The sequence below is a fragment of the Salvia splendens genome, chromosome 13, assembly GCF_004379255.2.
Source record: "Salvia splendens isolate huo1 chromosome 13, SspV2, whole genome shotgun sequence".
Lineage (NCBI taxonomy): Eukaryota > Viridiplantae > Streptophyta > Magnoliopsida > Lamiales > Lamiaceae > Salvia > Salvia splendens.
In genome coordinates this window covers 19,191,928-19,263,502 of record NC_056044.1, presented here as the reverse complement: position 1 = coordinate 19,263,502, position 71,575 = coordinate 19,191,928, and the positions used below count along the sequence as shown (strand labels likewise).

The 71,575-nt window shown below is 39.8% G+C and overlaps 8 protein-coding genes across 11 annotated transcripts; 6 read left to right on the top strand and 2 right to left on the bottom strand.

The window, feature by feature from the left end:
- Positions 1-5,835: 5,835 nt before the first annotated feature.
- On the bottom strand, positions 5,836-6,222 carry LOC121760657. The gene has a single exon (XM_042156296.1). It carries the CDS (start codon positions 6,220-6,222, stop codon positions 5,836-5,838), a length of 387 nt encoding a protein of 128 aa, XP_042012230.1.
- Positions 6,223-23,965: 17,743 nt separating this feature from the next.
- Positions 23,966-24,352, bottom strand: LOC121760655. Its single transcript, XM_042156295.1, has one exon. The coding sequence runs from the start codon at positions 24,350-24,352 to the stop codon at positions 23,966-23,968; it is 387 nt and encodes a 128-aa protein (XP_042012229.1).
- Positions 24,353-31,381: 7,029 nt separating this feature from the next.
- Positions 31,382-31,759, top strand: LOC121760654. The gene has a single exon (XM_042156294.1). It carries the CDS (start codon positions 31,382-31,384, stop codon positions 31,757-31,759), a length of 378 nt encoding a protein of 125 aa, XP_042012228.1.
- A 4,415-nt stretch (positions 31,760-36,174) lies between these two features.
- LOC121760653 (doublesex and mab-3 related transcription factor 3, truncated-like) lies at positions 36,175-38,140 on the top strand. The gene is made up of 2 exons (XM_042156293.1): positions 36,175-36,190; positions 37,767-38,140. The coding sequence occupies exons 1-2, from the start codon at positions 36,175-36,177 to the stop codon at positions 38,138-38,140; spliced, it is 390 nt and encodes a 129-aa protein (XP_042012227.1).
- Positions 38,141-39,222: 1,082 nt separating this feature from the next.
- Positions 39,223-42,320, top strand: LOC121762123 (prostamide/prostaglandin F synthase-like). Of its 4 annotated transcripts, none has more exons than XM_042157902.1 (7): positions 39,224-39,570; positions 40,829-40,875; positions 40,969-41,002; positions 41,418-41,462; positions 41,541-41,600; positions 41,686-41,781; positions 41,859-42,320. In XM_042157902.1, exons 1-7 carry the CDS (start codon positions 39,277-39,279, stop codon positions 41,976-41,978), a joined length of 696 nt encoding a protein of 231 aa, XP_042013836.1. In that variant the 5' UTR covers positions 39,224-39,276; the 3' UTR covers positions 41,979-42,320. The 4 variants fall into 4 exon arrangements, with proteins under 4 accessions (XP_042013837.1, XP_042013836.1, XP_042013834.1 ...); XM_042157900.1 differs by having other exon boundaries at positions 39,226-39,570; positions 40,969-41,083; XM_042157903.1 differs by lacking the exon at positions 41,541-41,600 and having other exon boundaries at positions 39,223-39,570.
- Positions 42,321-44,881: 2,561 nt separating this feature from the next.
- Positions 44,882-45,896, top strand: LOC121760652 (short-chain dehydrogenase ptmH-like). Its single transcript, XM_042156292.1, has one exon. The coding sequence runs from the start codon at positions 45,045-45,047 to the stop codon at positions 45,894-45,896; it is 852 nt and encodes a 283-aa protein (XP_042012226.1). The 5' UTR covers positions 44,882-45,044.
- Positions 45,897-48,923: 3,027 nt separating this feature from the next.
- On the top strand, positions 48,924-49,568 carry LOC121760651 (zinc finger MYM-type protein 1-like). The gene has a single exon (XM_042156291.1). The coding sequence runs from the start codon at positions 48,924-48,926 to the stop codon at positions 49,566-49,568; it is 645 nt and encodes a 214-aa protein (XP_042012225.1).
- Positions 49,569-58,028: 8,460 nt separating this feature from the next.
- Positions 58,029-60,815, top strand: LOC121760211. The gene is made up of 2 exons (XM_042155856.1): positions 58,029-58,793; positions 59,283-60,815. Exons 1-2 carry the CDS (start codon positions 58,072-58,074, stop codon positions 60,451-60,453), a joined length of 1,893 nt encoding a protein of 630 aa, XP_042011790.1. The 5' UTR covers positions 58,029-58,071; the 3' UTR covers positions 60,454-60,815.
- The last annotated feature ends 10,760 nt before the right edge of the window (positions 60,816-71,575 follow it).

Here is a 71,575-nt window from a genome sequence, read left to right as displayed (position 1 = left end):
AAGCTCGGTTAGAACAAGCCAAAGGACAATGGGTAGAAAATCTCCCTCAAGTCCTATGGTCCTACCGAACTACACCTAAAACCTCCAACGGTGAAACTCCGTATAGTCTGGTGTACGGCACTGAAGCCGTAATTCCGGTGGAGATCGGCGTACCCAGTCCCCGAACTCTAAATTTCTCCTCAGAAATGAACGACGACGGACTGAGAGCAGAACTAGATCTCGCCGAAGAAAGAAGAGAATTGGCGTGCATAAAAGCAGCCAAGTATAAGGAGCAAGTAGCCCGGTATTATAACCAAAGGGTAAAAAAGCTTCAATTTCAAGTGGGAGATCTCGTCTTGAGAAACAACGAAGTAAGCCGAGCAGAAAAGCTGGGCAAACTCGAACCCACATGGGAGGGTCCATATCGGGTGTCAGAAGTCCTCGGCAAAGGGTCTTATAAATTGATTCACATGTCAGGAGAACAAGTACCCCGAACATGGCACGTCTCCAACCTCAAGAAGTTCCACTTGTAAGAGACAAAAGTCCGGTCAGTCCGTCTCGTGTCTAGTTCGGTCATAGGGGTATGTGTTTTTATTTGTTTGTTTCTTACTTGTACCTTTTACTTGTCGTTTTTTTAAAAAAAAAAGGTTTAAAGTTTTTTTCTTTCGTCTTTTTCATTTTTTCTCTATGTGTTTTGTCTCTATGTGCTTGTCGTCTCTTACAAATGGTACCAAGGTATATCGTTCTTTAAAGACTGATCTCCTTTTTAGATCGATTATTAAAGACTATTGTGAGTCCAAGCTTCTAAGGAGGATATAAGACCACAATTCAGCTTAACAAGCAGTCCGTCTGAAACGAACTGCAATAAGCCAACGATTGTGAGTCCAAGCTTCCAAGGAGGATACAAGACCGCAATTCAGCTTAACAAGCACTTCGTCTGAAACGAACTGCAATAAGGGAAAGTCCGATCCACGCGATAAACCTCGCCGAATTAGGACGACCAAGTTCGGTCAAAGAAGTTTACCTCATAAGACCGAGGACGACCATGTCTAGTCAAAGAGGTTTACTGCATAAGACCACTTCGGTTAACTGGGAAAGTCCGATCCACGCGATAAAACTCGCCGAATTAGGACAAGGGAAAGTTCGATCCCGGCGACAAAAATCGCCAAATTAGAACACAAACCAAGTCCGGTCAAAGATGTTTATTTCATCAGACCAAAGACGAGTCCGGTCAAAGATGTTTATTTCATCAGACCAAAGACGAGTCCGGTCAAAGATGTTTATTTCATCAGACCAAAGACGAGTCCGGTCTAAGATGTTTATTTCATCAGACCAAAGACGAGTCCGGTCAAAGATGTTTATTTCATCAGACCAAGGACCAAGTCCGGTCAAAGAAGTTTACTTCATAAGACCGAGGACGAGTACGATGAAATTTTTTCGCTAAGCTGTAAATACAGTGTTAGAAGCGAAAACAAAATTTCATTTTTCAAATCTTGTTCGGCATACAACTCAGCTACCCTACAAAATGGCGTTACGCTATTACAAAGGACTATTCTACTGTCCAGGGTTGCTGAAGTTAAGCCACCTATCTGCAAAATCCTCTGGAAGCCGAGTTCGGTTGTTCCGAGCAGATGAAGAATAAGCAGGTCGACGAGATGCTATCCTCGACCCAACGCCTCTTCCCCGAGCCCGAGAAGTCCTAACACCTCGGCGATGAAGAGTCTCTGCAATAAGCATCTGCTGATCTTGCTCGCTCATAGTCACAACTCCTCGGCGAATTTCAGTCCGTCCCTGTCTTGACGATTCCGGTTGCTCCTGAGCCCGTTCTCGTCTTGACGTTTCCGGCTGTTCCGGAGTTCGTTGTTGACTGGGAGTAGGATTTTGAACAAGGGAACCAGAGGTTTGATCTGGAGTGCGAGCATCTGTTGGCACGATATGCCGAAGGAATCTTTCTATGGAGGGGCGCCGAGAAAGAACAATGTTGTACCGAGAAGCCCAACGCCGCAGTGATGTCACAACTTGTTGGCAAGCCGGGCTCTCCAGCACATTGTTCCTACGGAGTACATGATATTCCTCCCACAGTTCGTCAACTCGACTCTGAACATCCGAGATGGTAACTCCCCCGCGCTCACGGATATAATCCTCATACGCAGTCCTCTCAGCAATGGCCGTATTCAGCTCGGCCTCCAGATCTTTCTTATCGGACTCTAAGTCCTTGATATCGGCCTCCAGCTTCACTAAACGAGCCAGAAGCTCGTCATTCTTCGTCTGATCGGCTATAGCTCTTCTCTCAGCTTCGTCCAAAGCCGAAGAGTACAGCCGTTTCCAGTGAAGTATCTCCATCTCCTTGGGTACAAAGCAGCTATATTAGTTCGGCAGCTGTACCGAGCAGATAGTAAAATACAACAGGAATAAAGGCGAGTACGAAAAGCTATACGAAGACAAGTGTAGAGAATTTTTTATTCACAAGGAAAATTTTTTACACTAGGGCTTCAAGGCCATTTTACAAGGAAGAAACTAGACTAAGAGAAGGGAGACGAAATCATACTCCGCCAGCTTCGTCTCCGGCTCCTCGGTCTGGTACAGCTTCTTTCTCCTGGGCTACCTCAGCCTCGGCCTCGCCTCCTGCCGGCCTCGCCTCCTGCCGGCCTCGCCTCCGCCTCCTGATCGGCTTCCTTCTCCGGATGCCTGGCCTGATCGACTTCGGCCTCCCGCTCCAGCGGCTCGGCCTCACCCTCTCCGTTGTAAGTCGAAGCGGGTGAAACGGGTCCCACGGAGGCAAAGATAGCCTCCAGGTTCTCGTCCCGATCAGCTCGACAACTCCGGACTCGGTCTGCAGAAAGCAGGACCGAGGATGAAGCGAGCTCCTCAAGGAGCGGCAGATTCTGAAGCCGAGCTGCTATCTCTCGGCTGTACAGAGGCAGCACGACGTCGGCCCCCTGCTCGCCCTTATCGGTAATTAGCCTTACCAGACTACCGACAAAGGCCGAGAACTGGCTGCTCAAAAAGAGTTTCTCCGTGTAAACACGGAGAGCCTCCCCCTGGGCAGCCACATCGGCTGCCTCCTTCTGAGCCTCCCGGAGCTTCGTCTGCTCTCGCAGGATGATCAGCTGGTTTTTGGCTGACCGAGCTTCCTCCTGAGCCGAGATCCTACCAGCTCGGGCCCTCTCAAATTTGGCCTCAGCCTGTTCGGCCAGACTACGAGCAAGATGCAACTCCTTCTGCATCTCCTCGTAGTCGTGGGATGCTTTGGAGAGCTCCACGGAGACGAGCTTGGCTCTCTGAAGATGAACAAGGAAAAAAAACTCAACAGAATGGCCATCAAAAAAGGTGGAAAAGAAGCCGAGTCAGAAAGCTTACCTCCACAAAATTCGTCGGCCATTGAAAAGGCTCAGGGACGTGTTCCGGGATGTCTGCAACCACCTCGGAGATGACCAGCTCTTTCCCCGGCACTTTTGGGGACTCATGAAATTTCCCCTTCCCTTTAGCCGAAGACGGCTCCGGCTCTTTCGGATCCGAAGAAGAGGTTTTTTGCCTCTTCGGATTCTTCTCGGCTTCAGACGCCGAGCGAGGGGCTCTCTGCCTCTCCGGCTCCACAAGCTCGGAGGACTTTCGGATAGCTTTGTTCAGCATATACACTGCCAAAAAGCAAGAAAGCAAGGTTAGTTTTCTTCGTTAAAGCAGTAGAGCATAAAGATAAAGAAAAATCCTCACCCTCGGCCTCTTCGTCCGAAGACGAGATGTCGAACACGACGTCGCCCTTGACGAGCTCAGACTCCGTGTATTGTTTCCTAACTATGGGAATCTTGTTGAGCTCGCCATCGAGCTCGTCCAACGGTTCAGGCCGAGGATGACGGATAACGGACTTCGGCCCTCTCCAGGGAAAACTAGGAGCCGCGGTCCTATCATAGTAGAAGAAGCGGTTTTGCCACTTCGGCCACTTCGTTTTACAAAAGGCCCTAAAGGGCTGTACAGGGATCAAGTAAAACCAAGACCCCTTCCTCTTAAATTGAAAGAATTTAAGGATCGTCTTCAAAGACAAATCCCTTCCTAACCTACGGAGTTCGGCAGCGAAGGCCGACAAGTGCCTCCAAGAGTTCGGAGTCACCTGGCCTAAAGGAAGCTGAAAAAAATCTAGTAAATCTATAAAGGCAGAAGGGAGGGGGAAACGAAGCCCGCATTCTAAGCAGGCCTCGTACACGGTGGCGTAACCCTCCGGCGGGGAGTCAGCCCTATGATCACCGTCAGGTACCACCACCTTCCCCCCAGGAAAAGAGTATTTTTCGTGAAGGGATATCACAGTATCCTTACTCAAGATACTGTGAAAATACTCTACGGTCTTCTCCCCGGATTCTTTCCGGCTAGAAGACCCCTTACCCCCTTTTCTACCGCTACCAGACTCAGACGAAGAAGAAGCAGACATGGTTCTTACTCTTTGAAAGTTTGAAGAAATCCTGAGGAAATTTTTGAAAGCGGAAGGAAATTTTTCACGCAAAAGATAGAGAGTGCAGAAGAAGCCAATAGCAAAGGTGTTCAAATGATGAAGAAAGGCGGTATTTATCAGATTTGGAAAAGATTTCAAATCATCGCACCGTTTCATATTCCACCTTTTCAGGATTCGACGGCCGGATTTTACTGTCGCATTTAATGCCGCATTTAATGCAGTCACGCGCAGGGCACGTCCCCTGACTTCAGCCTCCCCCGTACCCTTTTCCAGAATGCCGAAGTGACTCGCTTCGCCGAAGTGATTCACTTCGCTTTTCGGGGGGGGTAGTGATGGGGTGCGTACTAAACAAGCCCAACAGCAATGACGGCCCATCAGCCCAAAGCCCAAGGAAGAGTATGAGTTCGGCATTACCAAAGAGTTCGGCCTCAGCCTACAGCTCGGTAAAAGCCAACCTATCAAGCTCTGCTCTCAGGTCGGCATCAAGCTCTACTCTCAGATCGGCAACCAAAGCAGGAGTATGAGTTCGGCATTACCAAAGAGTTCGGCCTCAGCCTACAGCTCGGTAAAAGCCATCCAATCAAGCTCTGCTCTCAGGTCGGCATCAAGCTCTACTCTCAGATCGGCAACCAAAGCAGTTCGGTCTCAGTATTCGACCGAACAAGGAGTTAGTGGACCCATACAGGATGTCCAACACACCCACTACCACGTGGTGTCAACTCAGGCCACGATCGTAGGCCATGACCTACACTACATCCACGATCTTAGGCCATGACCTACACGACATCCACGACTTAGGGTGGTGATGCAAGCCACGATCTTAGTTCAAGATATAAATAGAACTTAGATCAGATAGAAGAAGGTTAGAAGCTCTCTAGAGATAAAATCATATAGCAAGTCTGTGTTGTAAGCTGTAATCCCAGATCAAGCAATACAATCTTGCCCTCCCTTCTTCCCGTGGACGTAGATTTACTTCAGTAAATCGAACCACGTAAATTCTGTGTGTTGTAGTTTTCATTCTCTACCAGCTTTTACTAACATCAGAAATTCGCGGATCCATCAGCCATCAACATATATAATTAACTATACATGTAATAGAATGATGTAATCAAATGAAAGCTTTATATATTATACAAACATAAATTTCAAGATTTAATGTCAAAATATGACAAATAATGTCAACAGAAAATGTCAACACAGCGTCAACATCATTAGTCAATTGACGTTGTTGACGTTATTTGTCACCAATTAATATTAAATCTTAAAATCTAACGATCCAGATGCACTTTGCATCTAATAAAAATGTCTTATCAATACATAACAATAATGGATACGTTTATACAGTGATGATGTTTAAAACAAAAGATCAATTGCAAAACAATATTTGAAGTAGAAGAATCGGATTACTAAATTCACACCATTCGACTTCTTGAAGGTGCATAACTTTTGCTCCTCAGCGTAGGGCCGTGGCTGTCAAATTCATAAGGCTTATCTTCGTCAATCCTGCCGATGGAAACCGTGCGGCTGCGAGCAACGGCTGGCACGCGGCCTGGGCCCGTTGGCGACGAGCTGGTTGCGCGGAGGAGGTCCGCCTTTGCCTTGGCCCGAGTGGAAGCGATCCTCGTAAGCTCCCGAAAATCGTCGTCTCTGGAACTGTAATCTGAGTTGGCGCTGAAGCTTCTCGGGAGGCTTTGGAAGTGGAGGTTGGGGACGCCGACGGCAGCGTGGCCGGCGCAGGTGGTCATGCTCCGGATGTAGAAATCTCGGGCTCGGGCCAGGATTTTGGCGGGCCCTTTCATGTATCGGACGAATTTTCTCTCTTTTCGATTACTTTTAGTGCTCATTTTCGGTTTCTAGCTTTTGATCGACGCGGATAGAGGTTCATCGTTTTTTAAATAGGAGTGGATTCTTAGGTTTGAATAAAGAAGAGAAAACGAAAGAGAAAATGACTTGAAATGTTATTAAGAATTAATTATTATGCTTAGATAGATACTCAAATAGTATTATATATACAGAGGAAGTAATCAAATATGAGTGAATTCTTTTGGTTGGTCACTATGAATTAGTGAATACGCTCTTATGGTGAGCCCTATAAATTGATTGGGAATCACATTTGCATGACTTTTTCCTTCTTTCGGTTATGTACTCCATATTTTATGTCTTTTATGGACTTATTGTTTGTAATTTTGTTAGTGTAAGGAGTAATTCAAAGTAAAGTGAATAAAGGTATAAAGTTTAAATTTGGGATTTAAATGTATACCTGCCTTTTGAAGTCCAATCTTTCTCCCACCACTAGTCTTCAACAATTTAAATCCTATCTTAACCCAACCTTCTCCACATCCATAAAAGGTCCTTTGGGTTCATAATTCATATCTTCCATTCTACAGTTTACTCTATCTTCCATTGCATCTTTTTTCTCTTATTTTATTTTACTCCTATACCGCCAGACGGAGAATCCTTGGGATACACACAAGAGAGGATTGAAGACGGTCTTTATCTCATCCAACAGAAGATTCGTGCACCGTGGTATTTGTAATTAGATTTTGTTTTTTATATCAAGTCATGTGTGGCTAATATTCTTGATTACTCCTAATTTGTAGCAGGAATTAGTTTGAGCTATATTTCTTCAGACGATAACATTCATATTTCTATCAAGTTGATTCTTATCTATTGTTCTTGTTTTTATCTATATGATTTAGCACGCGGCTTTAGAATATTGTGGTGGCCTTAATTCTAGTGTCTCTTTATTTCAGAATAAGGAGCAAACATAGTTAAGATAGTCAGGGTAAGGGTAAAACTATTCAATAGACTAACGAGAAGAGACTTTGAGATGTGTTCAGCTTATGTTAGTTGTATAATTTCCCTACAAGTGTTCAACGGCGCGTAGCGTAAAATACACATGATCCTTGATGTTAGATTGTTAGAGTTTAGTATACTGCAAAAATCATCTTTCGAATGCGCGTATATGTAATAAACTCTTTACCCATTTTTGACCATATTTATGAATGAATATTTTATACCGTTTTACTTATGTAATTGTGAATTATGTTTTATATTCAAATACATAGGATAGACAAAATGAGTCTAAGGCTTCTTCATAGTAGACAATTGTGAGTAGCGTTCACAATAGGTAACTTGTCGGTTCTTCATAGTAAACGATAAATAGACTTTGAGTCTGTGACCATCTATTATGAAAGGTCGCGACGTCAGTCCAAATATTTCCTTATCTTAGGAAATGATGACGTCGGTGTGGTATAGCACTGAATGGATCTAACGGTGGGATAAGTCTTTCGTGCTATTTACTAAAAGACGATATCTCAGTTGATTTATCGTTTCCTAACCATTGCTGGCATAACATTAAGCATAAGATAATATTTGAGAACTACTTTGACTTATCAAATGGTGAGAGTATTTCGTTACTCAAGAATCCTGGTAAATTGGGTAGTAATCATTATTATCTAAGTGGTGCTAGTAGTCTTATTGCAATGTCACATAAGCCGGGAGAGTCCAGTTTGATAAATCCCCAAGAGGTGTTTAGAAAAAGTTTTATTATTCATACCCTAGCTAGTATGAAATAAATCCATGAATAATAAATAAGAATTTCTAAACAAGACCACTCTTAGAAATAGAAATTAATTAATACTCCCTCCGTCCCTCTTTAGGAGTCCTAGTTGGTTTGGACAGGCAGTCAGTATTATGTCTTTAGTGGATGATAATAACATTTAAGTTTGAGCTTAAATTAAATTAAGTTTTAATTTGATTAGTAAGTTAAACTGTGGCCCACGTCCAATCCTCCATAGATCCCCTGATATGGCCTAAAATACAACTAAATGTAAAAGGGGACATGCCCAGAAGACAGAAAATATAGAACACACAAAATTCACGCATGTTCCAATAATGTGATTCTCAAATTCTCTCTCACACACACATTAAGAATTTCAAAAATTAGGGTTTTCAATCTTAGACAATAACTCCCAGCATATTAATTGAATTGAATTGGAACGAATTGAAATCGAATAGGAATTAGAAATCTATTGAATTGAATTCTAAATTAATTATAAATCCCATGTTTGGTATAATGAAGTAATTGATATTAAATTGAATTTGAAGAAATTGTGGACACATACACAACACATTGCATACATACCTAATACTCACACTACACATAATACACATCGCACACACACAATACATACATTGCAGTTTGTACTTGTATGTGAGTGTGCAGTGTATGTATATAGTGTAAGTGAATTTGCACTGTGTATTATGTGCATGCTATATGCATTTGTGCGTGTGTGTTCATGACTCAACTTATTTTAATACAAGCGATACCCGCAGTGTACGGGGTTAGTGCACCATTAGTAAGCAAGACTATCGTGTCCCACAGAGACATATTTGTACCAACTTAAGTACCACGAACAAATATTAACTACTATCTAGACAATAAAAAAGGTTTTGGTTGATTTAACGACTAATAAAAGTATATAATAAGCAAGTAAACAAATAAGAACAAGTAAAAAAGATGTGAAAAGATAATGTGGAGAAAATATAGAACTCAAGGATCTGATGCACAATTCCAAGCTCTTATCCAATCTATTTGACTTACCTCTATGTGTCCCTAGAGTTATTATGCCGATCACATTTATAGATTAAACTCTCTCCCGGGGTGAGAAACCAGTAGATTAGGTGCTAGGATTAAAGTCTCCTTCTAACCCTTAACGTCTAACTCCTAAAAGCAAGAAAGATCAAAGACCTCACTTAAAACCTCAACTCTCCCGAGTTCTATTGAATTAAGGTGTGAATTCTTCTTATTTCCAGATTAATTATCTCATCCCCCGATTAATCTAATTAATCATAAACAATCAAGTGGTGATCAAGAAATTGAAAGGAATAAAACCCAAGAATAATCAAACAACTACAAGAGCAAGGTACGAACAAATCGATTGAATAAAAACTATGAAATTAGTGCATCATCACCAAGAATTCTACAGAAGGGTTTAGCTACTCATATTCATGGATAAAACCAAGTTTAACACAAAGTATTCAAACAAATACATGACTAAAAGATACTAAGTACTCATGTGAGATGAATCTATAAAGTGAAGCTTCAATCTTCCGATGTAGACTCTTCAATCTTCAATTTTCTCTCTCAAAGATGTTCTTGAAGGTGTGTGAAGTGTGGTAGGCGGTCAAGTGTAGAATGATAAAACCTAGATCCCCTTCTCTATTCTTATTTTTCCGCTTTTGCGGAAATCGCATCATAACGCGTGTTTTTCACCCGACCGGGTGTTATAAGCCATAAACACGCCCGGTCAGGAGAAATGCCTCTGGACTTCTGCTTCATTAAATTTAGCGCCCGTTGGGGTGGTGTGAACATATCACTAACCGGGTGGGAGCTCCTGGTGATTATATTTTGCCTATTTTTTGCCTATTTTCTCTACATAACTCAACAAACACATCAAACTCCAAAATAACAAATAATTAGCCGGGAGTACCTAAATCAAACAATAAAACTCAATGTATAGTGTGTGTGCAATGTGTGTTTGCATGTGTGTGTATTGTGTACATGTGTGTGCGTGCACAATGTATGTATTATGTAAAGTGTGTATATTTTGTATATATTGTGTGCAGTGAGTGTAATTTATGTATGTGTGTGCAGTAGGTGTGTTGTGTGTGCACTGTGGATACGAGCAATAGAGTTATCTAATTTATAACTCATTAAAATTCCAATTTATAATTCATTAAAATTCCAATTTTCTACTTTAGATTTGGAATTGTAATTTAGTTCAAAATCATAATAAATCTTTTTTGTCAAACATTAAATTTAGAATTGAAGGCTTCGATTCCAAATGCTTGCTACAGCTAACTCCATCCCATAGCCCCAATTCCATTTTCAGAGGACAAATTCCATATACCAAATAACAAAAAATTAGAGAAATTTTGATTATATTTATAGACATATAAATAGGTTTGTATTAATATGACAATCCTTCTTAAAATGACAATGTTGACAACAACTTAGCATGCAATAGTATAAATGCTATAATGCAATATTATCAGCGCTACACTGCAGTATATATTATACTGCAATATTATGAACGGTACAATACAAATATTTATAATGCAAAACTAAACACTCTATACTGCATTATTATGAACGCTACAATGCAAAATGTCTGTACTGCAAAAACTAAACAATCTATACTGCAATATGTCCATATTGCAGTGTAGCGTTTATATAATTGCATTGTAGCGTTTATAATATTGCATGCTACGTGTTGTGACGTTATCACTTTAAAAATAGTGTCACCCCTATATAAATATATTTATTTATATTTACACTTTCTATCTCCGACATATTTAAAAGTTGATAGGGTGTATTTGCACACCAATAAATATTTATATTTATTTTTATACTCAATAGCTCATTAGAAATTTTTTATCCTTGTCTACTTATATACTTAAACAATTTTCTTTTTAAGGACACCTCTTTTAATTATAGTAAATAGTTGTAACGGTTAGAGTTTTGTATACTATAAATCACCTTTTGAGTGATTGAATATTGTAATAACTCTTATTTTATTTTTCAAGGAATAAAACAGATTATTTTTGTCATAATGATGTTATGTTTTACATTTAATGGTTGTTTTTACATATTTAAATGTTATAAGAAACGTAACAAGGCAAAGTCTTTGTTTTAGTAGACTGGTTGTGGGCGACGTCCACTTTAAGGTAACACGGTCAGTTCTGAACAAAGAAAAAGCAGAATTTCACAACCTAGATAGGCCTTGACTACCTATCATGAAGATTGCAATGTCAGTCAGCATATTTCTAAGCTTTACTGAAATAAGATAACATTGGTGTGGTATAGTACTGAACGGATCTAACAGCAAGACATGCCTTTATGCTATCTACTGAAAGACGAGGTCTTGATAAATAACTATTTCTTAATCAACATATGTTAGCATTGAGCAAATGGTATTGATTATGCACTACTTTGACTTACCAAATGGTGCGAGTTTTTCGCAACCCAATAATCCTGATATTTTAGGTAGTGGTGATTAATGTCTAGCGGTGCTAGGATTGCTATTATGTTGTTACGCGCGCGAGGTGAGTCTTGTTTGATAATGTCCTCAAGAGGACTTCGAAACAAGGTTTTATTATTCGGAACCTAGCTAGTTGGAATTTAATTATTCTATGAATAATAAATAAGTGTTTCTTGCTAAGTCCACTCTTGAATTTAATAAGAAGTTAATTAATTACGTCTATAGCAAACAATAATTAATTAATAGACATTTCTATCTTAAGCGCGGGAAATAAACATTTAAACAAAAAGGAAACCTGGATTACTTGTAATTTCAGATTTGGATGGACAGTGCAATATTATTACTGTAGTGGCTGATAATAATATTTCAATATAAGCTTGTATTAAATTGTGGGTTCAATTTAATTAGTAAAGTTAATAGGGCGAGATCACATCCAAACCTCCACAACTGGGCTCAAATATGAACTTATATAAATAGGAGAATAAAGGCGAGACATAAACACAATTACTTTTTATCAAAATTTTTGTCCCTCTCTCTTTCTTTGTGGAGGTCGAAATTTTCCCTATCCTTCACTGAGTGAGAATTTTGTCTTCTTTATTTAAGTCCTAGTACTCTGATAAGATCAACCCACACTGATTTCGGAATACAATTCGGGAACCAGTCAGAAGATTTGTGGTCGAGTATTGAAGATCATCACGTGGAGAAGTAGCAAGCCATTTTCGATTCTTTGGAAAATCAAGAAGGTAAACTTCTATTATGTAGAAAAACATGTTTTAGGTTTCAATAAATCAAAAACATGTTTTAATTCAAGTTATGAGCATGATACATGTGATAATTGCGTGAATAGAATTTGTCTGAATAAACATGCATTTTTGTTCTTGCATGTGATTTCGATCGGGTTGGATTGTGATAGCAGGTTTATCATGTGCGACTTAAATTGGTTAAATTGGACTGAAACCAAATTCAGTTGACACCTTAGCAAATTAAGAGTTTGAAATGGGAATGGAATTATTTAATGCCACATCCACGTCCAATTATATGTTGATACGTGGGGTGATGTGTTAAACTGTATATGATATATGTATACGGCTGTCTAACTATTCCTTTAATTGTGATCGGTAGAGAATAAATGTCATTAATGCAGGAGTTCTTTGTCAACTACAAGAAATATGACTTATCAATGTTGCATTAGAATTAGAGCATCCACAGACGAGCGACCAGCGATGTCATTAATGCAGGAGTTCTTTGTCAACTACTAGAAATATGACTTATCAATGTTGCATTTGAATTAGAGCATCCACAGAGGTGGACGAGCTCGCAGACGAGCCGCTAGTCCGTCGGCTCGTCCACCATTAGGCGCGGCGAGTGCCTCGCGGACGACCAAGACAGACAAGCGCGCTCGTCCGTACGAGCGCACGGACGTCCGACTATTTCGATTTTTTTCAATACTCTATATATACAGCTCGTTGCACTTCATTTTCATTTGCACCACTTGTTTTTTAACGAGTTTCTCTTCTTTCTCTCTACATCCCGAGAGATGGGTAGTGTAGTGGTGCGGGGTGGTAGTGGTGGGGATGTTGATGACGTTAGGCAGCGAATTAACGAAGAGTTGCGGGCGTATACGTCTGCGGAGATAAATCGGTTGATACAAGCGCAATTGCAGCAAGCGTGGTGGTACCTTGCCCAATCCACCATCGAGCGTATATACCCCGCGATCACGTCGCTACACACCAACGGTTGTTTGACGACTATTTATCTGAGCAGCCGCGGTTGGGGACATGTTTTTCAGGCGGCGTTTTCGGATGCACCAGACTCTATTTATGCATATCGTGAATGCTTTAGAGCGTCGGTACACGTATTTCCGACTCAGGGAGGATGCGATTGGTAGACCCGGTCACTCGCCTATACAGAAGTGCACTGCCGCAATCAGGAAATTAGCCTACGGAGGCCCTGCCGACATGTTCGCGAGAGTACCTCCACATGGGCGAGATGACTGCCCGCGAATGTCTCATGTATTTTTATCAGGGCGTCATTGAGATTTTCAGGGATACGTATCTTCGGAAGCCTACCCCCGACGACTGCCAGAATCTGATAGATATGCACGGGTCGGTGCACAGGTTTCCCGGGATGTTGGACAGCATAGATTGTAAGCATTGAGAATGGAATAATTGTCCCATCGCCTGGAAAGGGATGTACACGACCGGCTTCAAAGGCAAGAACCCGACGATGATCCTCGAAGTCGTGGCGGACTGCCGGCTATGGATTTGGCATGCGTATTTTGGGGTAGCCGGATCGAACAACGACGTCAACGTCCTCAGTCATCGCCCCTTTCAAAGAGCAGTGCATATGGGTGTTGGTCCGGCCATCAGTTTCGTCACCAACGACAACGAGCACAACATGGGCTACTATTTGGTCTGTCTTTGTGAAGACGATCAGATGCTCATTAGATCCAAAGAAGATCTACTTGGCGGAATGACAAGAGTCGTGCCGCAAGGATGATGAGCGGCTGTTGGTATGTGGGATCTTAGGGCTCGATAGGACGGCGGTGAAGGGTCCACAAGGATGGTGGAGCGGGCTTTTGGTGTGATCTAGGCTCGATGGACGGCGGTGAAGGGTCCACACGTTTGAAGATGATGTGATTGCCATGTTGATGTCATGTAAGGCATGCATTATCAGGCACAAACCTGATCGCGAACAAGAAGGTCCAGGACCGTCGCAAACGGTCGTTAGACAGCTCATCCCCCCGAGGAGACAGGAGGAAGCCCGATCATAGCGATCAGGGACATCCTCGCCGAACTCCTTTTGGCGATCAGGGACATCCTCGCCGAACTCCTTTTGAAAGGATTCAAAGGACTCCGGTTGCAAGACAGAGGGGACCCCGTCTATCCCGAGAAGCCGCCCGCTCAGTTCGTACCGCTGAACAAGCCGGAGCGGAGGAAATTTTTCGAACTACACTCTGACCTGTTCGAAAAGCCAAAGAGGATGACGAAATCAGCCGCGCGCCGACCCCAGGATAACTACTGCTCCTACCATCAAGACCACGGTCACGATACCGAGGAGTGCAGAAACTTGGCTGCAGGTATCGATGTTTTCTTGTGAGGGCAGGGACCATTGAAGAAATACCAAAGAAGCAGCAGTCAAAGAAGAATAAGAAGCAGAGAGGTGCGAACTGCGCTCCTCAGGATCCGAAAAAGGCAGCCGGATCCCGAAGACGATGACGAGCCGCAATATGATGGAGTAATCCTGACTATTGATCGCTCTGCCGGGAAGACCAAGTCGTCCCTGAAGTCAGAGCGCAGAGGCTCCAATCGAGAGGAGCCAACGCATAAAAGGCTGAAGCAGGACGAAGTGATTACGTTCTCGGATGCTGATCCCGTCCCGGCCAATCTCTCCTCACCAAGACGCCATTGTCATCCAAGCCGGAGTGGCAAACAAACTGATCCACAGGGTGTTTGTGGATACAGGAGCGTCAGTCAGCATTCTTTTTAAAGAGTGCTTCGACAAACTAGAAGTGGACCCAGCTCGGCTCAGTCCGGCTCCGCTTCCCCTGAAGAGCTTCGCCCAGGAGGACACCCGCCCTGAAGGTTATTATCAGCCTTCCGATCACGGTGGGGAAAGCGCCTACTAGCTCCAGTACGATGATTGAGTTTTTTGTGTGTGTGAAAAGCTCGGTCCCCGTACAACGTCATCCTGGGAAGAGACTGGCTCAACACAGTTCGGGCCATTTGCTCCACTTATCACCTCACCATCAAGATCCCTACTAAAGGAGGGATAGCGGTCATCCGAGGTGACCAAAAGAGAGCAAAGAATGTCTGCAAATTGCGCTTAGAAGTGCCGAGCATTCAAATCGGCACCACCAAGCATAGCAATCACAGCAGCCGGAGTCAGAGGCAATGACCGAAGTCATACCGGAGCCGAATTCGATGACAGTTCAGCTGTACGAAGACGATCCATCCAGAACGGTTAAGATCGGCTTCGCGGGGAACGCCTCTACTTCGGGAAAAAACCATCCAGCTCCTCAAGGAGTACAAAGACGTCTTTGCATGGTCTCCGTTGGACATGACCGGAGTGCCCCCGAGGTAATCACTCATCGTTTAAATATTGATCCTTCGGTCCGCCGATAAAACAGAAGCAAAGACTCTTTGCGGCAGAACGAAGTCAAGTCATCCATGACGAAGTCCGTCAATTATTGAAGGCGGATGTGTATTCGAAGTGAAGTATCCTTCGTGGGTGGCCAATCCTGTCATGATCAAGAAAAAGGAGGGAGGATGGCGGATGTGCATAGATTTCACCGATCTAAATAAGCACTGTCCCAAAGATTGCTATCCCCTTCCGAACATAGATAAAAAAAAGTAGAAGCTTTGATCGGCTTTGAAATTTTTTGTTTTCTTGATCTATACAAAGGATACCATCAAGTTTTAATGGACGAGATTGAGACGCTTCAAAAACGGCTTTCATTACTGATTTCGGCATTTTCGCTTATAAAAAGATGCCATTCGGTTTAAAGAATGCCGGAGCCACTTATCAAAGGATGGTAGACAAGCTTTTTCGGCACCACTGATTGGAAAGGAGGTCGAAGTGTATGTTGACGATATATCGTCAAAAGCAAAAGCACTTCGGAGTACGAGCACAACCTCAAGTCCACTCTCAACGTGCTCATGAAAGCCAACCTCAAACTTAATCCCCAAAAGTGTACCTTTTTGGTAGATTCGGGAAAGTTTCTGGGTTGTTGGGTTTCAAAGGACGGACTCAAGGCAAACCCTCAAAAGTTCAAGTCGTTCAGAATATGGCAATGCCGAAGTCCATACATGACGTGCAAAGGCTAACCGGATGTCTAGCCGCACTGAATCGATTCCTTTCCCAAGCAGCCGAAAAGCAACTGCCGTTCTTCAAGGTGTTGAAAAAGGCACCAAAGTTCGAGTGGGGAGCCGAGCAGAAAAAAGGCCTTTGACGAGCTCAAAAGTTATCTAGCCGAGCTTCCTATTCTCTCTGCTCCAACCGAAGCCGAAGTAATATTCTTATACTTAGCGGCATCGGATCAAACCATCAGCGCGGTGCTTATACGAGAAGAAGGCCTAAAGCAGCTTCCCATCTATTTTACAAGCCGAGCATTAAGAGGTCCAGAAACCAGGTATCAACCTCTGGAAAAGATTGCTCTGGCATTAGTAAATGCAGCAAGGAGACTGCGGCCATACTTCTATGCTCACAAGGTATGCGTCTTAACTGATCTGCCACTTCGGCAAGTGTTGACCAAACCAGAAGCATCAGGCAGAATCGCCAAGTGGGCTATAGAGTTGGGAGAGCACACAATTGAATATCTACCTCGGAAAGCCATCAAGGGACAAGCCTTGGCAGATTTTCTTGCAGAAGCAAAGTTCGATCAAGCAATTCCTGTTATTGCCGAACAGAAGAATTCTGCCGATGCCGAACTAGCACAGCCCTTGGAATCCGAAGTAGAGCCGCCGGACTGCTGGAGCGGATTCGTAGATGGAGCTTCAAACAAGATGGGAAGTGGAGCTGGTATTTTACTTGTCGCTCCCGACGGACACGAGGTAACCTACTCACTTCGTTTCCTATTCCCACTACTAATAATGAAGCCGAGTACGAAGCCCTCCTGGCCGGACTCCAGTTAGCGCAAAAAGTCTGCTCGTCAAATCTCTCAAAGTCCATTGTGATTCACAAGTCATAGTAAATCACATGTTGGGTACAAGTGAAGCTCGTGACGAGAGAAATGAAGAAGTATTTGGACAAAGCGCAAAACATCAGCCGAAGTTTCTCCTATTTTCGGATAATCCGCATTCCCAGAGCGGAAAATAGCCGAGCAGATGCCTTAAGTAAGTTGGCCTCAGATCCGAGCTCAAAGGCGGAAGAATTAATGCACTCGAAGCATTGATGAAGCCGAGGTACATTCAGTATCCAGCTCGCCGAACTGGATGACGCCGATCTTGCAGTATCTGGATCAAGGACAATTGCCCGAGGATAAGAGAGAAGCTCGGAAGATCACGTGCCGAGCACTTCGGTACGAACTTCATGAAGGAGTCCTCTTTAGAAAGTCTTACCTCCAGCCGTTATTGCGGTGCGTAGGACCAGAAGAGACGGACTACATCCTCAGAGAAGTTCATGAAGGATCGTGCGGTAGCCACATCGGAAGCCAGAGCTTTAGCAAAAAAAGTTCTGAGATGGGGATATTATTGGCCAACCATGGTACAAGAGGCAGTGCAGCTCGTCAAGAAGTGTACGAAGTGCCAGATTCATGCAATGTCCCAAGGATGCCGCAAACCGATCTATACACTATGCAAAGCCCTTGGCCTTTCATGCAATGGGGCATAGACATAGTGGGACCACTTCCTCAAGCTCCTCGGCAAATGAAATTCCTTATCGTTGCCTGTGGACTACTTCACGAAGTGGGTGGGAGGCTGAACCATTAGCTACGATAACGAGCTCAAAGGCATTGGACTTCGTCTGGAAGAACATAGTGTGCCGATTTGGCATAACCCCACATCCTCATCTCGGATAATGGGACTCAGTTCACCGACAAGACGTTCAAGAATTGGTGCCAAGAGCTGAACATTCAACAGCGGTTCACTTCGGTTCTCCCATCCCCAAGCAAACGGACAACGGAAGTAACGAACCGGATTCTGGTGAAAGGGTTAAAAGCTCGGTTAGAAACAAGCCAAAGGACAATGGGTAGAAAATCTCCCTCAAGTCCTATGGTCCTACCCGAACTACACCTAAAACCTCCAACGGGTGAAACTCCGTATAGTCTGGTGTACGGCACTGAAGCCGTAATTCCGGTGGAGATCGGCGTACCCAGTCCCCGAACTCTAAATTTCTCCTCAGAAATGAACGACGACGGACTGAGAGCAGAACTAGATCTCGCCGAAGAAAGAAGAGAATTGGCGTGCATAAAAGCAGCCAAGTATAAGGAGCAAGTAGCCCGGTATTATAACCAAAGGGTAAAAAAGCTTCAATTTCAAGTGGGAGATCTCGTCTTGAGAAACAACGAAGTAAGCCGAGCAGAAAAGCTGGGCAAACTCGAACCCACATGGGAGGGTCCATATCGGGTGTCAGAAGTCCTCGGCAAAGGGTCTTATAAATTGATTCACATGTCAGGAGAACAAGTACCCCGAACATGGCACCGTCTCCAACCTCAAGAAGTTTCCACTTGTAAGAGACAAAAGTCCGGTCAGTCCGTCTCGTGTCTAGTTCGGTCATAGGGGTATGTGTTTTTATTTGTTTGTTTCTTACTTGTACCTTTTACTTGTCGTTTTTTAAAAAAAAAAGGTTTAAAGTTTTTTTCTTTCGTCTTTTTTCATTTTTTCTCTATGTGTTTTGTCTCTATGTGCTTGTCGTCTCTTACAAATGGTACCAAGGTATATCGTTCTTTAAAGACTGATCTCCTTTTTAGATCGATTATTAAAGACTATTGTGAGTCCAAGCTTCTAAGGAGGATATAAGACCACAATTCAGCTTAACAAGCAGTCCGTCTGAAACGAACTGCAATAAGCCAACGATTGTGAGTCCAAGCTTCCAAGGAGGATACAAGACCGCAATTCAGCTTAACAAGCACTTCGTCTGAAACGAACTGCAATAAGGGAAAGTCCGATCCACGCGATAAACCTCGCCGAATTAGGACGACCAAGTTCGGTCAAAGAAGTTTACCTCATAAGACCGAGGACGACCATGTCTAGTCAAAGAGGTTTACTGCATAAGACCACTTCGGTTAACTGGGAAAGTCCGATCCACGCGATAAAACTCGCCGAATTAGGACAAGGGAAAGTTCGATCCCGGCGACAAAAATCGCCAAATTAGAACACAAACCAAGTCCGGTCAAAGATGTTTATTTCATCAGACCAAAGACGAGTCCGGTCAAAGATGTTTATTTCATCAGACCAAAGACGAGTCCGGTCAAAGATGTTTATTTCATCAGACCAAAGACGAGTCCGGTCTAAGATGTTTATTTCATCAGACCAAAGACGAGTCCGGTCAAAGATGTTTATTTCATCAGACCAAGGACCAAGTCCGGTCAAAGAAGTTTACTTCATAAGACCGAGGACGAGTACGATGAAATTTTTTCGCTAAGCTGTAAATACAGTGTTAGAAGCGAAAACAAAATTTCATTTTTCAAATCTTGTTCGGCATACAACTCAGCTACCCTACAAAATGGCGTTACGCTATTACAAAGGACTATTCTACTGTCCAGGGTTGCTGAAGTTAAGCCACCTATCTGCAAAATCCTCTGGAAGCCGAGTTCGGTTGTTCCGAGCAGATGAAGAATAAGCAGGTCGACGAGATGCTATCCTCGACCCAACGCCTCTTCCCCGAGCCCGAGAAGTCCTAACACCTCGGCGATGAAGAGTCTCTGCAATAAGCATCTGCTGATCTTGCTCGCTCATAGTCACAACTCCTCGGCGAATTTCAGTCCGTCCCTGTCTTGACGATTCCGGTTGCTCCTGAGCCCGTTCTCGTCTTGACGTTTCCGGCTGTTCCGGAGTTCGTTGTTGACTGGGAGTAGGATTTTGAACAAGGGAACCAGAGGTTTGATCTGGAGTGCGAGCATCTGTTGGCACGATATGCCGAAGGAATCTTTCTATGGAGGGGCGCCGAGAAAGAACAATGTTGTACCGAGAAGCCCAACGCCGCAGTGATGTCACAACTTGTTGGCAAGCCGGGCTCTCCAGCACATTGTTCCTACGGAGTACATGATATTCCTCCCACAGTTCGTCAACTCGACTCTGAACATCCGAGATGGTAACTCCCCCGCGCTCACGGATATAATCCTCATACGCAGTCCTCTCAGCAATGGCCGTATTCAGCTCGGCCTCCAGATCTTTCTTATCGGACTCTAAGTCCTTGATATCGGCCTCCAGCTTCACTAAACGAGCCAGAAGCTCGTCATTCTTCGTCTGATCGGCTATAGCTCTTCTCTCAGCTTCGTCCAAAGCCGAAGAGTACAGCCGTTTCCAGTGAAGTATCTCCATCTCCTTGGGTACAAAGCAGCTATATTAGTTCGGCAGCTGTACCGAGCAGATAGTAAAATACAACAGGAATAAAGGCGAGTACGAAAAGCTATACGAAGACAAGTGTAGAGAATTTTTTATTCACAAGGAAAATTTTTTACACTAGGGCTTCAAGGCCATTTTACAAGGAAGAAACTAGACTAAGAGAAGGGAGACGAAATCATACTCCGCCAGCTTCGTCTCCGGCTCCTCGGTCTGGTACAGCTTCTTTCTCCTGGGCTACCTCAGCCTCGGCCTCGCCTCCTGCCGGCCTCGCCTCCTGCCGGCCTCGCCTCCGCCTCCTGATCGGCTTCCTTCTCCGGATGCCTGGCCTGATCGACTTCGGCCTCCCGCTCCAGCGGCTCGGCCTCACCCTCTCCGTTGTAAGTCGAAGCGGGTGAAACGGGTCCCACGGAGGCAAAGATAGCCTCCAGGTTCTCGTCCCGATCAGCTCGACAACTCCGGACTCGGTCTGCAGAAAGCAGGACCGAGGATGAAGCGAGCTCCTCAAGGAGCGGCAGATTCTGAAGCCGAGCTGCTATCTCTCGGCTGTACAGAGGCAGCACGACGTCGGCCCCCTGCTCGCCCTTATCGGTAATTAGCCTTACCAGACTACCGACAAAGGCCGAGAACTGGCTGCTCAAAAAGAGTTTCTCCGTGTAAACACGGAGAGCCTCCCCCTGGGCAGCCACATCGGCTGCCTCCTTCTGAGCCTCCCGGAGCTTCGTCTGCTCTCGCAGGATGATCAGCTGGTTTTTGGCTGACCGAGCTTCCTCCTGAGCCGAGATCCTACCAGCTCGGGCCCTCTCAAATTTGGCCTCAGCCTGTTCGGCCAGACTACGAGCAAGATGCAACTCCTTCTGCATCTCCTCGTAGTCGTGGGATGCTTTGGAGAGCTCCACGGAGACGAGCTTGGCTCTCTGAAGATGAACAAGGAAAAAAAACTCAACAGAATGGCCATCAAAAAAGGTGGAAAAGAAGCCGAGTCAGAAAGCTTACCTCCACAAAATTCGTCGGCCATTGAAAAGGCTCAGGGACGTGTTCCGGGATGTCTGCAACCACCTCGGAGATGACCAGCTCTTTCCCCGGCACTTTTGGGGACTCATGAAATTTCCCCTTCCCTTTAGCCGAAGACGGCTCCGGCTCTTTCGGATCCGAAGAAGAGGTTTTTTGCCTCTTCGGATTCTTCTCGGCTTCAGACGCCGAGCGAGGGGCTCTCTGCCTCTCCGGCTCCACAAGCTCGGAGGACTTTCGGATAGCTTTGTTCAGCATATACACTGCCAAAAAGCAAGAAAGCAAGGTTAGTTTTCTTCGTTAAAGCAGTAGAGCATAAAGATAAAGAAAAAATCCTCACCCTCGGCCTCTTCGTCCGAAGACGAGATGTCGAACACGACGTCGCCCTTGACGAGCTCAGACTCCGTGTATTGTTTCCTAACTATGGGAATCTTGTTGAGCTCGCCATCGAGCTCGTCCAACGGTTCAGGCCGAGGATGACGGATAACGGACTTCGGCCCTCTCCAGGGAAAACTAGGAGCCGCGGTCCTATCATAGTAGAAGAAGCGGTTTTGCCACTTCGGCCACTTCGTTTTACAAAAGGCCCTAAAGGGCTGTACAGGGATCAAGTAAAACCAAGACCCCTTCCTCTTAAATTGAAAGAATTTAAGGATCGTCTTCAAAGACAAATCCCTTCCTAACCTACGGAGTTCGGCAGCGAAGGCCGACAAGTGCCTCCAAGAGTTCGGAGTCACCTGGCCTAAAGGAAGCTGAAAAAAATCTAGTAAATCTATAAAGGCAGAAGGGAGGGGGAAACGAAGCCCGCATTCTAAGCAGGCCTCGTACACGGTGGCGTAACCCTCCGGCGGGGAGTCAGCCCTATGATCACCGTCAGGTACCACCGCCTTCCCCCCAGGAAAAGAGTATTTTTCGGGTAGGGATATCACAGTATCCTTACTCAAGATACTGTGAAAATACTCTACGGTCTTCTCCCCGGATTCTTTCCGGCTAGAAGACCCCTTACCCCCTTTTCTACCGCTACCAGACTCAGACGAAGAAGAAGCAGACATGGTTCTTACTCTTTGAAAGTTTGAAGAAATCCTGAGGAAATTTTTGAAAGCGGAAGGAAATTTTTCACGCAAAAGATAGAGAGTGCAGAAGAAGCCAATAGCAAAGGTGTTCAAATGATGAAGAAAGGCGGTATTTATCAGATTTGGAAAAGATTTCAAATCATCGCACCGTTTCATATTCCACCTTTTCAGGATTCGACGGCCGGATTTTACTGTCGCATTTAATGCCGCATTTAATGCAGTCACGCGCAGGGCACGTCCCCTGACTTCAGCCTCCCCCGTACCCTTTTCCAGAATGCCGAAGTGACTCGCTTCGCCGAAGTGATTCACTTCGCTTTTCGGGGGGGGTAGTGATGGGGTGCGTACTAAACAAGCCCAACAGCAATGACGGCCCATCAGCCCAAAGCCCAAGGAAGAGTATGAGTTCGGCATTACCAAAGAGTTCGGCCTCAGCCTACAGCTCGGTAAAAGCCAACCTATCAAGCTCTGCTCTCAGGTCGGCATCAAGCTCTACTCTCAGATCGGCAACCAAAGCAGGAGTATGAGTTCGGCATTACCAAAGAGTTCGGCCTCAGCCTACAGCTCGGTAAAAGCCATCCAATCAAGCTCTGCTCTCAGGTCGGCATCAAGCTCTACTCTCAGATCGGCAACCAAAGCAGTTCGGTCTCAGTATTCGACCGAACAAGGAGTTAGTGGACCCATACAGGATGTCCAACACACCCACTACCACGTGGTGTCAACTCAGGCCACGATCGTAGGCCATGACCTACACTACATCCACGATCTTAGGCCATGACCTACACGACATCCACGACTTAGGGTGGTGATGCAAGCCACGATCTTAGTTCAAGATATAAATAGAACTTAGATCAGATAGAAGAAGGTTAGAAGCTCTCTAGAGATAAAATCATATAGCAAGTCTGTGTTGTAAGCTGTAATCCCAGATCAAGCAATACAATCTTGCCCTCCCTTCTTCCCGTGGACGTAGATTTACTTCAGTAAATCGAACCACGTAAATTCTGTGTGTTGTAGTTTTCATTCTCTACCAGCTTTTACTAACATCAGAAATTCGCGGATCCATCAGCCATCAACATATATAATTAACTATACATGTAATAGAATGATGTAATCAAATGAAAGCTTTATATATTATACAAACATAAATTTCAAGATTTAATGTCAAAATATGACAAATAATGTCAACAGAAAATGTCAACACAGCGTCAACATCATTAGTCAATTGACGTTGTTGACGTTATTTGTCACCAATTAATATTAAATCTTAAAATCTAACGATCCAGATGCACTTTGCATCTAATAAAAAATGTCTTATCAATACATAACAATAATGGATACGTTTATACAGTGATGATGTTTAAAACAAAAGATCAATTGCAAAACAATATTTGAAGTAGAAGAATCGGATTACTAAATTCACACCATTCGACTTCTTGAAGGTGCATAACTTTTGCTCCTCAGCGTAGGGCCGTGGCTGTCAAATTCATAAGGCTTATCTTCGTCAATCCTGCCGATGGAAACCGTGCGGCTGCGAGCAACGGCTGGCACGCGGCCTGGGCCCGTTGGCGACGAGCTGGTTGCGCGGAGGAGGTCCGCCTTTGCCTTGGCCCGAGTGGAAGCGATCCTCGTAAGCTCCCGAAAATCGTCGTCTCTGGAACTGTAATCTGAGTTGGCGCTGAAGCTTCTCGGGAGGCTTTGGAAGTGGAGGTTGGGGACGCCGACGGCAGCGTGGCCGGCGCAGGTGGTCATGCTCCGGATGTAGAAATCTCGGGCTCGGGCCAGGATTTTGGCGGGCCCTTTCATGTATCGGACGAATTTTCTCTCTTTTCGATTACTTTTAGTGCTCATTTTCGGTTTCTAGCTTTTGATCGACGCGGATAGAGGTTCATCGTTTTTTAAATAGGAGTGGATTCTTAGGTTTGAATAAAGAAGAGAAAACGAAAGAGAAAATGACTTGAAATGTTATTAAGAATTAATTATTATGCTTAGATAGATACTCAAATAGTATTATATATACAGAGGAAGTAATCAAATATGAGTGAATTCTTTTGGTTGGTCACTATGAATTAGTGAATACGCTCTTATGGTGAGCCCTATAAATTGATTGGGAATCACATTTGCATGACTTTTTCCTTCTTTCGGTTATGTACTCCATATTTTATGTCTTTTATGGACTTATTGTTTGTAATTTTGTTAGTGTAAGGAGTAATTCAAAGTAAAGTGAATAAAGGTATAAAGTTTAAATTTGGGATTTAAATGTATACCTGCCTTTTGAAGTCCAATCTTTCTCCCACCACTAGTCTTCAACAATTTAAATCCTATCTTAACCCAACCTTCTCCACATCCATAAAAAGGTCCTTTGGGTTCATAATTCATATCTTCCATTCTACAGTTTACTCTATCTTCCATTGCATCTTTTTTCTCTTATTTTATTTTACTCCTATACCGCCAGACGGAGAATCCTTGGGATACACACAAGAGAGGATTGAAGACGGTCTTTATCTCATCCAACAGAAGATTCGTGCACCGTGGTATTTGTAATTAGATTTTGTTTTTTATATCAAGTCATGTGTGGCTAATATTCTTGATTACTCCTAATTTGTAGCAGGAATTAGTTTGAGCTATATTTCTTCAGACGATAACATTCATATTTCTATCAAGTTGATTCTTATCTATTGTTCTTGTTTTTATCTATATGATTTAGCACGCGGCTTTAGAATATTGTGGTGGCCTTAATTCTAGTGTCTCTTTATTTCAGAATAAGGAGCAAACATAGTTAAGATAGTCAGGGTAAGGGTAAAACTATTCAATAGACTAACGAGAAGAGACTTTGAGATGTGTTCAGCTTATGTTAGTTGTATAATTTCCCTACAAGTGTTCAACGGCGCGTAGCGTAAAATACACATGATCCTTGATGTTAGATTGTTAGAGTTTAGTATACTGCAAAAATCATCTTTCGAATGCGCGTATATGTAATAAACTCTTTACCCATTTTTGACCATATTTATGAATGAATATTTTATACCGTTTTACTTATGTAATTGTGAATTATGTTTTATATTCAAATACATAGGATAGACAAAATGAGTCTAAGGCTTCTTCATAGTAGACAATTGTGAGTAGCGTTCACAATAGGTAACTTGTCGGTTCTTCATAGTAAACGATAAATAGACTTTGAGTCTGTGACCATCTATTATGAAAGGTCGCGACGTCAGTCCAAATATTTCCTTATCTTAGGAAATGATGACGTCGGTGTGGTATAGCACTGAATGGATCTAACGGTGGGATAAGTCTTTCGTGCTATTTACTAAAAGACGATATCTCAGTTGATTTATCGTTTCCTAACCATTGCTGGCATAACATTAAGCATAAGATAATATTTGAGAACTACTTTGACTTATCAAATGGTGAGAGTATTTCGTTACTCAAGAATCCTGGTAAATTGGGTAGTAATCATTATTATCTAAGTGGTGCTAGTAGTCTTATTGCAATGTCACATAAGCCGGGAGAGTCCAGTTTGATAAATCCCCAAGAGGTGTTTAGAAAAAGTTTTATTATTCATACCCTAGCTAGTATGAAATAAATCCATGAATAATAAATAAGAATTTCTAAACAAGACCACTCTTAGAAATAGAAATTAATTAATACTCCCTCCGTCCCTCTTTAGGAGTCCTAGTTGGTTTGGACAGGCAGTCAGTATTATGTCTTTAGTGGATGATAATAACATTTAAGTTTGAGCTTAAATTAAATTAAGTTTTAATTTGATTAGTAAGTTAAACTGTGGCCCACGTCCAATCCTCCATAGATCCCCTGATATGGCCTAAAATACAACTAAATGTAAAAGGGGACATGCCCAGAAGACAGAAAATATAGAACACACAAAATTCACGCATGTTCCAATAATGTGATTCTCAAATTCTCTCTCACACACACATTAAGAATTTCAAAAATTAGGGTTTTCAATCTTAGACAATAACTCCCAGCATATTAATTGAATTGAATTGGAACGAATTGAAATCGAATAGGAATTAGAAATCTATTGAATTGAATTCTAAATTAATTATAAATCCCATGTTTGGTATAATGAAGTAATTGATATTAAATTGAATTTGAAGAAATTGTGGACACATACACAACACATTGCATACATACCTAATACTCACACTACACATAATACACATCGCACACACACAATACATACATTGCAGTTTGTACTTGTATGTGAGTGTGCAGTGTATGTATATAGTGTAAGTGAATTTGCACTGTGTATTATGTGCATGCTATATGCATTTGTGCGTGTGTGTTCATGACTCAACTTATTTTAATACAAGCGATACCCGCAGTGTACGGGGTTAGTGCACCAATTAGTAAGCAAGACTATCGTGTCCCACAGAGACATATTTGTACCAACTTAAGTACCACGAACAAATATTAACTACTATCTAGACAATAAAAAAGGTTTTGGTTTGATTTAACGACTAATAAAAGTATATAATAAGCAAGTAAACAAATAAGAACAAGTAAAAAAGATGTGAAAAGATAATGTGGAGAAAATATAGAACTCAAGGATCTGATGCACAATTCCAAGCTCTTATCCAATCTATTTGACTTACCTCTATGTGTCCCTAGAGTTATTATGCCGATCACATTTATAGATTAAACTCTCTCCCGGGGTGAGAAACCAGTAGATTAGGTGCTAGGATTAAAGTCTCCTTCTAACCCTTAACGTCTAACTCCTAAAAGCAAGAAAGATCAAAGACCTCACTTAAAACCTCAACTCTCCCGAGTTCTATTGAATTAAGGTGTGAATTCTTCTTATTTCCAGATTAATTATCTCATCCCCCGATTAATCTAATTAATCATAAACAATCAAGTGGTGATCAAGAAATTGAAAGGAATAAACCCAAGAATAATCAAACAACTACAAGAGCAAGGTACGAACAAATCGATTGAATAAAAACTATGAAATTAGTGCATCATCACCAAGAATTCTACAAGAAGGGTTTAGCTACTCATATTCATGGATAAAACCAAGTTTAACACAAAGTATTCAAACAAATACATGACTAAAAGATACTAAGTACTCATGTGAGATGAATCTATAAAGTGAAGCTTCAATCTTCCGATGTAGACTCTTCAATCTTCAATTTTCTCTCTCAAAGATGTTCTTGAAGGTGTGTGAAGTGTGGTAGGCGGTCAAGTGTAGAATGATAAAACCTAGATCCCCTTCTCTATTCTTATTTTTCCGCTTTTGCGGAAATCGCATCATAACGCGTGTTTTTCACCCGACCGGGTGTTATAAGCCATAAACACGCCCGGTCAGGAGAAATGCCTCTGGACTTCTGCTTCATTAAATTTAGCGCCCGGTTGGGGTGGTGTGAACATATCACCTAACCGGGTGGGAGCTCCTGGTGATTATATTTTGCCTATTTTTTGCCTATTTTCTCTACATAACTCAACAAACACATCAAACTCCAAAATAACAAATAATTAGCCGGGAGTACCTAAATCAAACAATAAAACTCAATGTATAGTGTGTGTGCAATGTGTGTTTGCATGTGTGTGTATTGTGTACATGTGTGTGCGTGCACAATGTATGTATTATGTAAAGTGTGTATATTTTGTATATATTGTGTGCAGTGAGTGTAATTTATGTATGTGTGTGCAGTAGGTGTGTTGTGTGTGCACTGTGGATACGAGCAATAGAGTTATCTAATTTATAACTCATTAAAATTCCAATTTATAATTCATTAAAATTCCAATTTTCTACTTTAGATTTGGAATTGTAATTTAGTTCAAAATCATAATAAATCTTTTTTGTCAAACATTAAATTTAGAATTGAAGGCTTCGATTCCAAATGCTTGCTACAGCTAACTCCATCCCATAGCCCCAATTCCATTTTCAGAGGACAAATTCCATATACCAAATAACAAAAAATTAGAGAAATTTTGATTATATTTATAGACATATAAATAGGTTTGTATTAATATGACAATCCTTCTTAAAATGACAATGTGACAACAACTTAGCATGCAATAGTATAAATGCTATAATGCAATATTATCAGCGCTACACTGCAGTATATATTATACTGCAATATTATGAACGGTACAATACAAATATTTATAATGCAAAACTAAACACTCTATACTGCATTATTATGAACGCTACAATGCAAAATGTCTGTACTGCAAAAACTAAACAATCTATACTGCAATATGTCCATATTGCAGTGTAGCGTTTATATAATTGCATTGTAGCGTTTATAATATTGCATGCTACGTTGTTGTGACGTTATCACTTTAAAAATAGTGTCACCCCTATATAAATATATTTATTTATATTTACACTTTCTATCTCCGACATATTTAAAAGTTGATAGGGTGTATTTGCACACCCAATAAATATTTATATTTATTTTTATACTCAATAGCTCATTAGAAATTTTTTATCCTTGTCTACTTATATACTTAAACAATTTTCTTTTTAAGGACACCTCTTTTAATTATAGTAAATAGTTGTAACGGTTAGAGTTTTGTATACTATAAATCACCTTTTGAGTGATTGAATATTGTAATAACTCTTATTTTATTTTTCAAGGAATAAAACAGATTATTTTTGTCATAATGATGTTATGTTTTACATTTAATGGTTGTTTTTACATATTTAAATGTTATAAGAAACGTAACAAGGCAAAGTCTTTGTTTTAGTAGACTGGTTGTGGGCGACGTCCACTTTAAGGTAACACGGTCAGTTCTGAACAAAGAAAAAGCAGAATTTCACAACCTAGATAGGCCTTGACTACCTATCATGAAAGATTGCAATGTCAGTCAGCATATTTCTAAGCTTTACTGAAATAAGATAACATTGGTGTGGTATAGTACTGAACGGATCTAACAGCAAGACATGCCTTTATGCTATCTACTGAAAGACGAGGTCTTGATAAATAACTATTTCTTAATCAACATATGTTAGCATTGAGCATATGGTATTGATTATGCACTACTTTGACTTATCAAATGGTGCGGGTTTTTCGCAACCCAATGATCCTGATATTTTAGGTAGTGGTGATTAATGTCTAGCGGTGCTAGGATTGCTATTATGTTGTTACGCGCGCGAGGTGAGTCTTGTTTGATAATGTCCTCAAGAGGACTTCGAAACAAGGTTTTATTATTCGGAACCTAGCTAGTTGGAATTTAATTATTCTATGAATAATAAATAAGTGTTTCTTGCTAAGTCCACTCTTGAATTTAATAAGAAGTTAATTAATTACGTCTATAGCAAACAATAATTAATTAATAGACATTTCTATCTTAAGCGCGGGAAATAAACATTTAAACAAAAAGGAAACCTGGATTACTTGTAATTTCAGATTTGGATGGACAGTGCAATATTATTACTGTAGTGGCTGATAATAATATTTCAATATAAGCTTGTATTAAATTGTGGGTTCAATTTAATTAGTAAAGTTAATAGGGCGAGATCACATCCAAACCTCCACAACTGGGCTCAAATATGAACTTAATATAAATAGGAGAATAAAGGCGAGACATAAACACAATTACTTTTTATCAAAATTTTTGTCCCTCTCTCTTTCTTTGTGGAGGTCGAAATTTTCCCTATCCTTCACTGAGTGAGAATTTTGTCTTCTTTATTTAAGTCCTAGTACTCTGATAAGATCAACCCACACTGATTTCGGAATACAATTCGGGAACCAGTCAGAAGATTTGTGGTCGAGTATTGAAGATCATCACGTGGAGAAGTAGCAAGCCATTTTCGATTCTTTGGAAAATCAAGAAGGTAAACTTCTATTATGTAGAAAAACATGTTTTAGGTTTCAATAAATCAAAAACATGTTTTAATTCAAGTTATGAGCATGATACATGTGATAATTGCGTGAATAGAATTTGTCTGAATAAACATGCATTTTTGTTCTTGCATGTGATTTCGATCGGGTTGGATTGTGATAGCAGGTTTATCATGTGCGACTTAAATTGGTTAAATTGGACTGAAACCAAATTCAGTTGACACCTTAGCAAATTAAGAGTTTGAAATAGGGAATTATTTAATGCCACATCCACGTCCAATTATATGTTGATACGTGGGGTGATGTGTTAAACTGTATATGATATATGTATACGGCTGTCTAACTATTCCTTTAATTGTGATCGGTAGAGAATAAATGTCATTAATGCAGGAGTTCTTTGTCAACTACAAGAAATATGACTTATCAATGTTGCATTAGAATTAGAGCATCCACAGACGAGCGACCAGCGATGTCATTAATGCAGGAGTTCTTTGTCAACTACTAGAAATATGACTTATCAATGTTGCATTTGAATTAGAGCATCCACAGAGGTGGACGAGCTCGCAGACGAGCCGCTAGTCCGTCGGCTCGTCCACCATTAGGCGCGGCGAGTGCCTCGCGGACGACCAAGACAGACAAGCGCTCGTCCGTACGAGCGCACGGACGTCCGACTATTTTCGATTTTTTTTCAATACTCTATATATACAGCTCGTTGCACTTCATTTTCATTTGCACCACTTGTTTTTTAACGAGTTTCTCTTCTTTCTCTCTACATCCCGAGATGGCTAGTGGTAGTGGTGCGGGTGGTAGTGGTGGGGATGTTGATGACGTTAGGCAGCGAATTAACGAAGAGTTGCGGGCGTATACGTCTGCGGAGATAAATCGGTTGATACAAGCGCAATTGCAGCAAGCGGTGGTGGTACCTTGCCCAATCCACCATCGAGCGTATATACCCCGCGATCACGTCGCTACACACCAACGGTTGTTTGACGACTATTTATCTGAGCAGCCGCGGTTTGGGGACATGTTTTTCAGGCGGCGTTTTCGGATGCACCAGACTCTATTTATGCATATCGTGAATGCTTTAGAGCGTCGGTACACGTATTTCCGACTCAGGGAGGATGCGATTGGTAGACCCGGTCACTCGCCTATACAGAAGTGCACTGCCGCAATCAGGAAATTAGCCTACGGAGGCCCTGCCGACATGTTCGACGAGTACCTCCACATGGGCGAGATGACTGCCCGCGAATGTCTCATGTATTTTTATCAGGGCGTCATTGAGATTTTCAGGGATACGTATCTTCGGAAGCCTACCCCCGACGACTGCCAGAATCTGATAGATATGCACGGGTCGGTGCACAGGTTTCCCGGGATGTTGGACAGCATAGATTGTAAGCATTGAGAATGGAATAATTGTCCCATCGCCTGGAAAGGGATGTACACGACCGGCTTCAAAGGCAAGAACCCGACGATGATCCTCGAAGTCGTGGCGGACTGCCGGCTATGGATTTGGCATGCGTATTTTGGGGTAGCCGGATCGAACAACGACGTCAACGTCCTCCAGTCATCGCCCCTTTTCAAAGAGCAGTGCATGGGTGTTGGTCCGGCCATCAGTTTCGTCACCAACGACAACGAGCACAACATGGGCTACTATTTGGTCTGTCTTTGTGAAGACGATCAGATGCTCATTAGATCCAAAGAAGATCTACTTGGCGGAATGACAAGAGTCGTGCCGCAAGGATGTGGAGCGGGCTTTTGGTGTGATCTAGGCTCGATGGACGGCGGTGAAGGGTCCACAAGGATGTGGAGCGGGCTTTTGGTGTGATCTAGGCTCGATGGACGGCGGTGAAGGGTCCAACACGTTTGAAGTATGATGATTGCATTGTTGATGTCATGTACGCATGCATTATCATGCACAACATGATCGTCGAACAAGAAGGTCCAGAACTGACTAATTGGGCCAATGAAGATGCTGCTGGTCCAAGCCATGGTGTGGCCACCACCAATGTACGAATGGGGATGCCTCATGATGCAGCCGGATGGGTCCAAGCGTTTGCTGACATGCGCCAACAAGAAGCCCATATTCGACTCCATAAGGATTTAATTGAAGAGTTGTGGACGCGTAGGGGTGCACGTTGATGGGTATAATGTAATTTTTTTTGTTGAACTATGTTTTTTTAATTATGTATTTTTTTTAACTATGTTTTTTTTAATGAAATTATGATGCATTTCCTCCGTATTTGTGTCGTAATTTAATTCCGTATTCGTGAATTTATGAATTGGGATGTCCTAGTGCTTGTCCTACTGCTTGTCCACTATTGTGCAGTGGGATGTCCTTAAGACGTGGCAGTGCAGTGGGATGCCCTTAGAGCATCCGCAATGGCGGACTTCTCGCTGGACGTCGGACCGGCGTGCCGGATGTACCCGCGGGACGTCCGCCATTGGGTCGGGAGAGGCGGACGCGGACGTCCCTGGTGGATGTGAGGTATCCACGGCCTTCCGGCGACGTCCGTCGGGACGTCCGTCGTAACGTCCGTCATTGCCTAAGAGAGAGTAAAGTAAAAGAAGGAATAAAGTAAAAGAGATTAAGAGAATAAAGTAAGAGAAAAGATAAAGTTTTTGTTAAAAAGGGAAATGACTCAACTGTTTGGTACAACCCACAAAGAAATACGACTCAATTACATTGGGACAAAAGGAGTACTAGTATTTAGTACTGCCTCCGTCCCGCTTAAGATGACACGTTTTCCTTTTTAGTTTGTCCCAACTAAGATGGCACATTTTCTTTTTTGGAAACCGTCTTTCTCCAATTAATACACTCAACCACTTTTTCTCACTCCTATTAAAATATTCATCTTTCTTTATCTCTCTACTTTAATACTTACACACACTTTTTCTCTCTCCAATTAAACACTTTAACAAATATCTCCTAAAATTCCAAGCCGGCTAAGAAATGTGTCATCTTAGCCGGGACGGAGGGAGTATATATTAAGTATACTTCTAATATGACTAGCCTTTTACCATATTTATTAAAACATTAATATTTATTATTATGTATTGAAAAATGGATATTGGCCTCTAATATTATGGAACTTTAAAAAAGTAGAATTTTTCCCACGAACTTTCTAATTGTCAAATAATATCATGAACTTTACTTGAGTTTGTTATTTACCATTGGCGAAAAAATTTCGACAAATAATATCATGATGCAGATTTTTTTCTTAATTTCTCAACAACAACTTCGAGAGTTTGAAGTTTTTCAATATTTGAGTATAGTTTATATTAAAGTACACCCTCCAAAATTATTCTTAAATCCGTTAATATAGCCAAAATTTATTAACTGGTGGGAAATAACAAACTCGGGTAAAGTTTGTGATATTATTTGCTAATTTGAAAGTTTGTGGTATGGTGGTTTGAGTGGATAGGATTTCAAGTGGGATATTGAAGTCAAGTATTTTGGTTGGAAGACGGTTAATAAGGTAGACGGATGTGGCAATTGCTTCTGGCCAGAATGATTTTGGAATTTTGGATTCAATGAGAAAAGCTCTGGTGATTTCAAGGATATACATATTTTTTCTCTCAGGTACCCCAGTTTGTTCAGGAGTGTGTGTGCATGTAGTTTGGTGGATTAGCCCTTTCTCTTTAAAGAAATTTTGCATAGCAGAGTTAATGAACTCCCCCCATTATCGGACCATAGGATTTGGATGGTCTGTTTGTACTGAGTTTGTATGAGTGTATAAAACTGAGTGAATTTTTCAAAAACTTCAATGGATGCGGAGGTATCCTATGGATGAGTGCCCTAACCGGCGATGTCAAAGCCAGGCTTGTCTTTCGGTCAATTTGTGAGATAGCAACGCAGTACTCTGTTAAAAAAAAAAAAAAAAAAAAAACGCAGTACTCTGTTGAGTCACTTCATCCACGTAATACAACCCGCGTCGTTCAGTGCCACGCCCAACTGTCATCCCCGTCTGGATATCCTGTAATAGACAGGAGTGAGATTGCATCAACAATTTAGAATTAAGTTCTCGAGTAGCATGACTCACTGAAAGTAATTTATGGGATAAAAATGGGACATATGGCAGTTTGACAGTCGGAGTGTCGAAGAAATATTAATGGTGCCCGATCCCTGAACAGGTGCTAGTTCCCCATTGGTAGTTTGGACAAAGGATTTCTTAGATTTTGAAATACTTAAAATATCGGCTGAATCAAAAGACATTGTATCCGTTGCCCCACAATCAAAAATTCAATTATGATCCCGTTCCCCAGTTTCAGAGGTTGATGAATGGGCTAATGCTTTAAATGAGTTATGGCAGGGTATAGTTGGTCAGATTTCGAAAGTATTGGGATTTGGTTTGGAGTCATTAACATTAGTGGGACTGTCAGGCAATTTATTAGCAGACGGGGGGTAAAATCTAAACCATCTAAGAAATGGGGTAAAAAGTGAGATTTGAGAGGAATAGAGGGATTCAAATTGAACCCCTCTTTACCTTCCGCCCAAACCCTAGCCGCGGCATTTCGGAATGACTCTGAATTACCAGCCTTCTCCGCCTCGCCGTTCGTCGCCTCCGTTCCCAATCTCCACACCCTAGCCACCATAGCCACCGCCCTTTCCTCATCTCGTATGGTGTTGGTGTCTAGAGTACCGATGCTTCCTGATGTTGGTGTAGCTCGGTCTTCGACCATCACCGCTGCTGAAGCTCGTTCTCCGCCACCGCGATTCCGCTGTTGACGTGATTTCTTCATCTCCTCCCACCATTCTGGGTAGCTATGGAGTAGAAAGAATGCCTCTCGGGTATGTTTCTTTCCGCCATAGTGGCTACACGAAAGTTTGCTCTTATCTTCCTCTCCCCTTCGGTTGGTCGGAAAGCGGGGCTGTGGATTTGCTGATGGCCGTCCTCAGTCGAATGCTCCCAGGCCGATTCCGACTCCAGATTCCTTTGGTTCATTGGTGGTCTTCATCACCTTCTCATTGCTTATTCTCGTCGGATTATTCTGTAAGCTTCCCTTACGGTGGGTAAGGGATCTTTGTTTAGCAACTCCCTCTTGATTGTATCGTATTTGCCATCTAATGCCCATAAAAACTGATACAATCGATGACTCTGAGTGTTCTTGTTGCACCTGTCGATTGATCTTGGACTATCCATAGGGTTTGGATCTCTAGTGTCAATTGAGATCCAGAGATCTTGGAATTTATTCCAAAGGTCCTCCGATGTCATATTGCCCTGTTTCATCATGTATGCTTGCCTGTGCAGGTCACTAATTTGAAAGGGGTCGGCACCACTCCCATAGGTGATTTCCAGGTCATCCCATAGATCTCGAGTTGTCTCATATTGAGACACCTGGTTCACCAAGTTGGGTACGATGTAGTTTATGATCCAATTGAAGCAACAATGATCCCTTTGTTGCCATTTGGGGTGGTCCTAGCTGTCGGTTGAAGGAGGGTCTGAAACTCCAGCAATGTGAGATATCAGACCCTTTACTCCACTTGCCCTTCTCATCAATTTCGCCCAGAGAGAGTAATTATCCCCATTTAGTTTGGTCTGAATGTGAATCTCCCCCAACGACTCTAGTTGGACAGGAGACTGATTTGGTGGTTTTTGTGGCGGCTGATTCATACCCAGCCTCATAAATTCAGCAAGTTGTGCAGCAAATTCTGGAGAAAAATTCATTTTGGATAGTTGGCTTGTTTCGGGTTTGGTTTCGTCAGATTCTGACATGGCTGGTGTTTTTGTAGGGATTTATAAAAAGTCAGGAAAGGTATGCTCGGGAAAGTGATGAGTTTTTTCTGAGTCTCAAACCTGCTATGATACCATCTTAACGATGGTAATCGAGAGAGGTAGGGCAAGATAGGTTAGACATTGTAGGTATGCGGAGAATGTATTGAGCTCTCTTATTTCAGTATATGAAAAACTGTACAATCGTTCTTCTCTTATAGGAGAAGAATATTTCTATCTAAGGAATGAATCAATCTATTTTTAATTACATATCGATAACATATCTTCTCCTCCAAGACATATCAATTAGGTAATATCTTCTGATTTTTTGTTTCTCTTGATATGATTTCATTCCTCGTGTAATTTAACAATAGCATGGTTATTAGAGAGAAATTATATGTATAGATTTGTTCATGGTTAAAGGTGGTTGTTGATTAAATGTTGCGTTTGTTTTAAGCAAACTGTAATGAATCTATGATGTCATACTGATAAATATTTTATGTAGATTTCTGAATGTGTAAGCAAATATACTCATTTCAGATTATTTCGAAAAGCATGTGGTTTTCGAGATGGCCGTTAAAATCATACCACAACATCAGTTCCTTAATTTGCTGCAGGACAAAAAAGGGTGTGACCAGACAGTGAAAATATATATGCAATGACATGTTTATGTAAATGTGATAAGAATTCGTTGTTATATTGATGAAGACAATGTGACGAGAATCTCAATCTATTGGTTGGTTAGAATATTGTTAAATATTAGTACTACCTTTTTTTTTAAAATGAGTGAAAAAAGAAGTGTGATATTTTTTAATGAGAGCGAGTGAATAAATGCTGACAATATTCAAACCAACCAATACATTGAGATTTATTTAGATATTGATATCAAATTAATATCCTGCATCGATATGAACTGGATGCATGTCGACTTTCAACAAGTCAACTATAAACTAGTACTAATAGTTTCACTAATTAAGAAGGCGGCTGGGAATTATTATTATCATCATCTAATAAATCCGGAGTACTTCTGAACTGTACTTAAGGTTGCTATAAACAATGGTTTTCTTTGTTACAAAGCATGAGCCAAGCAATAATATGAATATATTATCAATAATTTTTCATCGGTCAAAAATGTTTCACGGCAGAAGGTCAGCGCCGAAACTCGCGACAAAATAAAACATTTTGCCTCATCAATCTTCGATGTACTCTCTCCGTCCCTTATTACGTGTCAGAATCTTCAATTTTAATTCACTCTTTATTATTTTAAGTTATAGACCTCATATTTCATTAACTTAATTCAACTCTCATATTATTATAAAATTAATATAAAACTAAGTATAAAAATAAGATTCATATACAACTAACTTTTCTCAATCCACTTTTTTTTCTCATTTCTTAAAGCCGTGCCGAATCAAAGTGAGACACGTAGTAGGGGACGAAGGAGTATTTTTTTGTTTTATTCGACTACAAGCTCCATAATACTTATCTCTGCGTCCCCCAAAGGTTTGACTTCAAATTCTTGCAATTATCTAATTAATACTCCTCCTCCTGTGACTGCTCTAAAACCTTGGACTTTTTCATCACGACTTTTTCTTCCCGAGATGCGTATATATAAAAATAATCAGAAGAAAGTAACAATCATAATAATATAGTCGCATTCATCACATTCCTCTTTATCTGCTATGTATTCTTTCTCAGCAAACTCCTCAACTCAGAGTGGGAAACCACCGCCGTCATTCCGGTCGGCGCTCCACACCGTCCGTAAACCTACCAAGAAGCCCATCGCTCCGCCTCCACCAGCCCCACCAAGAATCTACAAGGTGGCGCCAGTCGAGTTGAAGGATGTGGTTCAGAAGCTGACAGGTTCGGTCGAGGTCCAGCCCACCCGGCTGCTGCGGGAGGTGGCGCCGCCCCCTCTCAGCCTCCACCCACCGCATCATTCAGAAAATGAGGAGAAAAAGAGCCAGAAATCAACGGACGGTTGTTTTGGGATTCTAAGCCCGCTCGGGTTTAGCATATCGCTGTTCGGCTATGCTTCTCAGTCCAGGAACACTTGCTTCCTTCGACCCTAGTCTAGTTCTTTAGTATCCCAAAAAATTATGTAAATCCCCAAAAATTAAATTGAATTAACATTTATTTGTTTCCTAAACATGTACTTAATCAATTGAAGATTTGAGTGTTGTCAAAGGTTGAAATGGAGATTAAAAAAGCGATAGGTGAAGTCCGGATGTGTGTTTTTCTTGTTTTGCTATATACTCCCTACGTCCCCTAATAGGAGTCGTTGTTTGACCGGGCACGAGTTTTAAGAAATGTAAAGAAAAGTTGGTTGAAAAAGTTAGTGGAATGTGGGACCCACTTTTTTATATTGATTTTATAATAAAATGTGAGTGGAGTGAGTTAGTGGAATGTGGGACCTACTACCATTTATGGTAAAAATGAAGAGTGACTCTTAATGGGGGACGACCCATAAAAGAAATTAGCCACTCTTATTCGGGGACGGAGGGAGTAGTATTTTGGTGATGGTTTTGGTGCTTGGGTGTTTCTTTTAGTGATTCTTAAGGCTTTCTTCTTGATCGGTTATGTGCCACCTTTAGTTCTCCAATCCTTGGATATTGTTTCGTACTTCTTGATCGTTTTTTTTTATATATTTATATTGGCTTTGAACCTCTACGTCGTACTTCGAGTTTTTTTAAATGCATCAAATAAAATGCACTCGTCATGTATTAATTGAGTTTTATAAGAAGGGCATTTATATATATAGATGGTTGATATTTGGGTTTAGGTTTATGTTATTATATAAGTTTGTTGAGGTAGTGCACTTTGATGCATAATGTACTAAATTTATTTCTTCATTTTTTTATTCTTTTGGGGAATATATAAAACTTAATTGTTTTATTTTTATTATTTTATAATTTTTTTCTAATTTTAGTTTTGAACGTAGTATTCCATATGAAATTTTAGTTTGATTTTATAAAATTCGAACTATATATATTTCTATCATCTAATATTATAATAGTATAAAATTTGTATAAACAACATTTTCAAGACTAAAAAGTTTATGTTTTTTAATATTAAAACACTTAGCTATAAAAGAGAGAAAACAGAAAATACAAATTTGTCTTTTGACTGAAAGGGATAAAATTATAAAAAAATCATTATTCTGTAACGAAAAAAACCAGACTTTCCGCTTCCACTCAACGAACTAACTATGGCGAAAATCATATCTCCACGAATTACAACAACACCCACTTCTCTTTTCTTTCCATCTCTCCTCCCTCAGAAATCATTAGTCCCTTCCCAATCTTTCGTTACCTCAACTAATTCCATCACCACACCTCGTTTTCGGTGGAAACTCAATAGGCCGTCGCTCATGGTGGATGCGTCGTCCTCCGCCGCCTCCTCCGTCGTGCCTGATGACATATCGGATGTGCTCGGCGAAGTCAGTATCTTCACTGCCGCCGGTGAGCCCGTGCAATTGAAGCACCTTTGGGATCAGCAAGAGGTTTCATTAGTTGTTTATGCTGTTGCAAACTGTGCCCTCTTTTCTGATTATATTTAATTTTTCCCTTTCCCCCAATTTTTGACCGACAAATTAAACCTAAATTACAGAGCAAAGCGCGATTGAATTTGATTTTTCGAAACTTTTTAATCCATCTTAACATGGTTTTATTAGACATTCTATTTCTTCAGGAAAAACGTGATTAATTTCGGTGAATTCATTACACTTTCTATCATTATTTGTTGAAAATAATATTTTCTATGAATTCGGATGAAGACCGTAATATTTCTAAGAAGGGTTGTGAGGAAACGCATTAAGAGATGATGAATATGGTGCTTTGCATCTTGACAATTCTGTTCATCTAAAAATCCATAATCAGTTTGAAGTTTGTCTAAGCTCTATGATCTAGTGTATCTTTGATTTGTATCATTTGTATGCTACTGACTTAGATAAATTTTGTTCCAGTTATAAGTTTTTTACTGTAAATGTACCAAAAGAGTATTCAGATGGTGGTGGATGAACAGATGATTAAACTTGGCAAAAACTAAACTTCTTGGCATTGTTGATTAAAACGCAACGTTATCTTTGATGCGAAGAAATTCATTGAAATTTGAAGGACAAATAAAAAGAAGGAAAATATGGACATGCTTGTTTAGAGAAAATTTTGAAATATAACGAAGTAGTTACTTCTGTTTGGTAAGTTTTGGTTTTCGCTTTCTTTCTGAACAAACATGTCTGAAATCATCAATTTTCTAACAAGTAGTTGGTGGGAATAGTTAACTTGAAAGAGATGTGCGAGCTTGGATGTACAGAAACGAATATCAAATCATCACTATACAACCAGAGTTGAGTTCAAAATTTCAAGTTTTGCATTAATATGAAATGCAACTTAAACTGACAATAGATGTCCTATTCAAATGCAGTTTGTTTACATAAGTCCTAGTAGATGGAATCAAGTTAAATATACTGTACTATAGCCATCTGGATTTAGTGTTGTTCCATTCTATGTTTGCTGTATATTTAGCATCCCTGTAACCAGGAATCTTTCCAAGTAGTACACTGTACACATATTTAATTATGTATCAAAAGGCAATCTTTCATTTTCTTGGCCTAACAATCACCATAATTTAATTGTACAAAATGTCTTACTTCAACTCCGAGGTTTGTTTCAAGAGCAATTTTATGTACTACAGTAGATTAGCTACTATTGTGTTTCGTCTCACGGACGTTTCACATTTCACTGAAGACTCTTTGTTTCTAGGGAATTGCTGTTGTTGCACTCTTGAGACACTTTGGGTGTTTTTGTTGGTAAATTTCAGACTTCCCTGAGGAAACTTCATTTTGAACTACTGGAAGATTATCTCTCTGGTTTGAACATACTCTTTCCTTTCTGTATTCTAGCTGGGAGCTTGCTGCATCACTTAAAGAAGCAAAGGTGAAATTTGACTCAGCTGGTGTGAAATTAATTGCTGTAGGTGTTGGAACTCCTGACAAAGCTCGCCTTCTTGCTGAAAGAGTAATTCCATTATTTTTTTTATAAATCTATTTATGGGTATAAAAACTCGTTTAATTGCATTTTTGGGGTGCTTTCTTTGTGTTTCAGAATAAGGTTTATCATATTTGCATGGTTGTGTAGGGAGAGTTTAAAACAGCAGTATCAGACTAGGAATGTAACTGGATTGGGCTAAAGTTTTACCAGATATGTGTGATTGGTAACGTTGTTAATTATTTCATAAGATATGCCATTTGTTTGCTGATTTGTTATTGAGCCATGTATCCATCAGTGCAGAGGTTTAAATGATTGGCATACGTGGATTTGATCTCTAATACCAATTGTTTTCTTGTGCCAGCTACCGTTTCCTATGGAGTCTCTCTATGCTGACCCTGATCGTAAGGTACCGTGCAGCTACTAGTTCAGTATGCTATTCTCTATCCAAGATTGAGCCAATTTATAACCCCAACTGGAATTTCAGGCATATGATGTTTTGGGCTTGTATTATGGTTTTCGCCGAACATTTCTCAACCCAGCTAGTGTATAGTGCTCAATCTCTATTTTGATTTGCAAGATTTCTTGTTTCTACTCAACTTTAGAATTTTCTTTAACATAAATCTGTGCAGACCAAAGTATTTTCAAGATATGAGGAACTGAAGAAGGCCATGAAAAACTACACTATCAAAGCCACTCCAGATGATACTAGCAGCGTGCTGCAACAGGTTTTGAATCATGTCCCTAAAATCTTCTAACTTATTCATCTCTCATCTAAATGTAATTCGGCATGCTTGGATATTAGGGAGGAATGCTTGTATTTAAAGGAAAGCAGTTGCTCTATGCAAGGAAGGATGAAGGGACTGGCGACCATGCTCCCTTGGATGAAATCTTCGACATCTGCTGCAAGATCCCTACTCCTTGAAGCCTTCTATCCACTGTCACGCCGTCGTGTGTTTAACTAGAGCCTAGAGGTACGCCTGACCGGGTGTCTCAGTTTCTGAAACTCTTAGTGCTCGACTGTTTGTGCTTTATAGGTGTTTATTGTGATATATGCCTATACACATTCATGTGTATATTGTCATATAAAGCATGACAAATCCAGAAAATATACACATTAGCTTGATGATGCAAAGTATCCGGAAAAAGAAAATATGCAACTGTGCTAAAATTTCAAAATTAATAAGGTGTATTTTTAGGAAGCTTTCACATTATACTTTCTTTATGTAATGTATATATTTTTTAAATTGTTGCAGTTACTTTGGTATATACTGTACAATTAAAAAATTTATATGATTACATTTGTTCCCACAAATAACTTTTATAATTTCTAAAAATTCATTAAAGAAAATGGTAAATGATAACCAAGAAAAAAGTAGTACTCCCTCCATCCCAAGAAAGATGGCCCCTTCCTTGGGCGGCACAGGATTTTATGCAATTTTATTTTTTGTGTTAAGTGGAGAGAGTAAAGCAAGAGAGAGAGAGAATAAAGTAAACATAAATGTGTTTCCATTTTAAGTAATGAGTCATCTTGGTTGAGACAAACCAAAATGGAAAGTGAGTCATCTTTAATGGGACGGGGGAGTACTAGTTTTCTAAGATCATACTCAAATCCAAACTCAAATCCATTATGTAATAAATACTTCTCCCTCCGTCCTAATTAAATTGAATCATATTCCTTTCTGGGACATCCCACAAATATTGAGTTATTTTCTTTTTTGACAAAAAAATATCTAATCACTCTTCATTTACTTTATCTATCACCTACTTTGCTCTGTCTTATTTCTCCTACTTTTTTCCTTTCTTCTATTTCATTTTATTACTCTGCATCCAAAAAGAAGTGACTTAACTTAATTGGCACCTAGTTTGAGGGAGTAGTATTACATCAAGTAGTAATTACAATCCAACTTCATACACAAAAGAAAATTTTTAATGATTTACTTTTTACTAATATTTCAACCATGCTATATATTTGATCTAAATTACTCACTCGGTCGCACTTTAAGTGGAGCAATTTTTATTTGACATGAGATTTTATGTAATGTTATTTTATGAGTTAAGTGTAGAAAGAATAAAGTAAGAGAGAGAAAAAGCCTAGAAAATGACATTTCTATTTTCTGAAATATATCATTTAGAGTTTGAGATCTCAAAAAAAAAATGTGTCACCTAAAATGGGACAAGTGGGACAAATGGAGTACATATTAACCTAACAGTTTATGATAAGATTATAATTACTAGTAATAAAACTCGGTATAAAAATCAAAATATGAACAATTCAAAATGAATAGAAATATATAATCCAAATTTGACCCGGCCAATCTATCCTCCCATTAAATTAAGTTCAAATCTCTAATACGTACTCCATCTGAAGTATCACATTTTTTTTAAAATTTGTTAAAACTAAAAATTCATTTCAATGTTTAGAACAAAAGCTATCTCTTATCTCTTCATATTACAATATTCAAATATATATCTTTTACACTATATATCTGTAAAACTATGCATATTTATTCTCATCGCTTTATAAAAATCACCGCTGCCTTAGGAAAAGTAACATTCAAAAAATGCTAAATATCTTAGACATTTTTTTCCCTAAAAGGCTTCTGACATGTGTTGTGGTATGTGCTGATATTAATACGTGAGCCAATTCGTGACCTAAGTTCGTGAGCCAAAGTCGTGACCCAAAATTGAATCTAAATGTGATGGATCACAAAATATTTTTGAAGCCCTTAAAACCTGCCCTATAAATCCACTCATTCCTATTTTTCTCCCGTCATATCAACATTTTATTTTCCAACCCCAACATCTGCAATAGTGCCATAAATTCCGCCTTTAAAATCCGCATATATTCATTTTCACCACTATTTTTCTGTTATCAAATAAAATAAAATAAAATAACAAAATAACATACATTAAAGGCAATACCAAAACATACTTAATTTTTTTTAAACATAGTAGTATTTACCTAGTAAACGATTCCAAGTACCAATATGTGCTCGAACTTTTCGAGCACCTTCCGAGTAATTTCCGAGCACTTTCAAGAATTACATATATTGTCAAATAAGAGAATAAATCCTAATGTGCTTGATGGTATTTTCGTCTAAAAATGTTTGAAATAGTGAAAAAGTAGCTCAAACAATATAGCACCGAAGTTAATGGACCTCAGAAAATATTTTCAAATGTTACGAACTAAAAGTGATACCTTAGCAAAGTTCGCGGACAAAAATAAATGTTCATTCTTTCATTTATTATATTAGCAGACTAATTTTTATCTTTATTACTAATTTAAAGTGATTAATGCACTCTATAAAGAAACTCCTAGTATATGGGTCATAAGGGATGTAATCAAATGCAACTCTAAATATTGTACAAACTTCAAACTATGATCTGAACCGTTATAAAATGTCAATAGATGATTAAATAATAGCAACAAAAAATGTCAACACAATGTCAACGGTTGATGCTGTGTTGACATTGTGTTGACTTTTTTTGTTGTTATTTTGTCATCTGTTAACACTTTTTAACGGTCTAGATCATAGTTTGAAGTTGTACAGTATTTAAGTTTGCATTTTATCACTGCTCTGGGTCATAAATCATAAAATCAACCCTTCACCTTCCGCGTAATCCTAGCCAATAAATCCTAATCAATCACATCCTATACCATATACTTAAAAAGTGCCCCCAACTTACCCAACATTATTCAACCCAATTAAAACCGTGCATTTTAGTAAACTTTGATAATTGTATAATTCACTAGGAATTGATGCTGCTAAAACAACCAATGCTAGTTGGCCGGATTTTATGCGAAGACAACATGTGTCAATTTAGCCTCTCTGTTGTTTTTTACTATTTGTTTTACACTCATCATATTCATATTCATACCCATACATATGCATCGCCGCCGGCCAACCAAGAATAACCGCAGAATATTCAAAATATTGATTCTATAAATATTTTACACCCAATATTTCTCCACCAAAGAAGTAAAACCATGACCGAGGAGCGCAAGGTCGTTCTGATCACAGGCTGCGGCAAAGGCGGCATTGGCTACGACTACTGCAAGGCCTTCGCCGATCTCAACTGTTCCGTCTTCGCCTCCGACGTCTCCCACCGCCTCCCCGACCTCGCCGACCTGCAGTCCGAAGACAACGTCGAGACCCTCGAGCTCGACGTCTCCTCGGACTCCAGCGTCGCGAGCGCCGTGGACCTCGTGATATCCCGGCGCGGCAAGATCGACATCTTGATCAACAACGCCGGGATCGGGAGCCCGGGCCCACTGGCCAAGCTCCCCCTCGACGCCGTGCGGAAGGCGTACGAGATCAACGCGCTCGGCCAGCTGCGGATGGCCCAGCGCGTGGTCCCCCACATGGTGGCGCGCGGAGGCGGGACCATCGTGAACGTGGGGAGCGTGGTTGGCCGAGTGCCGACCCCGTGGGCGGGCTCGTACTGCGCCACAAAGGCGTATGTCCACGCGATGTCCCACGCGCTTCGGGTCGAGCTCAGGCCGTTTGGGGTCAATGTGGTGCTGGTGCTGCCCGGGGCGGTGCGGTCGAGCTTTGGGAGTAATAACGTGGAGCGATTGAAGGATTGTGAGTGGAAAATATATAAGAGTTTTAGCAAATCTATAACGGAGAGGGCCGAGGCGTCGCAGAGTGGCAAGTCCATGGATGCGGCCGTGTTTGCCAGGCATGTGGCGAGACAGGTCTTGAGTTCAAGTCCACCAAAGACGATCGTATACGGTCACATGACCGGGTTGTTTAGATTTCTGTCGTGGTCGCCGCTTTGGGTGAGGGATCTCTTTTTTACAAAGAGATTTAAATTAAACAAGGTGGTCGTGCGATAAGATGTTTGTTCCAATTGAGTTGAGCCGCTTTGCAAGTGGTTTGTTTTCATTGTATGTGATGCCAATGAGTATTCTTTGGTAACTACTTCCTCCGTCCATGATTAAATGTCTCATATTTAATCAGCACGACTTTTAAGAAATTGTTTGACTTTATAAAATAAAGCAAATTATAAAAAGTTAGTAGAGTCGGAGTCCTATTTTTATGTATTTATTTTATAATAAAATATAAATAGAATGAATTAGTGGAATTCATGGTCCACTTATTAAATATAGTAAAAGTGAAATAATATACTCCCTCCGTCCCGGGCTACTCGCTCATTTCCTTTTCGGCTCGGAGATTAAGGAATGAGTGTATAGGAAAGTAAAAAATGACGGCTGTAGGTGAAATTTTTTACTAAAAATGGAAAGAGTGCAAGTAACTTGGGACGCCCAAAAAGGAAATAAGTGCGAGTAGTGCGGGACGGAGGGAGGTATTTATTAGCGGACGGATGAAAAATGAAAACTGAGACATTTAATAGCGGACGGAGGGAGTATATACTTCTAGTTCCTGTGTTTTTTTTTTGGTTGAGTTTGAATGTAACCACTAATAATATGAATTTGTGAGAAAGCTGATTATCACAAATTTTGTAGTATCTTAAAATGTAGTGCTTTCGTAGGAAAATTGATTCTTTCTAGTTACTCACTTGAGATATAACATGCTATTTCACCTTTTATGTGTTCCGTTTGAATCCAAATATTACCTTTTATCTTGGATTCGAATATCTAGTTTCCAAACTTACTTATGAAATTGTTATATTAGGATTCACTAATCAAATTAGGTTTCATAAAATTTTCATATACTATTAGTTAAAATTGATTATTAGGTCTATTATTCTATCACATCGCCAACCCAGAGGTCCGACGAAGTTGCACCGGGGAAATAGACCCAAGACAACTGACCACCAAATTGGTCGGATATCAACACATACCTCTGCTGAAATTGCTTGAAACTAATTTTTCCTCAGATTGGAGTGCTTTACTCTTTCTTCGCATATTTACTTTTCATTTATTTTCTTTAATCTTTCTCAACATAACTCACTAAACGCCATTTTCTAAAATACTAGTATATTAAAAAAAATACCTCAACTGATTACTCTTACCATTTTTGGGGTTAAAATATTTAATCAAAAGTTTTGGTTGATTTTCTAACCGATTTGATAATGACAATGAAAATGAAATGCAAATGGACTGATGATGATGAGAAAGAGGCTACCAAGTTTCCAATAGCAGTAGTAGACATGAATGAAGAGATGATCAGACCCTCTTCATGATCATGACAATCACAACATCGGTGGCAAGTACAATTTCTCCAAACACCCTCATGATCTAACTTTTACTAGATTTTCTCCAAACACCCTCACGGCTTCATCGTCCCCTTCATCATCATCATCATCATCATCTCATGATCACAACAACAGAGATAAAGACAATGAAGATGATATTGACAATATTTCAAGATGGAAATTAATATGGGATGGGTGCACGCTGCCTATACATGAAAAGAAGCAATCAGATGATGATGATGAGTATGAGAATGGTTACACGAGTTGTGATGAATGCAAATACTTTCCCCATTTTTCCTGCTTCAACTTACCACTACACATCCCCTCTCTTCCAATTCATTCTCTCAAAGATCACATCCTAATGCTTCAAAGTGCCGGCAAGCTAACATGTTGGATAGAGTCAAGTGCTGTTTGTGATGGTTTTACAAATGGGCACTTCTATACTTGTACCAATCAACATTGTGGCTACAAAATAGACATCCAGTGTGCTTCTCTACCTAACACCATCAAACACGCAGCTCATCCACGACATAATTATCTCAAGCTAGTACCAATCGAGAATATTTATGATTTTTGTTTTTGTCCCAACTGTTATATGTGTAGATACGCACTAAAGGGGAACTTCAAATGCAATAGTTGTAGATTCAGTGTATGTGGTAAATGTGTGATGCTACCAGCAACAAATAAGCATAGATTGGAGAATCACTTGTTGTCATTGACATATGATGCCCATGCTAATCGTCCTGGCGAGCAGTGGCGGATTTAAGTGAGAACAAAGGGGTACGAGCAAAACAAAGTGCTAGTAGTGGTGCCAGGGGCGGACACATATACAAAGAGGGTAGGGCTGAAGCCATTACCCAATTTTTTTTTTTTTCTACTTTCAAAATTTTTAAAATTTTAAAAAATTATGTTAAGCCCTTATCAAAATTATGCTACCGAAGAACAAATTATTTTAGATGCATAACTGTACGGGGCTGAAAATTAAAGAAAGGAAAAGTTAAAATCTAGAGAAGAAACGTAACAATGGTGTTGGAGAAGTAAGGAAGAAGAAGAAGACTATTTTCATATATAAATTAATATAAAAGTAATAATCACATGGACCCCACTTTAAATGTTTGTCAGGCTCGTAACTTGTAAAAAAGAGTGTATTGTAAAAGTGTGGTTGCTTTTAAAAGTTGAACACGTTTTTGTATTAAATTTTAGTAAAGGAGATTACATTTTAGTTGGCCCACAGCCCACACGGTTTTTAGATTTTAAAAATTAAAAAGGAGAAACAGAGGGTTTCATTTTGAAGTTTACAGAGGGCGCCGAAACAGAAACAACACCATTTTATAAAAGTGGGGTTTTGAGTCTTTGAAACTTTAGAGAAATTAATATTCAAATTCTTCACAAAGAGGTAAGGATTTTATTAAAGTTGTTAATATTATATTCTATTTCTTGTTTTTGTAAAATTTTGATAGAATAGTTGCAAGCTAAAAAAGTTATAACAATGGTTAATTGCAAGCTAATATTTGTGATTGTCGTATAGAATACAATTTATATTAGTGAATGTTGATAGCATCTTTATATCTTATGGAGTTATGTATATAAACTAATATTGTACTTCTCTCGTTTTTGCTTAGATTGACCGTAGAGGATGGAACGCTTCTTTAAAAAAAAGTGTCGTGATGAATTTTCTTCTCCAAGTGAACCCATTGTTGAAGCAATGGAAAATCAGCCCCGAAGAGAAGTTGGGTTGAACTTGAATGATATTGTTGGTGATCCGGGAAAACGCAAGCCAATTGAAGAGTTCGATGTTTCAATTCGAGATAGAGTACGAAGAGAGTACTTGAATATGGGCCCTTGTCAACCAATTGGACATAAGTATGAAAAAAAGAAATATGGTGATCAAGAAAGAAGTTTTCAAGATATTTGGTTTAAAAGGTATACATGGTTAGAGTATAGTGTATCAAAGGATGCGGCTTTTTGCTTTTGGTGCTACCTTTTCAAGAAATCAGATAAAGGGGGTCGACAATCAGATGATGCTTTTACAAAGACAGGTTGTAGCAACTGGAAAAATGCATTAGAAAGATTCAATTATCATGTTGGAGGCGTGAATAGTTGTCATAATAATGCTAGAATTCAGTTCGAAGCTTTTCAAGATCAAAGGAACAGTGTGGCAAGTATATTACGGTCAAATACCCGTGAGATGGAAGTTGCATATCGCATTCGGTTGACAGTCTCATTGAATGTGACTCGGTTTCTCTTAAAGCAAGGATTATCTTTTCGTGGACATGATGAGTCAAGTAGTTCTTCAAATCGAGGTAATTTTATTGAGTTGCTTCTATGGTTTAGTGAACTTAACATTTGATGAAACATTTATTGGGAATAACCAATGAATTATCCATTGCCTTGCAAAAGAAAGATCAAAATATTATTCAAGCCATATCATTGATCCAAAGTGTGAAACATCAGTTGCAAAGTTTTAGAGAGAATGGATGGGAAGACATACATGATCAAGCAACAAAGTTTTGTGAATTGCATAATATTTCACAAGTTGATATGGATGAAATTATACCACGCCGTGGTTATAAGAAGTATGGAGCAGAGTTGATCACGAATTTGCATCATTATCGTGTAGAGATTTTTAATCAGGTACTATAATATTCCTATTCATGTCTTATATATATATATTATAATTTATGTTATTGTGGTTGCAATGTCAAGGTGGTTGATTTAACTATACAAGAGATGGATAATCGATTTTCTGAAGCTAGCACCGAGTTGCTAGGATGCATATCATGTCTTGATCCAAGAAATTCTTTCTCTCGATTCAATGATGATCAAGTAATCCGTCTTGCTACTTTATATCACGAGGACTTCTCTGCAATTGATTGTTAACGGCTTCCACTTCAACTTAGTAATTTTATTGCTAATGTACGATGTGATCCTCAATTTGCTGCCTTAAGCAACTTAGGAGACGTTGCTACGGAAATGGTCAAAAGTGGTAAGCATTTGGTTTTTCCGTTGGTTTATCGGATTATGGAGTTGGCATTGGTTTTACCTGTTGCTACTGCTTCTGTTGAGAGAGCATTTTCTGCAATGAAGACTATCAAGACCGACTTGCGAAATCGGATGGGAGATGAGTGGATGAATGATAGTTTAATTGTGTACATTGAGAAGGACCTGTTTTCAACGATTGATAATGAAAAAATCTTGCAACGTTTTCAATCGATGAGAACGCGTAGAATTCAGTTGCCATCGCTTTAGACGTAAAACCGCAACTATGACATGTTATTTTTATTAGATATATTTTGGACTACTTCGTATTAAATATATATGCATTTTATAGTTTTTACGATTTTTATATTGTATAATTATATATATATATATATATATTATGTTTGACCGTGAAAAAATATATAGTGAAGTCCAGCCCTTACAGTCAATTTTTTCTGCGTCCGCCCCTGAGTGGTGCAGTGGTAGACATGTTACCTTACCATCCTGTAGACTGGGTAGCGAATCCAATGGAAGACAGTTTCTTTTGTGCCATGTTCAGTGTCCTTCTTTCTTTTAATTATCTCTTTATGTGTTATAACATTTCTTGTATATGATAGTTTTGCTAATGAATCAAATTTTCCATGTTTTGTCATGTTAAGTATTTTAATGTTTTGAATGCATTTAATTTTGTTTATATTTTTGTTATTGTACATTCAAAAACTCCTAATTAATTTATTTAATATTCTCTTATAAACATTGTTTGATTCTCTTATCATGCATTTATATTATCTTTATTATTTCTCGATCCTTTGCTAAACAATTTAATTTATTTTAATGCATTTTTAATATTTCACTCTTTCAAATATATTCTAATTTATATATATAATGATGTTTATTATCGAAAAAACGATATCAAATGATTAAAGCATCGGTACAATTTTGAAACTCTAAATTGTTATAACTGTTTATCGCACCCCCAGATTGAAAATCCTGGATCCGCCACTGCTGGCGAGTTCTACTGCAACAGCTACGAGGGCCAAATGGCCCTCATGAGATGGATGTATCATTGTTGAGACTGCAATCAATCTATTCATTACCATTGCTTTCCTGCTACATCGGGTTGGAACAGAAACATCAAATATGGGACAAAGCAGTACGAGATTTCCAGTATTCATGATCACCCTCTTAGATTTCAAATCGAAACCAACAAATAGAAATGTGACCATGTCATTATAATTACTATGATGAGCCTTGATTTCAATGTGCGCTATGCTTCTTTGACGTGTGTAAATCATGCGGTCTGATGCACATGGGTATGCCAATGACAATGAGCCATCCGATCGCGTGCATATGTAAATTGCTGTGTTTATGTTATGTGCTAAATGTGTGTTGTTTTGTGTATATTGTAGTATTTCATTAATATTGTATACAAAATATTTATAATTCTTGTGTATTTACTGTTGTTCTTGTGTATGTTTTTTCGAAAAGAAAATTTGAAGCCCGGGTTTAATTAATGTCACATTTCCATGTCGATTAAAGTCATCAATATAATGCTAAAAACTATTGTTTCGATCCAAATTATCTAGTATCCCTCTGTCCTAAAAAAGCAATCTCATTTTGTAATTTTCGTATTTTACAAAATAGAATCAATTAAAACAAAAATGAGAATATATGATATATTTAGAAACAGAAAATCAAAAAAAAAAGAAAGCATATCTCATTTTTATAAGATGTTTACATTGTTAGAAAAGAAAGGTATAAGCTTGTAGGATAAGCTTTGTATTAGCTTGGAGGCTAAGAAATACATTAGCTTGGAGGCTAAGAAATACATGAGCTTGGTGCCCAAGAATATATTAGCTTGGTGCCCAAGAATACTTGTAGCACAAGCTTTGTAATGCCCTATATAAGGGTGTCATATTGTTGAAGAAAATAATAAAGCCTTTTACCAAAATCATTCTTCTTCTTAGCCATTTAACATGGCATCAGAGCAAGCAACGATTCTTGGAGCTCAGAATCAATCTCATCATCGCTCTTAAACCTCTCCCAACCTCTTGGCCAAGAACCTGTAAAAGGCAGAAATGTCAGAAACTGAAAAGGTGATCACCGGCGACCCGAACTCATCCGAAGCGGATGAGTTTGCACGTCTCTTTTCAAATTTCATGCGAAAAAGCCTCATGCAAAACCAACCACCAGAAAATCCCGACAAACCAGAAAAACCAATATACAAGACCGATTCTCAACCCTTGACAGTAGGGTTTAAACTCAACGGAGAGAACTATCCGGTATGGTCCATCCTGATGCACAATGCGATTAGCGGAAGGGGGATGGTATCTCACATCACTGGAGTCCCATCCCCACCAGCAAGAACAGATCCAACGTTTACACAATGGCAGGAAGCCGACCATTGTGTATTTACGTGGCTAGTTCAAAATATCGAGACCAAATTGGTCAGCCGAAAGGCTCAACAACCGACGGCGAAGCACATATGGGACAGCCTGGCCGTAACATACAAAAGCGGTGGAGATTCGTTACAGATATACAATCTACACCGTAGGGCAAGCACTCTAAAACAGGGGAACACCACACTGGAGGAAGTGTGGAACGATCTCAATGAGATATGGACAACAATTGACCAAAAGAGGCCCAACCGGATGAAATGCCCTGATGATATACAGATCCACAATGAAGAAACTAAACAAAACAGACTATATCAGTTTCTTACGGCATTGGATGACAAGTATGAAATCGTAAAGAGAGAGGTGTTAAAAATGGAACCACTTCCCTCAGCCTAGCAAGCGTACAACATAGCGAAGCGGGAAGATGCCCGATCGGAAATTCTCCGTCCTATAGACGGAAAACCCCCAGGAGACGGAATCGGAGCAGGGCTATTCATGGCGAGGAGGCCAAATCACTCCACCGCTCCAAGCCGTGGTGGCAGTAGCAGAAATGGGGGATGGAACCAACGGACATCCGAGGAGCGAAGAACGGATGATGATAGATCCAAATTGGTTTGTACCAATTGTGGAAAACGCAAGCACACAAGAGAGCAATGCTTTGAATTGGTGGGGTATCCGGAATGGTGGGAGTTGAAGCACAAATCGGCGGCTACTCGGCCACCGTGAAGCAAAGGCCACGCCGCCGCGGCTGTTGGAACGGATGGAGGAATCACAACCCTCGCCGCCACCGAGGGCAGCCGTGACACGGCTACTCATACCCGGGGCAACGAGCAGTTGATCGGCGCACCACCGAGAACAGCCGGAATCGGGCAGTTCGCCCCTGGAGGAACCAAATCCGACGAAGAGGAAATGAGGAAACGGCGGGAGGTAACGCGGTATTAGGGTTAGGTTTGCAACCTAACCCTCGGCCTTCCTTACCTTTACAAAATATACCTCATGATGAAAATATGTTTGATTTGGCCCCAATAAAATTTCGAAATTCTAAAATAAACCCCAACATGCTCGAAAGCTATAAATCAACCCCCATTGAATGTAAAAATAGGTTTCAAGTCCTAGAAAATTTTGGGACAGCATGTGCTATGTCTGCAGGTATTGGAAAAATCAATAGGTGGATTTTTGATTGCGGGGCCACTGACACTATGACTTATGATGAGTCAGATATTTCTAAAACTCACAAGCCTTACCTATCTCATATTCAGACTGCTAGTGGGGATTTTACGGTTGTAAAGGGGGCAGGGACTGTGAAGATTTCTCCAACTTTAGAATTATCTAATTGTTTGCATGTTCCCTTACTTTCCCATAAACTACTGTCAATCAGTCATGTGACTCGGGTATTAAATTGCACACTGCTAATGCAACCGAATTTCTGTCTACTGCAGGATATCAGGACCGGAGAGATTATTGGGCGTGGCACTGAAAGTAACGGGCTGTACTACGTGGATGAGATAGCCCAAAAAGGAGCTGCCATGCTAACTCACGGGTCTGCTGATAGGGAAGCTTGGCTTTGGCACCGACGCCTAGGACATCCTTCTCCGGGTTATTTAAAAATGTTATTTCCTAATATAACCTCAAAATCGAGCATGTATTGTGAAACTTGTGTTTTAGCTAAAAGCCATATAAACCCCTATTTGTTGAGTAATTCTCGTACTAAATCTATTTTTGATTTAATACATTCTGATGTTTGGGGGCCCGCACCAGTAGTTGGGGGGACAAGGCTTTAGATACTTTCTTATCTTTGTTGACGATTGTACCCGTATGACTTGGGTATACTTTATGAAGCATAAATCTGAAGTTTTCAAAAACTTTGTCCACTTCTATAATCTTGTCCAAACACAATACCAAAAACCCATCAAAACCCTTCGATCTGATAATGGGGGGGGGGGAGTTTGTCAATTCCAAAATGAAACAGTTCATCCTAGAAAAGGGAATGATACACCAAACCACCTGTGCCCACACTCCAGAACAAAATGGGGTAGCCGAAAGGAAAAATAGAATCCTACTAGAAATGACCCGTGCCATACTCATTGAATCACAAGTCCCAAAGACCTTCTGGCCTGAAGCCCTCGCCACTTCCGCTTACCTTCTAAATCGGCTACCTACCCATATCCTAAAGTTTCAAACGCCAGTCGATACCCTAGCCCTATACACGACCATTCCTCAACATCTTTCCCTAAAACCTCGGATCTTTGGCTGCTCCGTCTTTGTCCATATACCAAAACATGAACGAACAAAATTATCCCCATGCGCTATTAAATGTGTATTTGTGGGTTACGGGGTGAACCAAAAGGGTTATAGATGCTTTGATCCTAAATCTAATCGTATGTATACGACCATGAATTGTGACTTTCTTTAATCAGAGTACTTCTATACCTACCTTAGCGGTCAGGGGGAGGGTGATATTAGGACACCTAATAGTGACCCACTAAGCTGGGTGTCAATGCCAAGTGTACCAGAAGTGGACCTACCAGAGGAAGCAGTACGCAACTCCGCTGGACAAGTCTCTGACGTGGTGCAGACTGAAGCGACAGGTGACACAAGTCCTAGTAGTGACTCTCCGCTCCTGATATCGAATGTAAGTACTCTTGCCCCTGTCAATGAGATTACTGGAACTAGTGTTGTGGATGAGACTCAGGGGGAGAATAGTGATCAACCTAAAGAAGTTGAAATGGATGAAGTTGAGGGAGTCGATCCTGACACTGGGAGATATATACTACCTCCAAGGGCAAACAGGGGAGTACCACCAAAGAGGTACAGTCCAGAAAGAATCAACAGAAAGGAAAGATACTCTGTTGCTAACTTGGCAAAAGGGCACCTGACTGAGATGGCTCAGGCGTTCGAGGAAGCACTCTACGACGAGGAGGAAATCCCACAGTCAGCCGATGAAGCGATGAGGAACAAGCATTGGAGAGAAGCTATGAAAAAGGAGATAGATGTTTTAATGCGTAACCACACATGGGACAAGTGTATACTCCCCGAATGAAAGAAACCAGTTGGGTGCAGATGGGTGTTCACCATTAAGCGGAGACCGGATGGAAGTATCGAGCGGTATAAAGCTCGACTGGTGGCTAAAGGGTACACTCAGACTTATGGAATAGACTACTCAGAAACGTTCTCTCCTGTAGCTAAGATGGATACAGTCCGAGTACTACTTTCCATTGCAGCCAATCGAGATTGGCCACTGTACTAGTTCGACGTCACTAACGCCTTTCTTCATGGGGAGTTGAAAAAGGAAATATATATAGAGGCGCCACCAGGCTTCTCTGATGAGTTCAAGGCAGGTGAAGGATGCCGATTGAGGAAGACTCTGTATGGGCTAAAGCAGTCACTGAGAGTCTGGTTTGGTAGATTTGCAGACGCAATGAAGAGCTATGGATACATGCAAAGCAATTCAGATCATACACTGTTCCTGAAAAGGCACGAGGGAAAGACTACCTGTTTAATTGTGTACGTTGATGACATGATTATTACAGGCGATGAAGCAAAGGAAATTGAGAATTTGAAGGAGAAGCTTTTCAAAGAATTTGAGATGAAGGATTTATCTCACACTAGACCTGACATCGCTTATGCTGTAGGGGTTGTAAGTCAATTTATGCATCAACCCCAGGCCGAACACTTAGAAGCTGCACTAAGAATAGTTTGATATTTGAAGGGAACCGTCGGACACGGAATAGTGTTTAAGAAAAATAGAGACTTAGACATCCATGGGTATACTGATGCAGATTGGGCAGGTAATCCAGTGGATAGAAGGTCGACTTCAGGCTACTTTACATTCGTTGGAGGAAACTTGGTAACGTGGAAGATTAAGAAGTAGAAGGTGGTAGCCCTGTCTAGTGCAGAGGCAGAATTCAGAGGAATTAAGAGTGGTCTGACCGAGATCATGTGGTTGAGGAAATTGATGACAGGGTTTGATTATATTCCAAGTAAGAGTCAGTTATATTGCGACAACAAAGCCGCCATAAGCATTTCAGAGAATCCAGTCCAACATGACCGAACAAAGCACGTTGAGGTGGATAGACTCTTCATCAAGGAAAAAATTGAAGAAGGAGTGGTTGAATTCCCTTTTGTACGTTCTGAAGATCAACTAGCAGATATACTGACCAAGGCAGTTAGCTCAAGGAGCCTTGAAGGAGTTCTTGACAAATTGAGTATCGGGGATCCCACTTTCAATTTGAGGGGAGTGTTAGAAAAAGAAAGGTATAAGCTTATAGGATAAGCTTTGTATTAGCTTGGAGGCTAAGAAATACATTAGCTTAGAGGCTAAGAAATACATGAGCTTGGTGCCCAAGAATAAATTAGCTTGGTGCCCAAGAATACTTGTAGCACAAGCTTTGTAATGCCCTATATAAGGGTGTCATATTGTTGAAGAAAATAATAAAGCCTTTTACCAAAATCCTTCTTCTTCTTAGCCATTTAACATACATTTTGATTTCTTTATCTTGATATGATTATCCGTAGCATCTAATTATATTAACTGAAATTCAAATTAACTAATTATATTTATAGATTATAATACCTTCCACGCATTTAATTATTTGATTTAAACATATTGCTCATATATTTTGATACGAATATATCTTAATATCCTCATATCTCCATTATTCCATATATTATTGATTTAACATATCTTTCCTATTTCTTGATAATTAAGTTAGGTTATTCTATAAATATGAGCCTTTGTTATTCCTTTCCATCAATGAAGAAATATTATAAACTTATTTTCCATTTTTGCATTTTACTTTTCTGTTAATCTTTGTTCTTGGTTTGATCGACGGGCAAAGCTCCCGCGACTCCCTTTTATCCTCCACCTATCGCAATCGCAACGCCGGAATCTTGTTAACATATTTTCTTTTCGGTTCTGATCAAAGTCGTCAATATATAATGCTAAAACTATTGTTTCGATCCAAAGTATCGTACTATTTTTCATAGCTAATACGTTGATATTAAAAACTAAATAACTCTTTGTATCAGAATATGTTTTTTATTAAGAATCTAAGATACCTTTAATGTGTCCAAGAAAAGAATGTGTGAACCTTTTATTTTCTCTTTGCTCGAGCTCAAAGTTTGCATGATTCTGTTACTACTCAATGTATTTATATGAGTATTATCTTTTCCAGTGAGCAGTGATAAAAATAGGGAAAAAGGAAAACAAATGTTAAGATAAAAATAAAGTACTAAAATAGAGGAAGAGATTTTTTGTAAACGTCCATTTAAAGCAAAAATAAGAATATTATGATTGAGTTTTAGAGACTTGTTATAACTGACTAATTTGTATTGTATAGTGGTATCTATTCTTTTCTCACACTCCAAGTCTGCATTACTCAATATATATATGTAAGAGTTAGCGTTATCTTTTCCAATGTGAGATGTCATTAAAAGAGAGAGAAAAAGAAGAAAATTTGCTAAAAAAAAGATAGACAAATGGAGCTTGAGAGTTATACTCATGTGGTTCATGAACACCCGATGAGTCTGATCCCATACTCGGTCAACGAAAGGGGTCACAACTCTTGGTGCTCTGGTTGTTGGAGATTCATTTTACCCGGAGATGCAACTTACGGTTGTAGCCTCAAGTGTGGATTTCGTAAGTTGTTACACAAAGAATGCATGGAAATGCCGCGAGAGATTAAGCATCCTTCACACCCTCTCACACTCCAGGTAGTTCCACGCAAACTTCATGGATTAATAAAATGTGTAGTTTGTAAACAGGGTGTGTCCGGGTTAAGCTACGGATGCAGTGATGGATTGTGGATCCACATGCCATGTGCAGATGATGTTGGTAATGATAAGAAAGAAAAGCAGCGACGAATAAAGCATCCGAGCCACCCTCAACATGAGTTACGTTTTTCAAAGAAAACGAGGTGGTGTCCATTCCCCTGCGATGCATGTGGTGTCACTCAACAGGGGGACTCCTACATCTGCACTGGTTGCGACTACTCCATACACGAGAGTTGCGCACTCCTCCCACCGTCTGCAGACTTCCCTCATCATCACCATGCTCTTTCCCTCGCCTTTTCTCCTCCGTCTGAGTACATCCGATATGAATTTGATTGTGGGATGTGCAACTCAACTTTGTCGTTGAGACGTTGGGTCTATCATTGCCACCTTTGCAGATATGTCGTCCATCTCAAATGTGTAGCCTCCAAGTAATACTTCTTACTCTCTTTTTTGGCAAAAAGCATCACACTTTATCTCACTTAATATTTTGTTCCATCTCATACTAAATTCTATCTTTGTTTATCTACTTTATTATGCCCGTTTTCTTGAATCTTATGCCCCAACTATTTTGGGACGAATGAAGTATTATTAATTAGTACTCTATTTGTTCAAACTAAGTTGGGTCACTTCTTTTGGACACGAGGATTAAAAAATTGTGTTGAATGAGTTAAATGAGAATAAAATTAAATATGAGAGAAAAAAAGTAGGATAGATAAGAGAGAGTAAAGTATGTGATGGAGTAAAGTAAAAGCAATTACATGTTTTATTTTTTGTTAAAAAAGAAAATGACTCAACTTTATTGGAACGTCCCGAAAAGAAATATTACTCAATTTTATTGGGACGGAGGGAGTACCATTTTTGTAAAGGTGCATGCTTAGCTTTTGTGCTAAAAATAATTAATTAATTGTTTCATTCAGATTTGATAGTGACAATGAAAATGCAAAAGCAAATGATGATGAGAAAGAGGTTACCATATTCCCAAAAGCAAAAGAAGACTTGTATGAGGAGATGATCAGGCCATTCGTTAAGCAACAAAAAGAAAAAGAACAGATTTCCATCCCTCATCATGATAATGACAATCACAACATCGGTGGCAAGTATAGCTTCTCCAATCATCCTCATCTACTAACTTTTACTACATTTTCTTCAGCTTCATCGTCTTCTCATGATCAGTACAAAATAGATGAAGATGATGAAGATGATCCTGACAATATTCCAAGATGGGAATTAATATGTGATGGGTGCACACTGTCTATACAAGAAAAGAAGCAAACCGAAGATGATGATTACTATGAGCATGGTTACATGAGTTGTGATGAATGCAATTACTTTCTCCATTTATCCTGCTTCAACTTACCACTACACAGCCCTTCTCTTCCAATTCATCCTTTCAAAGATCACAACCTAACACTTAAAAATGCTAGAAAATGGATGTATTGTTTTGTTTGTAATAGCTATACGAATGGGCTCTTCTACAGGTGTACCAATCAATATTGTGGGTACACAATAGACATCAAGTGTGCTTCTCTACCCAACACCATAAAACACGCAGCTCATCCGCGACACAGTTATCTCACGCTAGTCACAAGCGAGAGTTATTACGATGTTGGTTTCTGTGTTAACTGTAATGCGCATGTAGCCATACAATTGGGACACTACAAATGCAATAGTTGTAGATTCAGTGTGTGTGGTAAATGTGTGATGCTACCAGCAACAAATAAGCATAGATTGGAGAATCACTTGTTACCGTTGACATATGATGCCCGTGTTAACCGTCCTGGTGAGTTCTACTGCAGCAGCTGTGAAGACCAAATAAACCCCAAAAGCTGGATGTATCATTGCCGAGACTGCGATCAATCCTTTGATCCCAAATGCTTTCCTGCTACGTCGGGTTTGTTTAGAAACATCAAATATGGGACACGACAGTATATGAATTCCAGTATTCATGACCACCCTCTTAGATTTCAAATCATAACCAAGAATAGGAGATGTGGCCTATGTCGTAAGGACGAGTATGAAATTTCAATGTGTGTCACTGTCATGCTTCTTTGTCATGTGTTCTACATGCGGTACGAGACGCATGGGTGATGCCATCTGATTGTAGATTGTTGTGTTCATATTATGTGCTAAATGTGTTTTGTTCTTTTATCTTTATATCTTTTTGATATATATTGTTTACAAAAGTTTTAAAATTCTTGTGCATTTACTGATATTCGGCCAACAAAGCTGTTATGAATATAAGGCTTTCCAAAGCAATGAGGATGCATGATAAGATCAAGTGGAGCATACAATACAAGATCAAGAAGTGGAAGTTTGAAAGTTAGTTGAGACTAACGGCTACTAGCCGTTTGGAGCTCGTTTGTTAGCTGCGGTTTTTCAACCGATTCTTGAGAGAATTTCTTGATTCTTTCTTTGTTGTGTAGCAAGTATAAATGCTTGTAATTCTTAGTTTGTTTAGTATCTTCTGCAGTTACAATAATAAAATTTCCAGTTCAAGTTCTTCACAAAAATATACTCTCTTCTTTCTCATCTTGTCTTCGGTTAAAACAAGCTTCGCTTTAGGGTTTTGATCTGCATGCTTGATCATCCATTGTTACAATTGGCGCCGTCTGTGGGAAGGCTCTGGATCGATCAAGCGGTGTGAAGATGGCAGCAAGACTCGACGTCGAAAAGTTCACGGGGAAGGAACGATTATGGCTTGTGGAAGATGAAGATGAGGGCGGTTTTAGTGCAGCAAGGCTTGTCCTCGGTTCTGGCTTCGGATGAATCAGATGGGAAGGGGAAAGATGCTGCGCTAGATGATAAAGCTCGGGCCAAGATCGAGGAGATGCAGCTTAAGGCGCATAGCGCAGTTATTCTTTGTCTTGGAGACAAAGTCTTGTGTGAAGTGCAAGGAGAGAAAACAGCTGCGGGTATCTTAAAGCTGCTAGATGATGTCTATCTAGCCAAATCTCTGGCTAATAGGCTATATATGAAGAGAAGGTTATATTCATACAGCTTCACAGAGGATAAGTCGATTGTGGAACAACTTGAGGATTTTGCAAAGTCTGTAGATGATCTAGAAGCTGTGGATTGCAAGATTGCTGATGAGGATAAAGCAATCTTGGTGTTGAATGCTCTTCCTGACTCCTACAATCAACTAAGGGATGCTATCCTATATGGAAGGGACAAGGTGATCACGTATAGTGAGGTTCATGCGGCGCTAATGGCTAAGGAGTTGCAAAAGGGAGGCAGCAAACCCTCTGAAAACGCTGCTGAGTCTCTCAATATCAGAAAGTTCAGCAAGCAAAAATTTAAGAAGCAGAAGGGTGATTAATATAAGGGTCAAAACCCTGGAATGAAGGAGTCCCTTTCATGTTTTTGGTGTAAAAAGCCCGGTCACTTGAAGAAGGACTGCCATGGGTGGAAGAAGAAGCAGGCTGAGGAGAGAAAGGCACACTCAAACCAGATCAGTGATGATGTAGAGAATCTCCCAGAGGTAACGAATGTGGTGGATAGAATTGAGAGGGGTTCTTGGATAATGGACTCCGGGTGTTCATTTCGTATTTGTCCACACATCGATTGGTTCCAAGATTTGGTGAAGTCCACTGGTTCAGTTCTCTTGGGAAATGATAAAGCTTGCACTATCATGGGAGTTGGAAGTATTAAGCTCAAGCTGAAAGATGGATCATTGAAAGTTCTGACAGAAGTAAGATATATTCCGGAAGTGAGAAGAAATCTTATTTCTTTGGGCACTCTTGAAAGGAAAGGCTATTCTTTTGTCTCAGAAAATGGAGTGATGAGGGTATGCAAGGGCCAAGATGTTAAAATGGTGGCACAAAGGGGTGGAAGCTTGTACTATCTGCAGGCTAGTGTCATAGTTGGTGAAGCCCATGTAGCTGCAAACTCAGATTTGAGATCTTGGCACATCAAGCCGGGACATCCAGCTGAGGGAACATTGAAGGCTCTGATCCAGAGTAAGTATATTGCTGTAAATAGCATGGAGAAGCTGGATCAGTGTCAAGATTGCCTGCTGGGAAAGGCCAAGAAGTTGTCATTTCCAACGGGCAACCACTCCTCAACAGCTCCATTGGATTACATCCATTCTGATCTCTGGGGGCCATCTCCAGTTGCAAGTCTTGGTGGAGGAAAGTACTACATGTCAATCATAGACGATTTCTCAAGAAAGGTATGGGTATTCATACTAAGAGAAAAGTCTCAAGCCTTTATCACATTCAAGAATTGGTGCAAGCTCATGGAGAATGAAAAGGGATCTCTACCTAAAGTGCTTAGAACTGATAATGGACTAGAGTATCTGTCCAATGAGTTCGATGCTTACTGCAGTGAAAATGGAGTTAGGAGGCACAAGACAGTTCCAGCTAACCCTCAACAAAATGGGGTTGCGGAAAGGATGAACCGTACTTTGCTTGAGAGAGTTAGATGTCTCCTATCTTCCTCTGGAATTCACAAAAGATTTTGGTCAGAGGCTGTCACCACTGCTGCTTTCTTGATCAACAAATGTCCTTCCTCGGCTATAGGAAGCTCTATCCCAGATGCAAAATGGTATGGTTCTACTCCAGATTATTCAATACTAAAGCCATTTGGCTGTAAGGCCTTTGCACATGTTAAGCAAGGGAAGTTGGAAGCAAGGGCTTTACAGTGTGTTATGCTTGGATATGAAAAAGGTGTTAAGGGATACCGACTGTGGTGTACTGAGGCTGGGAAGCAGAGGATTGTCATTAGCCGTGATGTTAGATTCTTGGAAGATAATATGCCATTTCTCAGTAGAGCAAGTGATGATCAGCAGACTGGAAGTTCCAGCAACTTTGGGCCTTCTGTGGTACAATCAGAGGGTGTTTCATCTCAAGATGTCAGTGAAGAGATTGATGAAGCAGGTGGAGGGTCTCAGGAGAGCCATGGCAATGATATTGGTGATGGAGTTACTCAACAAGAGTCCACACAAGAGTATCAGTTGGCTAGAGATAGGCCAAGAAGGTCAGTGAAGGCACCTGCCAGATTTAAGGACTATGAGATGTTGTACTATGCTTTGCATATTGCCGAGGAAATGGAAGCATCAGAGCCCGGATCATACACTGAGGCTGTAAATGGGCCAGAGAAGGATCAGTGGATCCAAGCCATGAAGGAGGAGGTTGAATCCCTGATGAGCAACAAGACATGGATCTTGGTGGAGAAGGCAGAGTTCAGAAAAATAATTAGATGCAAATGGGTGTTCAAGAAGAAAATGGAGTCTGCAGATCCTTCCAAAATCATATTCAAAGCGAGGCTAGTTGCTAAGGGGTTCAATCAGGTTGAGGGGGTTGACTTTAATGAAGTATACTCCCCAGTTGTCAAGCACAATTCCATACGGGTGCTTTTGGCAGTGGCTGCTGTGAAGGGATGGGAGTTGGAGCAAATGGATGTCAAGACGGCATTCTTGAATGGGGAGCTTGAGGAAACCATATACATGGACCAGCCCCAAGGATTTGAAGTTCCCGGATCAGAGAGTAAGGTGAGTATGCTCAAGAAGAGCATATATGGGCTCAAGCAATCAAGTAGACAATGGTACTTGAAGTTTGGTGAAAGCCTGTCAAAACTTGGCTTCACAAGGTCCCTTTATGATAGTTGTGTCTTTGTGAAGAAGCAGGAAGGCAAGGGTCCCATCTATCTGCTTCTATACGTGGATGATATGCTATTGGCTGGAGAAGACATGAGGGAAATAAGAAAGGTTAAGGATCAGCTCAGTGCAGACGAAAGATCTTGGCAATGCTAGAAGGATTTTGGGGATGGATATTGCCAGAGATAAGGCCAGTAAGAAGCTTTGGCTATTTCAGACAGATTACATTCACAAAGCATTGAAGAAATTCAGACTAGAGAACATGAGAGGCACATCAACGCCTATGCCTATAAACATCAAACTGAGCAGTGATCAGAAAGCAAAAACTGAGGAAGAAATGAAGGAGATGGAATTGATTCCTTATTCCAGTGTAGTTGGGAGCTTGATGTATCTCATGATTTGTACCAGGCCAGACATAGCACATGCTATAAGTGTGACCAGCAGATATATGCAAGAGTTTGGCAGACAGCACTGGAGTGCATTGAAATGGTCTCTCAGATATCTTAGGGGAGCAGATCAGCTTGCCTTATTGTTTTCTGGAGGAGGTGAGGTCAGTGAGGAGCCGTTGGTTGGGTATTGTGACTCTGATTATGCTGCAAACGTGGATACAAGGAAGTCACAAACCGGTTATGTTTTCACCTTATTTGGAACTACCATTTGTTGGAAATCTGCTTTACAAAGTGTGGTGGCTTTGAGCACCACGGAAGCTGAGTATATGTCACTTACATCTGCGGTAAAGGAGAGTAAGTGGCTATTGGGACTTGTTTCAGAGTTTGGAATAGAGCAAGAAGGAGTTTCAGTGTATTGCGACAACAATGGAGCTCTATGCCTTGCGAAACACCCTCAGTTCCATGAACGTAGTAAACATATCGATGTGAGGCTACACTTCATAAGGGACGAGGTGGAGAGTGGAAGAGTAAGGGTGCTGAAGATCGACACTGCCCACAATCCGGCAGACATGCTCACCAAACCCTTGAACCGAGACAAATTTGTGTATTGTTGCAGTTTGGTTGGTTTGCATCCGATGAAGTCGTGATCATTGTTTTGGAGCCTAGGTGGAGATTGTTATGAATATAAGGCTTTCCAAAGCAATGAGGATGCATGATAAGATCAAGTGGAGCATACAATACAAGATCAAGAAGTGGAAGTTTGAAAGTTAGTTGAGACTAACGGCTACTAGCCGTTTGGAGCTCGTTTGTTAGTTGCGGTTTTTCAACCGATTCTTGAGAGAATTTCTTGATTCTTTCTTTGTTGTGTAGCTAGTATAAATGCTTGTAATTCTTAGTTTGTTTAGTATCTTCTGCAGTTACAATAATAAAATTTCCAGTTCAAGTTCTTCACAAAAATATACTCTCTTTTTTCTCATCTTGTCTTCGGTTAACACAAGCTTCGCTTTAGGGTTTTGATCTGCATGCTTGATCATCCATTGTTACAAAAGCTAAATCAAACTCAACGTGGCATAAGAAATGAGTACATGGGACACACTAATGTAGCAAAAATCGAAATGAGTAGGATGTGAAGGGAGTCACTACTAGAAAAATAGCTTCTTACTACACTTTTTTTACCACACTTTATAAAAAATGCCAGTATAGATATACAATCAATACACTAGCTTTTCACTACACGTCTATTATATCCTTTAACTACACCTCAAAATAAATGCCATATGGAATCTCATTTGCTGGCACTTCTAAGAATCGAAACTTGACATGTACACGTTGAATTTTAGTAATTGAAGTCATTTAAACAAGGGGAAAAGGAAAAGGAAAAGGAACAAGAACAAGAAATAAAGCAAATAGAAATGGGAAAATGGAGGAACTAACTTTCCTCTGCAACTTCCGCATGACTGACTCCTAAACCTTCTCACTTTTAACTCACACACATACACACACTGTGACACACGCACACATACAACCCTCCGCTGTCACACCGCTCCTCCGGCGACCACCTCCCTCAGCCGAACGTGGCGTCCCCTCCTTGTCTCCCTCTCTGTCTCAACATCTCTCTCCCTCTGCATGCCCAGACATACATTTCATCTCTCTGTACATCGGTTGTACGGCTGATTCCGCCGCCGCTGAAATCCAGAATCTCTATGATATTCATGACTATCCTCTATGTAAGTAACCATCCACATCTCTTGTTCATCCAATTTCAGATTCAGATTTGAAGTTAGGGTTTGTATTTAAGTTCTTCCCCAATTCAAATTTTAGCAAAACTAGGTGGAAATCCCACATTTCTTTAGATGATTTAAAAATTAAGCCTAATTTGTGAAGTGACTAGAATGAAATTGTTGAGCTTGGTGGGTGAAAGTAGAGACAACGTAGAGTTTTTCAATAGAGCTTAAGAATTTGTGTTGCTACTTTAATTAGCTTTAGATTTTGGAATATAAAAATTCATCTGTTCTTGTTAGAGGTAGTCTAACCGCAAAGGTGACTTGACTGCCAAATTCTATAAAGGGAAGACGAAGCTGGTGTGAGAGTTTCTTGATGGGCTACCAAAGAGCAAAATAGAAGTTTCTTAGTCTGATATCACTGCTATTGAGGCTGTAACGAACCCAAATCAACCCAGATTTCTTCATGTTGAGGTTTCATTTTTTGCGTATTTCATCTTTATTGGCTTTGTAATTTATTTATCATGACTAGTTGAACTTATATGCATTTTTTTGCTCCAACATTTAATCTTGTATTTACAGCGCTACTCTAGACTTGCCCGCTAAAATTTTGATTTGATACCTCAAAGAAAATATCACCGTGTTTTGGTTCATAGACTACATCATAGAAGTATCCTCGAGTTCCATCAATATTTTGGCACAAGCAGTTTACAGAAACCAGGTAATATTGCCTCTCTGCGTATGGTATAGGCTTGCCACATCATCCGCCTGATATCCACATGACTGAATCTTTTCTGAACAAGTAAAGGGGTACATCTATGTTTCTGTTTCTGAAACATAGTTTTTCATGAAAAAGATTGGGAGAAGAAGGATATGAAAAAGAGGACTACATATCTGAAAATCCACGAAAACTTGGCATAGCACAAAAGAGTAGTTAAGAGGTATTGGTGATAGCTTTTTCAATTGTTCCTACATATCTGTCAGTATATTCTAATTCTACAGTTGTTTCTCTTCTTCATACTGATCATGTGAATATTTTATTCACAATCTCTATGTTTTATAGCCTCAGTCTTCTGTTGGGAGTTGGAAATTTGCTCTACTGTTGAAAAATGCTGAAAATTGTGAGACTGAAGTTATCTCTAAAGCTAAATTCATTAGAGAGTAATTTGTTTCTTACTTTCATTTTTGTTCTTATATATGATTTCTTATTGTGATTTTGGGTGGTGTTGTTTAATGACGGGCCTTTCAGCTTCTGCTCGAGTTCCTCTTGGTCTCTTATCTGAGTCCTGTCTTTTATTATGATATTGCAGCGTTGTTGACTTTGATATGAGATGGTTAATGACTTGTGATTTCGGGATATTGATGCAGTTTCTTCTTATGTGTTCACATAATATTTATCAATGATAATGGATATTGTAACTATTTTTTTTCACCAGTTGGCAAATTTGACTACTTTTGTTGGCTACATATTTGATTACACTATGTATATGCAGTGAAAATATGATGTTTTCAGGAGAAATGTTGACAGAGACAACTGAAATTGAGGACTCTGTCAACGACGATAGACCTCATCCTGTTGAGGTAATATTTTATGATATCTTGACGGTAAATTAGTAAATTTCAGAAAGTTTATTTAGCATGTTTATATTTGTTAGTTGCTAGATTATACTAAAGTACAAGATGACGATTATTTGTAGCAAAAACTAATCTTGCATCTCAGACGTTATGATGCATTCTCTTAGCTTCTTTTTCTGGTAGAGTAGAAATCAGTATTAATTATTTCTGCTTTTCATATGATTGTTGATTGACTGTTGCATTGCAGGCAATATATGATAATAAGAAGAATACATGAAGAAGCTATTTTGATCTTACTAAACTCCCACTTGTTGTGAATGTAATTACTTGTGAAAAAACGGTCCACTCATCCCTATTGCTTCAAAGCTGGAGCTTTCAATTCCCATGTACGTCTCTCTCTCTCTCTCTGTGGCTAATTAAGTTATACATAGTGCATATGATGATGTTTAAATTGAAGGTGTATATAATTATTAATTTATTTTATCAATTGCAGCTTCGAGTGTCGGTGATAATGAGCAATGGCCCTTATCCATCACTTTTTGACAATGACAACAGTGGCAATGACCGCGCCACTGATAAGCAAGCAATCGGCTTCCCAATCGGCTTCTAGTTCCATTAGTGTATTCACAATGTTAGTCGAAATGTGATCTATTATTAAATACTTTACGTTTTTGTATGTTCAGATTTGACGTTTTGTTCGAACAAAGTTCTTTGTGAAGTTTTATGAATGATGAATAACAGTTTGATACTATGAATTCTGTTCATTGTAATAAAAAAAAGTGCTTATATGTATTTAAAGAAAATTAAAAAAAGTACTTATATGTATTTAAAGAAAATTATAATTAATAAATAAATAAAGGATGAATACGTAAATTACAGAAAATTGTGGGTTAAAATGTACATTACAAACAATGATAGGTATTATTGTAATTATTAATATTTATATGGAGTTTTTGTAAATTATCATGTGTACTAAATTAATGTAGTTCTAGACTATATTTACTGGCACATTGAAGTGCCATTACATACTATATATTATGGCGTTTTTGGGTGAAGTAATAGAAACTCTCTGCTTACACTTGATATATCACTACATCTACCTATAATGCACTTGCTTCAAGTGCCACTATAGATTAAGTGTAAGGTCAAAGTATTTCTTGTGGCATTTTGAAGTGCCATCAAAAGCCAATTTTCTAGTAGTGAGTACTTTGAAATAATCACAAATTTTGTTAGTGTTATCACAAAATGTGGATTATGTAGTGCTTTTGTAGAAAACTTGTGTCCAAATATTAACTTTTTTCTTGGATTCGAATATCTAGTTTTCAAATTTACTTATAAAATTGTCATATTGGGATTCACTAATCAAATTACCTAGGTTTCATAATTTTTTCCATATATTAGTTAAAATTGATGATGAGGTCTATTATTCTATCACACGGCCATATATTTATTGGATTCATTTGTTACAATGATATTGATCAATTTTGTAATGTCACATAAATTTTAAAACCAAAAGATAATTTACGAACTTTAAGTATTTTTTTTATTTTTCTCAAGAAAAATAATTCCACCTCAATCGAAGCCAAGATGGAGACGACGTGACTTGATCATCGCTGGTGAGTTTAAATATTTCCAACACGATTGATCCACATAGATTTTACATATTTTAGGAGTTAGACTTGGTTTGATTTAAATGAATATTGTTTGATTTTAGCATGCTTTTATATGTATACTTACAGTTGGCTGTTTTGTGATTCCATTGAGTCCATAGTAAACATGCATAAAAGTAGAGCATAAAAGTAGAGATATCAGTCAGACCAATACCACGGATTTCAAGCCAATCCTTCTCAGAAAATGGATTATTCACGTACAAACTAATCAGATTGTGATTTTATTTGATTATAAATATTTCATATATTCCTTTGGATTATCCAACGACACCACTATCTACCTTTAAGGCTTTAACCCAAAAAAATGCCACAAACACAAAGTCAGTTTAGATTTAATTAATTTGAAATATACGTCTTTCTCCTTAAACATTGAAATCTGAAACTTTATTATTATTGTAAATTTCGAATATTATTGATAAATATAAATATTTTTAATTTAGATTCTTGTAATATTATTATAAATATACGTACATGTATCCATTGACTTTATTGCCAAATTGGCTATTTTTTCACTACCCCAATCCACGAATAATTAGTATAGAAGAAAGATATGAGTAAAAAAAAAAGATAGGAGAGAGGTTAGTTTTTTTTTCACCCACACTCAACAGAGTTCGAGATAGGAGAGAGGTTAGTTCAGTATTTTTATTTTTAGTAGAATATGAGACCATATTTAGAAAGACAAATTTATCGTAAATAGATATAGACTAATTTTAGTGAATCAGTCAAAATAAAAAAAATTGACATTTTTCATAGACAAGTAATATTATATTTATTTTCTAAATTATTATTAAGCAACTATAAAATTTTGAGTCGCATAAAGTGCGAGGATTAACACCAGTAAGAAACAAAAAATATTCATCTAAACTTCAAAATGCACTAGTTGATTATTTATTGGAGCAAACACTACATGAATTTCAACTTTTGAATTTTAGCTATTTTATAAGTGTATATTTGAATTTTATTACACGGAGTACTAGTTTTTTTAATTTTATGTAATTTTTTAAGAGTAAAGGTTAATTTTAGTCCTAAATATATGACCAATATATGAATTTTAGTCTAAAACATTCATTTTTTGAAAAATAAGTCCATAACAAATGAAATCTTTGTCGGAGTGGTCCTTTTTTTACGGTTCGTGAAAAAACTGACAGTCATGCTATTGTCAATTAGCATTGACCATTAGTTTTTTTATGGAACCATAAAAAACTTCAGTGACATTTTCATTTATTATGGACTCGTTTTTAAAAAAGTGAATATTTTGGACTAAATTCATATATTTTTTTAGCACAAAAATAAAAAATTGACCTTACTCTCTTTTTTAATACTCTATCCGTTTTTTAAAAATAACAACTATTTCCATTTTGGGTCATTCCTTAAAAATAAAAACTTTAGAATTTTTTTATTTTAAGGATATAGACCCCACAATCCACTTATTCTATTTTCACTACTTTTTCTCTTCTTCTTTCTTATGTTACTCTTTTTTTTTTCTTTTTCTTATTCTTACTTTACCAATTCTTTCGCTTACTTTATTAATTGTGAATTAAAACTTGTGTTGTTTCAAATATTTCTATTTTTTTGAATAGTATAAATTACACCGGTAGGGTTCTGCCCAGTGTGGAAAATATATTTGGAATCTTGAATTGAGCTCTCACTATTTGAGACCCATATCAGAAATGCAGTGATTGATTGGAAGAACCGAATCCGAAGTGGTAAAGAAGAAGCCCTCGCCGACTCACGCCCTGCCCGCCTTTAGCGTCCACCTCAGGCGCAAGCCATGTTGCATGCATGAGTATAAACCGTGATTAGCTTACATGCATGCAACATTAGCGAACATGCATGCGATATATAGTGAGAGCGCGGTGACGTGGCATTAGTTAAGAGGTCTCGACCAATGAGAAGAAGGCAATGACGTATTAACAGCCAATGAGAAGGGTCCTACGTGGAGGATACTAAGCTAGGAGGCGGCATGAGCTAGCTCGAGCTAGGAAATGGAGTATAAATAAGCTTAGCTACTCTTTCTTTTGTTTTTAGCGTTGATATTGTGTTGCTGAGCTGTAAGCTCGGAACTTAGGTCGTGGATCTAGAGTTCCTCTTCGTTTGTTCATTCATATTGTGTAACTCTTCGTTTGTGATTCAATAAAACGTTCATTCCTTGATCATTCGTGTGTTGTGATTGCGGATATCGCGGAATCTCGGTGGAGTTGAGCTAAGATAGGGAGGTTACGACGAGAGATCGTAACAATTGGTATTCAGAGCAATCGATCT

Bases quoted from the DNA above. Each gene is read 5' to 3' on its own strand.
- LOC121762123 (XM_042157900.1), top strand. From the start codon at position 39,277: ATGGCGAAAATCATATCTCCACGAATTACAACAACACCCACTTCTCTT. The intron at 40,876-40,968 runs GTAAATTTCAGA...TCTGTATTCTAG, and splicing joins CACTTTGGGTGTTTTTGTTG to CTGGGAGCTTGCTGCATCAC. The intron at 41,463-41,540 runs GTACCGTGCAGC...CTGGAATTTCAG, and splicing joins ATGCTGACCCTGATCGTAAG to GCATATGATGTTTTGGGCTT.
- LOC121760655 (XM_042156295.1), bottom strand. From the start codon at position 24,352: ATGAAAGGGCCCGCCAAAATCCTGGCCCGAGCCCGAGATTTCTACATC.
- LOC121760654 (XM_042156294.1), top strand. From the start codon at position 31,382: ATGTTTTTCAGGCGGCGTTTTCGGATGCACCAGACTCTATTTATGCAT.
- LOC121760651 (XM_042156291.1), top strand. From the start codon at position 48,924: ATGGAAAATCAGCCCCGAAGAGAAGTTGGGTTGAACTTGAATGATATT.
- LOC121760211 (XM_042155856.1), top strand. From the start codon at position 58,072: ATGGAGCTTGAGAGTTATACTCATGTGGTTCATGAACACCCGATGAGT. The intron at 58,794-59,282 runs GTAATACTTCTT...TGTTTCATTCAG, and splicing joins CTCAAATGTGTAGCCTCCAA to ATTTGATAGTGACAATGAAA.
- LOC121760652 (XM_042156292.1), top strand. From the start codon at position 45,045: ATGACCGAGGAGCGCAAGGTCGTTCTGATCACAGGCTGCGGCAAAGGC.
- LOC121760657 (XM_042156296.1), bottom strand. From the start codon at position 6,222: ATGAAAGGGCCCGCCAAAATCCTGGCCCGAGCCCGAGATTTCTACATC.